The sequence below is a fragment of the Ascaphus truei genome, chromosome 1 (genome assembly GCF_040206685.1).
Source record: "Ascaphus truei isolate aAscTru1 chromosome 1, aAscTru1.hap1, whole genome shotgun sequence".
Classification (NCBI taxonomy): Eukaryota; Metazoa; Chordata; class Amphibia; order Anura; family Ascaphidae; genus Ascaphus; species Ascaphus truei.
The window spans coordinates 136,212,880-136,284,968 of record NC_134483.1 but is presented as its reverse complement, the minus strand read 5'-3'; positions in this window follow the sequence as shown (position 1 = coordinate 136,284,968).

Genomic DNA, 72,089 nt, shown 5'->3' with positions numbered 1-72,089 from the left:
AAAAAAGTATAGGACACAATATTCAATGTAAGTAAATTAATTGAAAGAATGTGCTATGCATGGATACACAAAGGTCGACTTTTTCACCACAACTCCTTGTAATCTTTACAAGTAAGACAAATGGCGATGTAAAACAAAATGAACACGAGCCATTAAATTCAAATTAGTTTAGATTTTCAGCTCAGCACTACATGAATTGCAATGTATTTTCTTATAAACTTAAAAGCAGCAGTTTATCAGGAAGCCGCTCACGGGCTGCATGCATTGCTTTAATTGGCATTTTATACTGCAGAATTTTTCCTAACACCCAAGAGAATCATTAAATCGACAGGTGTGCTTGTGCCCTGGAACACTGGCATCAGTGACAGGTTTTTGACTGCGTTTCAGCTCCATTTGTTTTTTTTATACATTGTAAATGGTGAGCGGCAGATATTCACAATGCCAATGCAGCAGCAGCAGCAAATGGAGCATACTCCAACATTACACACCAAGACATCATGAAGTAAACCAAATCAGAATTAGATATACAATAGCAGTAACCTCAAACCCTGTGTTTTAATAAATAATGACAGATCCATGGGCTTTATAAAAATGTATCATGAGGCCAATGAAAATTCCAGCAAATGGTGGCTAATAGTATGTGCCGTTTAAAGTGTGTTATCTCAGTCCCACAGTCCCTGGTCCAGTGTATAAAATGGCTTTAATGATTTCAAGTGGCAGACAAAAAAAGGCAATTTAGCAGTGTTATTGTCTTCTTTAGATAGATTGAATCACCTTTAAGGTAACAATTGTACTCTTTTTTTTTTATATGGAATATTTTTTCTTTCTTTGGTTTATCTGTATGACTTACAGTATAACAGCCACATCATTGTATGTTTTAGTATACATTTTGTAGGATAATTCCTTTTAGAGAGAGCACTGGATACTGGTCTGAACTTTATTAAGTTTTATTTACTATGGCTGCCTGAGCCAACCTCAGTAAATCAGGAAGGACTCAGACAGCCTGTAACCTAACCCTTTACTAAACACTTTTAAGATTTTGTTTTCTACGTGTCACTTCCATTTATGAAATACATCCCCTATATTTAACCTTTTAAACTTGTCCTGCCACTAACAGAAATACCCGGGCAGAGCACAGACACTCCGAGCGGACAAGGTCCTATAGCATGCACTCAGATCTTGTAAGGGGAAAACAATTTCTCTATACAGTATATAACTGTCACAAATGAGAAGATGTGGTAGTAGGAACAGAGGTCCAGATATTGGCATGGATATGATAATTTTAAAATCAGATTTAATGGATATGCATTAAAAAATGAGGACCAAACAATGAAAACAATTACAATGTCTAAAAAAGTATTAAATTAATACAGCACTGTAATGCTATAAATAAAGCACTATAATGATTAATTATATATATATATAAGCGAGGCGCTACCTCACCGCCGCACCCTTACCTCTCCGCAACATCCCCACCACGTGCGCCGCCACCCTGCACCAGCTCCCGGACGGAGGCTGTTATAAGGGGTTGCCACTTTACCATTAGTGTATATATACACATGAGTCCAGCCCCTCTCCATTACCCTTTGAGAAAGTCGCCCGAGTGTGACGAAACACGTCAGGGAGCGTCATCACGCAAAACGTACGGACATTACGTCATCACATGTGCGCATGAACAGGCCGGTTCGTGCGTCCAACAGCACAGAGGTCATCCAGCATGGAGATTCTCTGAGGATTCCAGCACGATTCCGGTGACACTTCTCTCGCGCCCTGAACATCCTGATGATCACGGATCCTCTATCATCTAGAGACTGACGGACGTTTGAGTGAAGCAAAGATACCGGATGGTGGTGATATAATCACGACATGCTTTTAACTCTTTTACCCTTGTGAGTGTAATTTCCCCCCCCGCTCCCCCTTCCCATCATTAAATATACAGTTTTATACTATGGGGCGTGCGCTCTCTCCTCTCTCTCTTCTACAGCTTCCATAGGATGTGGTTTATCCTTTTGAGAGCAGCCGGACACCCCTTTTACCCACGTCACCAATTTCATTGATTAACTATTTTCAAAGGACTGGTTTTCACTTTATTTTCTTTTTGTATATCATTGTATTGTGTAAATTTTATGTTATTCATCCATTCATTAATTTAACATTTCATTTGTTTTATACACAGGCACCAACACAATTTATTATGTTGTTTTGATATTAATATCACATATATTCATTTTATCACCATTAATACCTATTTTAGGCACTGCTTTTTCTTGTTTTGTTAATTATATATATATATATATATATATGAGACTATCACAACAAATGTGTGCTTATATTGGACAATAATGTTAGCACGGATGGCTATCACTCTTCCCGCTTAACTCTTACCCTCAAGAACATACCGCTACACACAGGGAGAGGGAGAGGGTGGGAATGTAGCTAGATAGAGGTCCCAATAGACTAGTCTATGCTGTCCCTGCGGGGTGACAGTACACACAGCAGTGTATCTCCTGAGTGCACTTTGAGATACTGTAGCAGATATAGAGTATAGATTGTGTGGCCTGATGTTTAGCAATAGTGTCCAGGAGCCATAGGGAACAACATTGTGTGGCAGAGGTGACCGGAGGGTGATGGTACACATAAGAAGCTCCTCCCGCTATACTCTTGCCCTTAATAACATACCCCTACAACACAGTTAGCTTTGGTTCTAGTCGGAATTGCCCCTTTAAAACAACCTAATTTGCTCAGCAGCAACTTAGCTTAAACCTGCAGGATAACTAATAATGCAGTTTTTATACTGTACATTTTGAGGTTTTTCTATGAAGAATATGCTATATCAATAATAGCATTTGGCACATCTTGTCTTTCTAATTTGTTTTAGCAGCATTTTATTGGCATGTTTTATTTATTACAGCTTAAAATGTTTCCCAAAAAAAAAAATGCAGCTGGAAACAAATAGTAAATTATGTTTTCAATCTTGACAAATGCATTTCTTATTACCGGTATCTTCATTCCAGAGTTCTGGAACTCGTGCCTGACTTTGATGTTGCAATAAACTCTATTTAAAGGAAGCCAAACAGCCACCCACACACACAATATAATATTAAAATGATAGAGTAGTTTCACCCAAATTTAGTTTCAAGCACCAGTTTTTGCCTTAAGTACCCATTAGGCGGTTAGGCCCCATTAGGATTTGGTATTGTATCATTTCACTGGACATACAGTTAAGGTGCATGCATTTTTTCAGTAAAAAAATGTTAAACCAAATAAACATGCTGTAATGTAATGCAACCTCCACGTGGCTAACGTGCTTGAGAATAGATACGTAGCACAATACTACCATTTTCAGATATAAATAAAGCAAGTATCACATGCAACACCTACTATAAACTACATGCAAAGCGGTGCTAGGCAGAAAATAAGTCACATAAATATTCAGGAACTGACATAAATGAACAAAAAAATAGGGCACATCAAATAATATTCAGATAAATAACTTTCATATGTCAATCAAATGTGATCAAACGTTCTGTCCCTTCTGGGGCCAGCATTAGTGTGTGTATTAGGGGTGTGAGTGCAAAATAAGTGATTGATTCTACAGTAAATGTTTTGTTTTTACAGATATTATTTGTTCTTCTACAGCCATTTGTTAATTTTTGGCAATATTATAGGTATTTCCCCAAATAACCACTGTTTATCATAGCAAGGATCACACAGTATACAAAATCCCCATGGTAACAGTATGCAGAGCTCACCTACCTACAATCCTTAAATATAATGCATTTAATTAACCTGAAAGTATATACAGATACTGTATACTATGAAAGTAAATTGGTTTGAACTTCGGGCCTCAAGGTATAGCTTTTATACAATGTATTCAACTATATTATTTAGGGGACATTAACAGAAATGAATATATTACAATTTAAATCAGACCCAGAACACGCCACTCATTATTTCTACTACATTATTTGTAGTATTTGCACTATTTCAACGTGGGATTTACATGTACTGTAGTCACTTCCAGGCTGACCTGGACTGTTTCAAGATGGGTAAATGCTATATCCAAATTGAATTCCCAATAGAAGAGAGTAAGCTTGATGTGACTATAACAAATGTAGTGTTTTGCTTCGTTTACTCCATCTCAAAAAGTCCTTTTAAATAAACGTGAGATAACACTGGCAAGTATTCTACAGAAGTAATATATTATTAACTGCCACACGTAGTGTAAGAAACTATTTTCATTTGCATTTTATATTGATTTGTTCATTTATTTTTTGAAGATTTGTGTAGTCTAGCTGGATGTAATTTAAAGTGTAAAAACCACTAAGAAAAGCTGCCAACACATATTGACCCCTGCAAGAGACTTAATGAAATAAGTCCATAGTGTACATTCCAACATTTGCTTTTGTGACTTTAAATTACAGTGTTAGTGATATCAAACTGGATTCAGAACAGAAGTACATTACATTAAGTAGTTCTAATATGTTAATGTAGGTGGTCATTCATTAATGATTGATTGATTGATTAAAAGGTTGATTAAACCTCCAGTTTTGCAAAGGTTTAATAAACAACATTGCTATCAAGAGAAATGTTGAAATCAGTTGTTATTCTTATCTTATGGAACAGCAACAAAATATATGCTATTTTAGCGGTTTTGACTGAGAGTCTCTTTTGGAGGACCATCTGTTAACTTAATGCAGCAATGTACCCCCCCCCTCCCTGGTTCCTGGTAAATATGGATTAAATTTTATTATAGCTTCTTAAACAAACTACAAATATACAGATGTAACAAGACTTAGGGGGTCATGCACAAAGCGGGAAAAAGTGCTTTCGCCAGGGGTTTGAACTCGCCATGTTTTGTGCGTGTTGCCATCGCACTATGCGGGAAGGGCCGAATCCCTGCCGAATCCCTGCGAGAGCAACATTTCAAAACATGGCTAGTTGCCGGTGGCGAACCTCTCTGCCTGGCGAGAAGGGCTCCCCTGCCGAGATGAGCCTGCAGCAGAGAGAGATCCGCCACTCTCTCTGCACAAACCTCGGCCCATATAAAAATATTTTTAATAAAATTTTATTTATAGTGTACAGTGGCGGCCGACCTAAGTCTAAGTCGGCTAGATCCGCGGCTCTCAGATTATCCCGGTTAGGTGCGTTTTTTTGTTTATTTCGCCCGGAGTGAATTGCGTTATTTTCGCGCTCGTGATATTAGCATTTTATTCTCGCTATCTGCAATACTGAAATGCCGTGTAAAAACTCAGGGGGGTGTTTGCGAGCTGTCTTGGAAGTCTAATACCTTCGCAGTTCAACCTACATCAGTACACAGTCTGTGTGTGCGTGCGCAGTAATTATAAATTTGCATTTTTAAAGTATACATGCATTTGCAGTGCTGTGCTGCTGTACAGTTTGTCTCATTTAAAAATTGTTGAAACGCATACAGTAGGTGTGTACAGTACTGTAACAGTGTCACATTTCAGCATATACAGCGCTCTCCCCTCGCTCAGGTTAATTAACTGCACTGCAGGGTATTTCAACTTCTTCTCTTCTCTATATTGCAATACATCTCTCCCACACCATTCCTTTGAACGTGTGTCTGGTTTCAATCACATTCCTGCTTGACAGCAGGTGATTATTACGCATGCGCCTGTTACTTCGCTCACCACTGCTTGCTTGAGTGAGTGACCAAAAAAAATTTTTACATTTTTTTTATTGTCATTTTTTTTTCTCCACAAGCCTGCAAAAACCATCTTACTGTATTACGATATTCAATCTGTGCTGTAGCTTTTGACTGCGACCCTGTGCGTTTGACTGCACATGGTTGATTTGTGTGCTTTTTACGTACAGTATGTGGGGGTGTATTATTATGATGAACTGCCTTTTGAAATTAAAGTATGTCTTTAGCTTTGAACTTCATGCAGCTGTACCCTGTAGCCCCCTCCCCCACGAACACACACAAGGCTAGCTCAAGGATTTTAAATTCCACGGAGTCGTTAATTTTCTGAATCTTGCCATTGTGTTCTTAATCCGTCCATAGCCGAGCTACAAAGCCTCACTGCGCCTGCGTGTAATCCTTTTTGAGATGGGAGATAGCTGCTTACTGCGTATGACTCACCCAACCCCCCCCCTCTCCACAGAGTCGTTAATTTTCTGAATCTTGACATTGTGTTCTTAATCCGTCCATAGCCAAGCTACAAAGCCTCACTGCGCCTGCGTGAAATCCTTTTTGAGATGGGAGCTAGCTGCTTACTGCGCATGACTCACCCAACCCCCCCCTCTCCACAGAGTCGTTAATTTTCTGAATCTCGACATTGTGTTCTTAATCCGTCCATAGCCGAGCTACAAAGCCTCACTGCGCCTGCGTGTAAACCTTTTTTGAGATGGGAGCTTTGAGGCTTTGTTTACGGTAATGCTTTGTGAAGACACTCCCCCCGTGGGAGGCAGGAACAGCGCGCAGCCCAAAATGAAACCGCAGCAGGCAATGGTGATGAAGCACACGATTTATTCAAACATCAGGGTAAAAGAGTCTGGCGGATCCTCTTACGCGTTTCAGCCCATGGGGCCTTTTTCAAAGAGGTACGGTAACGCTTTGGAATTTGATTTGCACAGAGCATCACCTCTCTATGCGCCTGTGTGTAATCCTCTTTCAGATGGGAGCTAGTTGATTACTGCTCATGCGCCTCTAACTTCACCCACCACTGCTTGCTTGAGTGCCCCCCCAAAAAAAAAATTTCATTATAATTTTTTAACTGTCATTTTATCCAGAAGCCTGCAAAAACAATCTTGATATTACGATATTCAATCTGTGCGTTTGCCTGCACATGGTTAATTTGTGTGCTTTTTATCTACTGTATTTGGGGGTGTAGGGATCAAATTATTATGATGAACTGCCTTTTGAAATTACTGTACTCTACTCTATGTAATCCGTCCCTAGCCGAGCGTCAATCACCTCATTGCGCCTGCGTGTACTCTAATCCTCTTTGAGATGGGAGCTTGCTGCTTACTGCGCATGACTCACGCAAATTCCCCCCACCACAGAGTCATTAATTTTCTGAAACTAGTCATTGTGTTTTTAATCCGTCCCTAGCTGAGCGTCAATCACCTCACTGCGCCTGCGTGTAATCCTCTTTGAGATGGGAGCTAGCTGATTACTGCTGATTACTGCACATGACTCACCCCACCCCAACCCTTTGAGGCTTTGTTTACGGTAACGCTTTGGAAAATCCCTTCTCGATTTTGAAATGTAAATCTGATTTGCACAGCATTGTGAGAATTGAGAGTTAAAAAAAACTGATTCATGTTGTTTTGTCATTCATTCTTATTCATTGGTGTACTGTAGGTGTGGGGGGGGGGTGTTGTCAATGATTATGATTAGCAGGAATGTAAATAAATATTTATTTTATTTTATCAGGAACCAAAAAATATAAATATAATAATAATCATGAATAATACACAATGCAGTCTTTATTAAGTTCTTCTGGCAGATTGAAATTGGATAAACATTTAGAAAACATTTGTAAAACATGGATAAACATGAATAATGCACATTTATAAGAATATTATTTAATAATATATACTGTAATGTATAATATATATATATATATATATATATATATATATATATATATATATATATATATATATATATAGCATTATTATTTTTTTCGTCTTTATCTTGTTCCTCATTCTGTGTACAGTACAGTAGTTCATTGAGAGAGGAGAGGTTTTGTATACATCATTACTGCTGTTTATATACTGTACATTTGACTGTACAAACAAATTAGACTGGACACAACACCGCACCTCCCCCCAGGCCACCCTTTTTTCCTGAAACGACAAGAAAACAAAAAATTAGTGCAGTTATGTGCGTACTGTATTATGGCATTGTGTGATGTGTAGTACTACTGTAGATGGCTGGTGCTGCTTTCTTTGGAAAGAAAAAAATTGAGCAGTTAGTAGGCAGTTACTGTAGTACTGTCAAACTAGTTTATACTGGAACTACTGTATACTTTGACTACTATTAAATACTATGTAACCAGATGGCTGGTGCTGCTCTCTCTGTAAAGAAAAAACTGTAACTACTGTATACTCTGACTATTAGGAAACAAAAAATCTGTGCCATACACTGGCGACACACTTTATTCGAGCTCGGCTAGTCCCACGAATTCGGGTATACCCGGGTGTATTGAGGTTTGTGACTGTTTTCTGCCCGAGTGCATTGAGGTATTTTCCAGGCAGGGATTGAAGCATTTTATTCCCGCTGGCTGCAATACTGCACAGTATATATATATATACTGCATTACAATTCATGAATTTATGCCATCTGGTAGACACGCGAAGCATTGCAGCCTATTAAATCCTAATTATTATCATTTAACAGATCAGCCGCCTGTCAGCCAGGCATGAACCCAGGCTGGGAAGGCAAACGCAACGGGGCTTGTCAGAGGTGAGGAGCGGCGCATTCCAGGTATCTGCCAGGTACATACTGGGTATTTGCTCGAATAAAGTGTGTCGGTGCAGTACTTACCTGTATCATACTGTACTTACAATACTACAGCATGGTACTACTTTCCTGATGCTTGCCCATTACGCGCGATCACAATGGGCAACACAGTCGCAAGATGGTCTATATATTTATTGCAGCATTCCACGGTGAGTACATCGTTCCAAAAACTCATTATGCCTTTCGCCAACTTGTCCTTTTTGGAGGGTTTCACCACTTTCCGGATATGGTCCTTCAGCTGATGCCAGACCATTTCGATCGGATTGAAGTCTGGCTATCTGTCATTGGAAAAAAAGGACAATTAGTTTAAGAGATACAGTACACAGTGAAAACAGTGGGGAAAAAATGAGACACGGTTAACGCACTTACTTCGCTGGCATCTTCACCCAGTTGATACCGCGCTCAAGGATATGCGCTGTTGACGCGGTTTGCTTCGGATCGTTGTCCTGGTAGAAACGGTGACCATCCGGGAACTCGTGTGTGATGTATTGCACTATCTCAGGGACAATTTTGTCTTGGAAGAAAGCTTTATTCATGATTCCTATAACAAGAAAAGAAAAGTGCTCAGAAAACTGCACAATAGTAAATTACAGTGCATACAGTAAGGCTACACTAGTAAAGTACAGTGCATAAGGCTACATTATATTAGATATATTTTACCTTCAAAGATGACAATGCATCCTGGTCCACGCCTAGAGATTGCACCCCACACAAGCAGCTTCACGGGGTGTTTTGGCCGCGGCTTCAAAGATATGCGGCTTTTTTTGTGGAATGCAAATGTTGCAAATCTCTCCAGCGACACAGTAGACTCGTCAGTGAAGATGCAATCCTGGAAAGTTTCCCCACTGTCGATCCATGCCTGGGCCTGGACCACTCTTTTGATTTTGTTTGCGTCCCTTATCATGGGGTATGCTCTGTAATGACAAGGAATAAATAATTTTAGCGATACAGTACAGTTTCCTAAACAACACTTTTACCTCCTGTACTGTCCAGTACTAACCTCACACGTCCATATTTCCATCCAATGCTGCGTCTCATCTTCTTTATGCTGGTCTCGGATACAGTGAGATTGTGATTTTCCTGCAGAGTGTATTTGACCCTTAATGCACTCTTCTCATCATTCTCCTCACTTATTTTGTCCACCAGAAGAGTTGTCTCCCTACAATATAAAGAAAAATTATCTATACAGTATACTGTTGTAATATAAATATAGAAAATATATATACTGTTGTAATATAAATCTAAATATACAAAATATATACAGTATACTGTTGTAATATAAATATACAATATATATATACTGTTGTAATATAAATCTAAATATACAAAATATATACAGTATACTGTTGTACTGTAATATAAATATACAAAATATATATACTGTTGGAATATAAATATAAATACAGTATACAAAACTATATATTGTTGTTATATAAATATAAATATACAAAATATATATACTGTTTTAATATAAATACAAATACAGTATACAAAATATATATATTGTTGTAATAAAAATATAATTATACAAAATATATATACTGTTGTAAAATAAATCTAAATATACAAAATATATACAGTATACTGTTGTAATATAAATATACAAAATATATATACTGTTGAAATATAAATCTACAGAAATAACTAAAATATTAAATACAGTACTGTAGATCTACAGTACATTATTTGATATAAAAAATTTTTTTAAGTTGTATAAATATACTTACGTGTTAGTTACCCTTGGTGCCCTTTTGCGTTCTCTGTTTTTTCCGTGTGCATCATAGCTCACGGTGGTTGCTGGCACAACGAGGCCAGAAGTAGCTATCCAGCGTTGGATAGCAGCAATTCGGTGTCCGCTCATGTACATCTCCTTAATTTGCATGCTGAGATCCGTGGAAATCTTTTTAACAGGCATTGCTGCGAGTAGAAAGAAATACAAACACAATAATGTATACAGTATTCGATGTTTAGTCGATGTGTATTCAATGTGCAGTGAATCAACAAAATGGATGGTGTATTTATACGGTAATGACTCACATTAGAGTACGCCCACTTTCAACACCTGTACCTCGCCGCCATGCATAAAAGGTTCCAAACTTTGCATAGCCCACCACTCGATGATTTTTATCTGAACTTGCCCTTGTCCAGATACTGCATTATGCCATCTGCTTCCATGGATCAATCCCGGTTCTACGGACGCAGGAAGCCACTCGCCTCTGCCGTGCCTGTCACACAGAAAAAGCGAAAGGCGGCAGCCATTTCCACGCCACGGCCAAAGCGACAGGCTAATGCCAATAAAGAAAACCTTCTGCTGACCCCAAAGGCTAATGGTTTTAATAGACGTCAGCCTTATTATGTCAAGAAGAAATACGGTGATGTACTCTCGATGCAAAACAAATGGGAGCCAATCCATCGAACCCGCAGACCACTTCCTCCCATACGCTTCGAAGACTCTGCCGATGCTGTCCCGGAAATCTTCAGCCCGTCTTCTCCACCCCTCGTCCTCGACGCTGCCGCCGCCCTCCCGGAAACCCACATGCCATTTTCTCCAGTTCTATCTGATGACGCTGCCGCTGGTGCCTCTGAAATCAATGGGTCCCTTTCTCCTTTGCTCTCAGACGACTCTGCTTCTCGCCCGGAAATCCAAAGGTCACTTTCTCCATCCCTCTTCGACGACGCTGCCGCTTCTCCTCTATCGGATACCCACAGGTCACCTCCTCCACACTTCTTCGACGACGTTGCCGCTTCTCTCCATGGAACCCCCATCTCATCCTCCGTTGCACCCATCCACCCAGATGTCCACACGCCATGCACAAGAAGCAGCTCATTAGACCGGATGCTGAATGGGATGTGTGGATATGCCCGGGAACTCTATTGTGCTGGCAAAGATAGATCTGCTTCTGGAGACCATGCTAAATGTGGAGCAACGGATGCTACATATGGTTCAATGGATGCAACATATGGATCAATGGAAGGATCGACGGATGGAGAAGATAGAGGCTGACATAGTGGGTATACATCATTTGGTCGGTGTTAATGCCCCTGTTTCCCCGACGCCGGAGCAGGAGGGTGGCATGGATGTGCTGAATGGGAGCATCGACTCCCTTCCATCACCAAGCGCACCCCCTCAACAAGAAGATGTAGTGTACATGTATGCCGTTGAGGAGGACATGACAACCCCGTCAAGACCACGCCAGGAGACAACACAGCGACCAAGACAGGAGGAAAGCTTCCTCCCAGAAAACCTACCCTCGCCCGTCGCCTCAAGCACACCCGCTCGCAGAAGACCTACATTCACTCGCATTGATACGGTGCCCGACATCACCCTGTGCGATCTGCCACCGGCACTCAGGGAGAAGTACCCCACAAGTGCACCCCACAAGTATGCCTTGTGACTTTTTAAGCACCATGTGCCCTACTCAATGTACTGCGACTGGGCCTTTAGAGTGCACTACGAAGGAAATCACGTAAAAAAGGCACTTCCTGCCAATTTAAGAAAGACCATTCTGGGGAAATTGCGGCGCTTTTATACAATTACAGATACTGTAATGAAAGGCGTTCGAGACTGCATTAATGGCATTTTGCGCCATGGAAGGAATCTGCCATGGACGGACAATCTGGTGGACTTTCTGGTTTAATCACGGTTACTGTAAGACCATACTGTTGTGCTGAACTGTACTGTACATGTTTTGACCTGCTGTACAAAGGAGATGTTGTTGTGTGTTTTAACTTGTATTAATACAGAAATGTTTTAACTTGCTGTATACACACACAGGACCTGCACAATTCCAGTCCCGGAGGGCCGCAAACAGACCCGGTTTTCAAGGTTGTCCTGAAAACCGGGCCTGTTTGCTGCCCTCGAGGACTGTTGTGGTGCAGGCCTGACTGACTGTCTTCCACACCATCCCACTGTACTGTATATGTTTCTTTAATAAAGGAGATGTTGCGTTTTGTATACTGTATTTTATGAATAAGATTTTTTTAATTACAGGTAAGACCATACTGTTGTGCTGAACTTTATTGTACATGTTTTGACCTGCTGTACTTAAATAAAGGAGATGTTGTTGTGTGTTTTTTAACTTGTATTTATACAGAAATGTTTTAACTTGCTGTACACACACACAGGACCTGCACAATTCCAGTCCCTGAGGGCCGCAAACAGGCACGGTTTTCAAAGGTTACCCTGAAAACCAGACCTGTTTGCTGCCCTCGAGGACTGTACTGGTACAGACTGTTTTGCACACCATCCCACTGTATATGTTTTGACTTGCCGTTCTTTAATAAAGGAGATGTTGCGTTTTGTATATTTTATGAATAAAGAATTTGTTTTTAAAACATGTGACTGTAAACCATACTGACTGACTGTAAATGTTTTTCTATACATAAATGTTTTCACTACTGTAGCAGTAAACCATACACCTGTTGAGGTTTTGAATTGCTGTGCACTTAAAATGTTTCTACATTGTACATTATTTGTAAATAAATGTTTTTGTACTTACTCCACCAATAAAAGAACATGTTGATTTGTTTTACATTGTTCCATTGGCTCCTTTGCTACTGTAACAAAATACAGTGTTTCTAGAATGTACACTACTGTCCAGGCATACTGTACTGTACACTGTAGGCATGCTCAGTACAAGAGTATTAAAAAAAATAGAAGACACATACTGTACTGTACTGTATGTATAGAAGACACATACTGTATGTACAGTACTGTAATACATGTAGAATAAATGCATAGTTTTTATTTTTTCGGGTTTATTACACAGTATACTGTATATAAAAAAGTATTGTATACTGTACTGTTTCAGGTACAGTATTCTATCCTAATCAATAACAACGGCCACTGAACTGTAGACTCCGGTACGTGGGTTTTTAAATCCGATTCAGCAATGTGCAGGCATTGTTACACAAAGCGATATTATCCATCGAAATCCCTCCATTAGCCGTTTTCTTTTCTGAGGAAAAACAAAAAGAAAAGTTTTACTGTAATGGTAAGCCCCCTAAAGAAGTTCCCAGCCAGTCCCACCAATAATTTTCTCGGGAGGCGTCTCCTGTTCACATGCGCCTACCATCGATGTAATGACGCATATGCGTTTCAAGAAGGTTCCAATGCGCATGCGCCTAGCGTTCCACCAATTGTTCAGTATCTACAGTACTGTAGAAGCTGCTCAGCCAATGATATTGTTTACAGGAGAATCGCTTGACTTTTGAATCGTATCGATATTGATACTGTATTGTCAAAATAAAAAAACACAGAAAATAATACGGCAACAATACTCACCATAGAATTTCCCATTCAGCTGGCGCCGGCGCTGGGCCACTGCCAGTCCAGTGTTCTTGATCATCCACGTCGATAGTTGGCAGCGGGACTACTACATCTGTAGTCAGCTGATGAGGCTGGAAATTGCTTAGGTACATGCAAGCTTGATCGAAACTGCACGCGAAATCCGACTCAGGCTTGCTGGACAGACAGCAAAGGTTGTCACTGACGGTGGGACCGTTATTGGAAGCCGGTGCTGGTGCATTGCTTGGCAGCGACTGTCGTTTCTTCGCCTTTTGCCGTCTGCATGATCATAGATACAGGAAAAAGCCAATGATACACACCAATACCCTCCAATAAATTGTGGCTCAATACGATAAAAACAGGGATCGCTAAATAACCTTTTCCTTATTGCACGCTTCCACGTATGAGGAGCTGGCGAAAAATTGTAAAAGTCATAGTTTTCAATAAAATACTGATAAATTTGAATTGTTGCCATCTTATCATCTGTTGCATTAATCGCGGCCTATATCAAATACGCTTAACTTCTGTCGAGTTTTTGGAAAATGGGCACTTGAACACTCATGGCGGGGGCTCTCTGGAGAATACTGTAACAAAAACTAGTCGTTGTCTTTCTTTAATATGAAAAGCCTAAATTGATACATTATTGCAACCTCTTCCTTCAGTCTCAAGGCCAAGTTACAATAGCACACTGTGGTTTTTTTTTTAAATGAAACACCTGAAAGTCGACACATTACTGAAGCACATGCGCATTACAATTCATGAATATCTGCCATCTGGCGGACACACGATCCATTCTATCCGAACCATTCTCAATAAACGCATCAACCGCGCGTCAACCGCGCATGACCCGCGCATGACCCGTGGCTGAGAACGCAAAATGAATGCGGCATGCTCCCGGTGAAGTGCGTCGCATTCCAGTAAAAAGCTAGGGAAAAAACGGCGATGTGTTAGAATAAACTGAGCCGCAGCAGTAGGTGTGCAGGGGGTCTCCTGAGCTGAACCGCGTTGGTTTCAAGTCCAGGGACCCCCTGCTTCCCGAGATACAGGCACCGTTGTGAGGTGCCAGTTTCCCTCTTCATTTAAATGTCCCGATCACGTGACCGCGGGATGTAAAAAAAGCAGAGGGATACTGGCACCCCATAAAGGGGTCTGTATCTCGGGAGGCAGGGGGTCCCCGGACCTAAAACCAAAGTGGTTCAACTCCAGAGACCCCTTGCACATCTATACTATGAGTAAAACACACATATCAATAAACAATAATTCATTACCATAGCGGCTATCCGCTATGGTAATGAAGCAGCATTGATGTTATGCAAGTGTCACCACCATCTTTATACCGTCCAAGACGCAACGTGCCCTCTATAAAGATGGCGGCGACACTGGCACTGATGCCCCATACCGGGGCCCGTAACTCGGGAAACAGGGGGTCCCTGAGCCAGAAATCAATGCGGTTACGCTCAGGAGACCCCCTGTTCCCTCACAATATTATTAAAAATACATTCATGCTGCTTCATTACCATAGCGGCTATCCGCTAAGGCAATGAAAGGGTTAAGGCATAATAGCATATTTATTGGGGACAATTGCCCCCAATAAACATTGCAATATACAACACACACCCCCCTGTGCCCCCAACAACCCCTATACCCCCTAACATACAGTACATATGTCATTTTTGGGATGCACAGCAATGATACTATAGGCCGTGGTGTCCCCACGGGCCTACAGCACCAATTCTGTGCGCACCAAAAAATAATTTCCAAACACATAAATACTTTTAAATAAATACACCCCCAACCCCTAACATATACAGTATAGTAATAGTCAAAATTACTATTATCCACATATAGATAATAGTGCATTTGCCCTTTTAAAATACATAAAGCACAATAAATACCATAAATACATATTGCACTCACCCTGGCCCGGCTGCCACGATGAAGGCCATCCTCATCCTCATCATCATCACTGTCCATACCCCCCTCCGATGCTGCACAACTTAAACAAGAATAAAAAGAGCCAATGTAATGTCCCCTAACCCCTTAATCACCTTAGCGGTTATTAACCGCTATAGTCATTAAGGGGTTAACCCACCCTCACCCACCACACGGGAGGCCTAAACACCATCCTCCACTACCCATCCCATGAGGCCTAACCACCCTCACCCACTACCCACCAGGGGGCCTACCCACACTGGCTTGGGGACAATACCCCCTTCCCCACTTCCCCACCCCTGCTACCCACAATAATCATAACTATATTTAATAAACAATACATAACCCAACCACCCCCTGTGCCCCCCCCCCCCAATAAATGCATGATTTATTCTTTTACATACAGGGTTAATACACCACGGGAGTCCCGATGGTCCTGATGGGTGTCCGCAGGCCCCACAGTGGCCCATAGGGAGGTGCCCACAGGGTGGTCTCTAGGGCTTAGGGTGGTCCCCGCTAGGTGCCGTGATCCTCCAGGTGGTCTCCGCGGGTCACCGTGGGCTCCAAATCCATGGGTGGGCCGCGGGTGTCTGGGGGGCCCTGGGTCAACCCCACAGGTGTCTGAGGGTCCTCGGGTTGTTCCCACAGGGTCTGGGGGCCCTCGTGTGGTCCATGTGGCCGTTCTTCCCCACAGGTGTCCCCCGTGGGTCCGCAGCCTGGTACCCGTGGGCGTCCGGGGAGTCCTCAAGTGGTCTCCAGAGGTCCCCACAGACCTTAGGAACCAACCCTGTATTTAAAATAAATAAACCTGTCCTATACATTTAAACACAATAAAATCCCCCCCCCCAAACACATAAAGTACAGTAATGTTGAAAATAACTATTATCCAGATATGGATAATGCATTATTTGCCCATTATTAAACACATAAAACAGCATCAATAAAGTAAATAATGTGACGGCAGTCCGGTCATCAAACGGTTAAATTGCAAATACTTTGAGATGCCAGTTAACCCCTTAACCACCACTACACCAATACTCTCCCTCACTAATAATAACATCAACAGCTCTTCAACACCTCAAGCCCGCTGTCTAGGGGTCACCTTTGACTCTGATCTCTCCTTCATTCTCACATTCAGTCCCTCACTAAGTCAGGCTGTATCCGCTTACGAAATATCACCAAAATATGCCCTTTTCTCACTAAGGATGCAACTAAAATCCTAATCCACTCTCATCATGTGCCGCCTCGATTACTGCAACCTTCTCTTAGCTGGTATTCCCCTTGTCCACCTCTCTCTACTCCAATCCATCCAAAATGCTGGAACGTGACTAATCTACCTCAGTCGCTATTTCTACTGCTCCACTACGCATATCCCTACGCAGACTTCACATTGCCTCTAGAATAATATTTAATATATTAGTAATGACTTAAGTTCTCAACGACATTGCCCCCCCCCGCCTTACATCTCAGTCCTTATCCATAAATACATACTGTGCCTACACGACACCTACGTTCTGCCCGTGGCATCTACCTTTCCTCCCATCATATTACCTCTTCTCACTCCAGCCTGCAAGACTTCTTCCATACTGCCCCATCTCTCTGGAATTCTCTACACGTAATGCACTGTCATTCTCCCCCAGCTTTCGGATGTTTAAAAACTCCCTGAAACCTCACCTTTTTCAAGGACAGATTTTCACCTCCTTGGGTGATATTTTGTATTTGTGCTGAATAAATAGAATTTTATTTTTATACCACCTAACTCCCCGGCACTGCTTTCTTATTTTTTCTAACTTTTTCAAGGAAGCCTCACCATACCTCTAACATCCAACTTCCCTCCCTCTCCAAACCCTTTAGGACAAGCTGTGTGGCTGACCAATCTCCTCCCTATGTAACATCCCTCCAATAAAACCTTAATGGCTCTGTGACGGTAGGGGTAAATGTGACTGCTTTTAAAAAGGCCAAGCCTGCCATTACCCCTACCTGTTAGTAATACACCTGTATGATGTTTGCAAATATATGTTGTGATGCCCACACCACGTTGAAGTCTCTTGTATCCCAATTTAAGGCCGGAAACACTGTATTTTCTATGCAGGGGTTTATTTACAGGGATTAAATCATATAGCAACAGGCCCACCGTCCCTTTAAGAAAAAACAAATAATAGATAATAAACACCTATTCCCTTTAGGAAAAGCTAACTACACCATAGCTTTTGCCCTCACTAGCTAGCTATGCTGGTTCCCACTCTCAAAACATGCCCTGGCATATGCAACAATCTACACAGTCTTTGCACATGGCAATAACAAAGGGTTTTTGCTTATCTGTTTGTAAGTCCTCCGGAGCAGACATCTCTGCTTCAGCCTTGTTGTCCTTTCCTTCTTAGGTTAATTCAGCTCCACATGAGCCCAGAGAAACTCTCCTCTGTAGGTACCTCTGTAACCAGCATATGCAGCTGGGGAGCACTTCTATCTTTCTCCTTCTCTGGGGAAAACAGTCTCTCTGTCTGGCAGCTTCCTGTGTCTTTTAAAACACTTCCTCATTAAGTCAATTGAGACCAGGCTGATTAGCTTCAGTTGCTGCTTTTCTCTAGGGAAGATTAACTCTCTGTGCTGCAAAAGTCCTATAGCTGCCCTATTCCGTATATATATATATATATATATATATATATATATATATATATATATATACAGGCATACCCCGCATTAACGTACGCAATGGGACCGGAGCATGTATGTAAAGTGAAAATGTACTTAAAGTGAAGCACTACCTTTTCCCCACTTATCAATGCATGTACTGTACTGCAATCGTCATACACGTGCATAACTGATGTAAATAAGACATGTGTAACAGGCTCTATAGTCTCCCCGCTTGCGTACAGCTTCGGTACAGGGTATTGCTGTTCAGGACGTGCTGACAGGCGCATGCGTGAGCTGCCATTTGCCTATAGAGCGATGTGTACTTACTCGCGAGTGTACTTAAAGTGAGTGTCCTTAAAGCGGGGTATGCCTGTATATATATGTGTATATATATATATATATATATATATATATATATATATATATATATATATATATATATATATATATATTGTAAGCCTGGTTCTAGCACTTCAGGGACCAGGGTTAATGTTATGTTCAGCTGGAATGTTGCAAAGTGGTCTGTGATATTTCCAAGTAACTCTTTGCATGTAACTGTGTTGTTTGTTGCATTTCTTCCCACCAATCAGGGGCTGGGTCATATTGCAAATACCTGGGGGGGAGACCCATAGCTAGATCTGATAAGATCATCTTTAGCTGTGAGTTCAGAGTTCTTTAGTTGAGGCAGCGGGCAAGAAGCTGTGAGTAACTTGGAGAAGCTGTAGTACACTGCAGGAAGAAAGAACAGGGTAAATCTTTTTAGGGAGGTCCTTGCACCCAAGTGTATAGGGTAACCCCAGTTTTCCAGTTGTAAGTGTGTGTATTGATTTACTGTAAGTAGTTGTGGATCTTTATTTTTCCAATAAATTAATTTGATAAACTCTGTGTTTCTTTTGGGCGAATTGATCCCTGGTGTGATAGTCCTGGTCTCCCGTGACAGCTTCAGCTGTCAGACTGGGCCATATTCTAACCTGAGCCACACTATATCCCACAATAAGCAGCCACCTTACCTTCTTGTTTCAACATTGTCCTTCATTACCTCTTTGTACAGTATCTGTTTGTGCATGTTTATCCTGTACTGTATGTAACTGTTTGTTTTAGTAATATACATAACTCTGTACCCTATTGTAGCGCACTGCAGAATATGTTGGCGCTTCACAAATAAACGATAATAATAATAATATACCACCAAAAAATAATTAATTATTAATCCAGTACATTGTAACACAAATTTTAAGAAGATTGATTTATTTTATTTATAAAATGTTTTACCAGGAAGAATACATTGAGATATTTATCATAACACAAATTTGGCACTTTAGAAATAAATATCACATTGGTCAACCAGATTGCCTTATTTATGAGGATCCTCCTGCATAAGACAGTAGATTGACAATGTTATATTATTTTACCTGTCTCCCTTGTCTTAATGCAAATTAATGGAAGATGTTGAGATCCCACTTAACAAATCTCCCTGAAAGAAGTGTTGAGACATTTGCCAGTATGATTAAATATTAACTTATCATATGTACAACACGTGTAATGGTTGTGGTAATCAGAATTATGAAATTATTAGCAATGTATTGTCACAAGTAGGTGGTTTTCATTTATTCAAGACCATGGTTGACGTGGTTTAGTTTAATTGGTATTGTGCCTCATTTCAAGAAATTCCTAGTTTATGAAGCATTACTGAAAATCTCAATTTGACCAATTTTTGAAAGATGTATTATTTATGTTAATGTACAAGAAGGTGGAGCTATATAAAAATAAACCAATTTCCTTTAAAAAATAAAGAATTATGCTAAGTGATAGTATATAAATAAATAATACAAATAATAATAAATAAAAAATAAATAAAAGGGAGCGGTACTGTAGTGATATTTTACAGTAAATAAAAGTAGGTGGTACTACATCAAACGCCATCACATATTTGATATCCATTAGGAACATTTGTATCCGAACATACATCAATTATACAAAAAAGTCACTATTATACAATAGCGGTGATCAAGGTTGTACTGTAATAAGACAGAAAACAGAATACCAAGAAGGACAGTATACCGATGTGAGAATGGCAATTCTATCACAGTTTCCAGTGTCACTAGTAGTTTTTATACCATTTTTTATCCTCAGTCAAGCAATGTTCTTTTTCTTCAGCCAACGGATGATTAGAAAGCTGCCAGGCATGCTGCTAGACACAATGTACTTCGATCATTCCATTGCATAGCAGATACTCCTTTTATAATCTATTTGTCAGCAGAATAACTGAACAAATGTAGTTGAAAATTTAAATTGGTTAACCTAGGGCGGAAAAAACTGGAGCTAAAATTATTGCGAGACCACTTTTCATGCTTCATGCTGGGATATTGATAAAGAGTTCAGACATCTATTAGCACAGAAGTTCAGGTTTGCAGATAACGTAAACCCATTTGTTTTAATACAGACTTGCAATAAGTGCATAGAAATGTGTTTTAAACTTCACTGGTATAGAAAAGGTAATACATGTAAATGGGGTTTATGTGCATATTATATATGTCTGAAAGGGACACACTTCTGGGTTAGCAAAAGTCCCTGCAATTTAACATATGGTTCTGTTATGTTCTACGGTAAGTGCTACATTAGCTGTAATTATAAATTGTCACATAAATGGGGTGTACTGCACTGACACACTACAATAGTAAAATCTACTGTCTTCATGGAAAACCAGCAAGTATTCCCCTGTGTCTAGGGTGACTATGTGTGGTGCGTTACCTGTTGGTATACAAGGAAACCTAATCCTCTGCTGCAAGGAACTTGGGGTGTACATGATATGTGTGATGACAGTGCCTCCACCTGGGAGGGATCCAAGGACAATTGGATAACCCCTGCCCAGGAACACACAGTAGAGAAATGATATACACACAGTGTTATAACAGATTATTTTTACAGGTACACAACTAATAATATATATATATAAAGGCCTCACACAGCTTTGCCCACACAGTGCCACACTGCCCAACCACCCCTTATGCACCCTGGTGTGGTCCCCCCAAAGTACTGAAATGCCCTGGACTGCTAACCACCCGGTGTCCACAGGAGCCAAACCCACCCCAAAGTGTGCAATGGCGCTACCCACAGAATTTGTGTGAACATTGGTGCACTTGTAGGGGGCTCCAGCCCCCCCGTTACCACCGGCTGATGAGAGTATCAGTCTGGTCCCACATCATCGTCGTTATACGCGATGGCGTCCAACTCTGCAAAGGGTAGACTCCAGCTGGAGTGTGCCACCTAAAGAGAATCTCTACCTTGCGGTGGTGGTAGGGTCACAGAATACAGGCCGCAAGTACTGCACGGCATCTTGGCTGTGTCCTTAACACTATAAGGCTAATGTGGATAGAGTTGCTAGCTGGGGGGCCTTCCCTAACGTACCCACAAATGAATTGGGACTCAGGGCATACCTGGGGCCTAAGTGGGTCTAGGTCTAGTAAAGGGAAGCACAGCTCCCTGGACACTAACTGCACTGTTCTGCTCCCCCTTCTGCCTGACTTGTTGTCCAGGTGTGCCGAATGTATCAATCCCTGGACCAGGTAATTGCTGCAGCCCTATTGGCTCTGTGCCTGCACCTGACTACCAGCCCCTGGGGCTGCTGGGAACTGTAGTTCCCTTGTGGAGCCTGTCCCTGTAATGTCCGCCGCAACTATGCCCCTATTGCACATGCGCTGGGTCTCGCGCAAAGCACACAAAATTATGGCGCCCTTACCGGCTTGATAAAGGAACAAAGGGCACAACGGATTTAGAATATCCAAACTCATTTATTGAGCCGTGTTGGCTCAATAAATGAGTTTGGATATTCTAAATCCGTTGTGCCCTTTGTTCCTTTTATCATCTACAGTATCCAGGACTGATCACAGACTTTCGTACAAACATTGGAGCACCGATAACTGTATCAATTTTGTTTACAATATAAGGAGTGCAGCATTTTTCATATCTATCTGGGCCCTTACCGGCATCCCACCACAGAGCCTCCGGAGCACCGGAGTGCTCCCTGCACTGCTGGCTGCACCTCTCTGCCTCCCTGACAAACCGGCGTGTCTGCCTCTGTCCCCAGCGGCACCCACACTAGCCACAGTGGAGGTATGTGGGTCAGCCAAGGGGGACCTAGCTATACTAAAAAGGTATTTTAACAAAAGCTAAAAATGGAAGCTTTAAAACAAAATACCTTTTAAAACCTCAGTTGTCCTGGAAGTTTCAATTTCATACGTGTTATACTGAATGTCTCCAACTAGTTTTCCTCTTGCTTCAATTTTAATTAGGTAAAATTAATTTTTTACACATTGGGAGGGATTACAAATGTATGGTTTCATATAAAAAAAATCTGATATGTTTTATTATAAAATAGTTGTCCTATAACTACGGTAGCCCTTAACGTTTCCCACTGGACCATGTACAGTATCACTCATTCCAATATGACTCACTGGTATATACCCAAAATGCTCAAGAGGCAAAAACTGTTGGAATGTACAGTACCTAATTTATTGAAAAGAGACAAGTACAGTAATAAAGTCAAAAGACCATTACTAGTCAAAGAAAGCATGTGATTTCTTATCATAATTCCAAATAAAGAGAACTGTACACTTTTTTTTGCTTACTAGGGCTGGTCATTTATGGTCTTTTCACTATATCACTTGTGGATTTATGACTACATTTTACATTCAGTTTCACATGTAAAGAGTTGTATGTTTAATATACTGTACCTTTCATCTTGCATTTAGTGAAACTTTATGAGATGGATGTACAATAGTTTTTACACACAATCACCTTTATTGTAGGGAAAGGGGATAATTGAGGTTGCATTCAAAATTGATTTTTACTCCAACAGGTCACAGCCTCGAAGCCATCTCTCTGTATCTCCATATTGGGCAATAATTCTAAAAACATTCAAAATTAATTCCAATCGTTCAATGTTTACTGTGACTAATCAACTATGATATATAACCTGATATATAACCTTTATACTAATACATTTTGCCAAAAATGCTAGAACTAATTGCACAAACACAATAAACTTAATAAATAACTATTTAACAACAAATTAATTACAAGGCATTGACTAAACTGCAAAAGAATACATACACCTCTTGGTTATAAACTTCTGCCCAAAAACAATCATGACATTCATACCCAAAATTAAAGTTAACTGAAAAGTGGGTTAAAACCTACTTCTGCCCCATGGTTTAAGGCCATAAGATAGTGACAAAGCAGGAAGGATTGACAGGTACTGAAGTGAATTTAAATGGAGACATGCTGATTGCTGTTTCAGTCGTCTTGAAGGACCTTTATTAATGTAAATCAAGATACAAACAGACATAAATAACCCAAATATTATGCTGAGAAAAGTATGTATGGTCTAACCCTGCTGCATTTTTACTAAGAAAGCCCCTCATTGGAAGCACAACAATACTGACAACAAAACAGAAGATACCATAACAAGTCAAAACATTTGCCTATATGATTTCTAAATCCTACTGTCTCCTTTAGGAAACAACACATTCAAATTGGGTTGATGTAGCCCTGATAGGCTACACACAAACTTTTCTCAAATTAGACAAAGTTTATTCTCATAAGATCAACAACATGAATTATTTCTCAAGGAACATGCAAATGACTACCCCTGATATTTCAAGATCAAATACAACACATTCTAACATAATAATACTGATACAAAGCCTTCTGCCGTCCTCGCCTTCCACATACAGTACAACTTCTATTCCTTCTAGTGTCAACCCCTCTAACCTCATACCCATCCCCTGTCACCCTCCATCCCTTTCACCTGTGCCCTTTGGAATTCTCGATCCCTTTCCAACAAGTTCCTCTCTGTGCATGTCACGGGAGGCCAGGGATTTACACCTTTATACCGGGATCATATCACTGAGCAAAACCAAGAAGTAAAACAAATTGAGATTAATTCCTTTGAAACAGACATACACACAATGAATTACAATTATACAGAAGAAACACACATTCTGGGGTCTGGGCTACAAAACTAACCTTTCCTAGTTGAAATAGCAAGGAAAACAAAGTCTTTAGGTTCACCAGGAGTTATCCGCAAAAGTCCTGGAACTCAATTCGACATGAGTTACCAGACACCACCGCTGTATATCTTCTGGAGATGCCAAAATCCATTGATGGGAGAAAGTACCAAACGTCCTGGCACTCTTTGTGGTGTGTAGTTCCAGCCGCAACCGCTACATTCTCTTTCCAGAACTTGGCCCCGAATAGTGGGACTGAAAATTTCTTGCCTTGAAATTTCTGAAGCCAGCACCCGTCTCCAAGAGCATCTTTAGGTGAGTTCAAATTTGCCACTGCTGTGTTGGTGCTTAGAATCTGAGGACCGGTTTGGCTGCTTGGTTTCTTATAGTATTTCAGTCCCATTCATGAAATACTACAGCCAATCCGAACGTGGGAGAATTCCTACCAGCCAATCAGAGCATTGCCAGTCAACTGAAGCCGGGCAAGGATGGATTCAAAATCTAATCTACCAAGGGAAATAGGGGAAAACCCCTGCTCAGCCTGTACCATGAAGGTAAGTATTTAACATGGTACAATAGAATCTGGTGCTACAACCGGTACGAACAATATAACAAAACAGAAGACAAAGGACCCTGTATAATAGAGCACTCTGAAGACCCTGTGTATGTAATGATAAAATGTATGTTCTAAAAACAAATCTTTAATTGATTAATTATAATATAACATAAGGTGCAAATGTTAAACTACTAACAAACTAGGTTAAAAAAATCAAGCTAGCTAATCATTAAAAAAAACATGGCTATTGAACCTAAAGGGTAAATCGCCCAATAGGGTTAAACCCCTATAGGACAAAGGGAGTCTAGTTGCACTGTGGAGTTAAACTCCAAAATATAATTGATGCAGAGACCCTTTAAAGGTTGTTGTTAAACTCCTAAGGTAGCATGTGCCATTCTACTTTACACTCCTCCCTCTCCTCTCTCAGCTCTGCTCCAGCCCGACAACCTGGTCAGGAACTACAATTTGGCCCTATCCTCTTCTCTTGATCTACATGCCCTGCTTTCTCTCTGCCATTCTCGCCCTTCTAACCCCGTACCTGGCTAAATTTCCACACGCGCATGCTGCATTCCTCCACTCGTTCATCTGCACGTCACTTGAGGAAATGTCACACTATCGCGGACTTCCTTCACTACAAATTTATGCTATCCTGTTTCAATTCTGCCCTCTCTCAGGCTAGACAACCCTACTTTTCTTCACTAATCAACACACACAAGTCTAACCCACGCCGACTCTGTACTGTCATTGACTCCCTACTCAGACCACCCTCTGCTGACTCTTCTTCTTCCTCCATCTCACCTCGGGACTTTGCTGACTATTTCAAAGTAAAGGTGGAATCCATACATCAGGACATCCCCTGTGTATCATCCTCACATCCTACACCTCTTCCTAACTCTCCTTCTGCCTTTCTCGACTTTTCCGCTGTCACAGAGGAGGATGTATCATTGCTGATCTCCTCTTCTCCCTCTATCATATGCTCTCTTGACCCATTCCCTCCCGTCTCCTAAAACCTTTTGCTCCTACTATAATCCCTATGCTGACACACATTGTTAACTCCTCCCTCTACTCTGGTACCTTTCCCTCCTCCTTCAAACATGCAACAGTTAGTTATGCTATTACTCAAAAACAGCAAACTTGACCCTACCTGTCTTTTAAACTATTGTCCTGTCTCCCTCCTGCCTTTTGCCTCTAAGCTCCTTGAACGTCTTGTATTCTCTCACTTGCTCCATTCACTAACCACCTATTCTCTCTTTGACCCTCTACAATCTGACTTCCGCACTGCTCACTCCACTGAAACAGCCCTCACTAAAAAAATCTAATGATCTCCATGCTGCCAAAGACAAAGGTCATTACACTCTGCTCACATTACTTGACCTCTCTGCAGCATTTGACACTGTGGACCACCCTCTTCTCCTTCACATTCTTTATACTCTTGGCATTTGTAACAAAGCTCTATCCTGGATATCTTCACTTCTATCCTGGAGCTCCCATAGTACTTTTAGTGTCCCTTTTGCTAACATATTCTCTTCCTCTATTGATATCTCTGTGGGAGTACCCCAGGGCTTTGTCCTGAAACCTCTTTTTTTCTCTTTACACGCTCTCTCCAGGTGACCTAATCACATATTTTGGGTAAAAATATCACCTCTATGCTGAAGGCACACATATTTACTTTTCAACCCTTGACCTTATACCTGCTGTAAAGACCAAAGTTTCTGAATGTCTCGCTGGTATACAGTATCATCCTGGATGGACCTCAGCCGAAATAAACGTAAAATGTCAAATACGGAGCTCCTCATATTTCCTCCCAAACCTGACCTTACTACCTCCGTCCACATTACAGTTGGAAGTACAATCATATACATTGTAGCACAAGCCGTTGTATAAGGGTCACACTTAACTCTTCTCTCAAGTTCTCCTCTCACATTCAAAATGTAGCAAAATCCTGTCATTTTTTCCTCCACAATATTACAGAGATACGCCCTTTCCTCTGTTGTTCGACTGCTAAAACTCTGACACAGACCCTTATCCTCTCATATCTCAATTACTGTAACCTCCTGCTGTACAGCCTTCCTGTCTCTCACCTGTCTCCCCTACAATCTATCCTAAATGCTGCTGGCAGAATCACTCTACTCTTTCCTAAATATGCAAACAAGAAAAAGTGCGCAAATTACTAACTCTAATGTAAAATTAACCCATTCACCAACTTGGTGTAAATATTTGAAAAATTACAACCTCTAAGTAGAACACAGGTGTCTGCAGCTATAATGACAGGGATGTGAACACCCCTAGAACAACTGAAATACAAAGAAAACAAAAGCGCAGACGCACATAGTGAAGTATGTAAAGTATATATGTATATATTGTTAGGGTAAAATATCTGCGTACATCAAATCAATTGGTTAACAGCATTTCATGTACAATACATGAGTTACCAGACGTCGCACACAGCCACCGCCAGACCTCAGGAGTTCTCCTTCACTGCCTCCAAGACGCACTGCCACGACACTTGGGGAAAAAGGCCTCCACTTTAGTCCTGTTAATGCGTAAATAACCTTTGCAGGTCAGGGCCGTCGAGAACCACCGCTTCTTCTTGCTTGCCGCCGAATAGGACACCCTCAGAAGTCGGAGCTGTTTGGTTAGCCACCAATTAAGTTTGTCACATGTCCCGTGTGACTTTCACGATCGGCCGCAAAGAAAGGATGGCCGGAAAGAGTGATAATTACGTCACTCTAGCAATGCCGAGTGTATCAGGTTTCGAAAGAGTCCAATGCTGGATACAGCACACAAACGCGTTGGATAGATTTTATAGGTCTGGCGGTGGTTGTGCCACGTCTGGTAACTCATGTATTGTACATGAAATGCTGTTAACCAATTGATTTGATGTACACAGATATTTTACCCTAACAATCTATACATATATACTTTCCATACTTCACTATGTGCGTCTGCGCTTTTGTTTTCTTTGTATTTCAGTCTTTCCTAAATATGTCTCAACGTCTCCCCTGCTGAAGTTTCTCTCATAGCTTCCTATCAAATCCTGCATCACACACTCAATTCTTCTCCTCACTTTTAAAGCTTTACACTCTTCTGCCCCTCCTTACATCTTAGCCCTAATTTCTCACTATGCACCATCCAGACTCTTGTGTTCTGCTCAAGGATGTCTTCTCTCTACTCCTTTTGTATCTAAAGCCCTCTCCCACCTTAAACCTTTCTCATTGACTGCCCCACACATCTGGAATGCCCTTCCCCTCAATATCTGACTAAACCAACTACTTTATCAAACATATGAGTTGCTCCGTGGCTTACACTCTACACCTCCTACATAAACCTTGGCCCCTTGTAGGTGCACTTACCAGAATGCCTACTGTCTCTGTACGTTCTTCCTACCAACCAATTAGATTATAAGCACTTCGGAGCAGGGACTCCTTTACCTTAATGTTACTTTTATGTCTGAAGCACTTATTTCCGTTATGTGTTACAGGTGCGCAGACGAGTATTCTAAAACTTGCCTTAAACTTGCCTTGGAAAATCTGGGGCTATCACCAACAAGATCCAGGTACATGCTGCAACATTTCAGTGACATTTCTGCAGAGACACATGGCCCATCAGATTAACACAGCAGGGGTCGCTGGCAGTCCCATTCTTGAATCACAAGTGACTCCCTGCTGCAGCACAGCAAGCTGGGAGTTGTAGTTTCCTGAATTAGCCCTGCCCAGTCTGTATGGATCTTAATGTTTACAAATGCTTTTGAAGGTTTTATTATTTTTACTTAATTTCTTTTGAAAACTTGTGATTTTTATACAAATAAATTGTTTGTTCACACTTGTTTCTTTGCTGTTTACAAAGGGCAATACGTATCAGATATTAGTGAACTATTCATGGATACATGCTGTATTAATTTTTATAGGCAACTTTTTTACTCAAAAGGTGATTCAAACTTTCTAACTAATTACATGTTTATGGACTACATGCAGAGAGAGAAAGCATTATTATTGTCCTGCTGCAACATGTCAGTGGAAGCATTAAACACTGCAACAAATGTACATCTCACATCTACATCTATCTTCTCATCAGACTCTAGATAGACATAAAAACAAATTGTCAAGCATGTCTGTAACATTTTCCTATCCCCAGCCTTCCTTCTCCTCAATTTACATAGCACTTAGAGTACTTTATCATTATCCGTTTCTTGCTACTGTACCAGTGGAATTGGAAGTCACACAGAAGGGGTAACTAATAGACCACATTGAAGCAAGGCTTACTATATATCTGTCATCCACTTTCACTCTCTGGTTTCTATGAGCCCTGAAGTCTTCCTATATTACATCACTGCTGAAGAAATGTCTGTGTTTTGATTGAGAGAGACTAAGGAACGTCTTACTCTCAGCACTGCTGCAGTTTTCAAGGTGCTGCTTTAACACACTTCCAGCTGGGTGTCACATGTATCAGACTGCACAAGTCTGCATATCTCTATTTTCAGCAAGTGCAAGATTGCTAATATATCTAATTCTCCACTTCTGAAATATATCTGGACTAGATTTCATCCATTCATTGTATGGTGACTATAACTATTACATTGGTGTTTTTATACTTTTTATGGACTTTTAAAATTTGAGTGTCAATGCTAGCAATTTATATGTATTATTGTGTCATTAAAGTGTCTTATATACATGTGCCCGGGAGTGTGCACTCTCTCCCTCTCGATCTCTACTGTTATCATATTTTTTCCTTATTCATATAATTACCCCATTCAGGGGTATATTTATTTCTTACTATTTTGTTCACACATTTTTTTTTACGCAGATCAATTTTTTGTTTTTAATAAAAATAATAATAATAGTTTGTTTATATACTGAAGTCTTTGGGACTCATTCATAAAGCAGTGATAAGTGGTTTTAAGTATGATAAATGCCCTTATAGCGCGATATAGCCTGCACTGCTATTCACAAAGCAATGATAAAAGTACAGTATCGCGCTACAGTATAATGGATTTTATCACCCAAAAACAGTTAGTGAAAAAAAAAGTCGTATGATAGGCCCAAAAATGGCAAACCTGATGTTTTTTAACAGTAAGCGCTATTCACAAAGCTGTGATAACTTTATCGTATTATAAAAGCTCACCAGATTTTATCACCAGCTAAAGGCTGGTGCAAAAGAGATGGAGACATGCATAAAAACAAACAAAAAAAGTCTGCACATTATTTACACCAGAGGCCGGCGTGGGCTTCTGTGTGGTCCCCGTGGGTGTCTGAGGGTCCCCGGGTGATATATGAACACGAGAGCAGAAAACCTAGTTTGAGAGCACTCTATCCCAATGAGTACTTGATGAAATAATTAAAATTCAATTTTAGTGTCTATAAACAAATATAAATACAGGGTATTAAAAAAATATTAAATTGAAACAACATCTGTAATGACCAGGATCGAAATAGGAGCACTGTAAAAATGCTCTCGATCAAGTACTGAGGTGTGTTAATTAAGACTTGTAAGGTTCTTTGTGTATACCTATATACTGTGTATAGGACGGCCTTATGGGTCAGGCACGAGTGATGAGGCTAGATAATCAGTAAATCCCTATGCGTGGTTAAGAGGTATTGACAAAACACTATAATGTAGATAGCGCAATACTATAGAGCTTAGTGAAATGTTAGCAGGAGGATAGGTCTTGCAGCGCGGAGCTCCGCAGTTCAGTCTCGTCTTAATGCTGCGGTCAAGGTGAGTGATCTGCGCATGTGTAGAAAATGCTGTTATAGTGTTACTAGAGTCATTGCAGACACACACTGAGATCAAAGTGATGATCCGGATAGATCTCTAATAAAGTAACACTTAGAGCTTCATTCAGAAAGCCTCGATAAGGCCCTTATCGAGCACTTATCGACCAAAATGGCTACTCGTATTCAGTAAGCCTCGATAAGTGCTCGATAATGGCCTGTAGCGACGCAAAATCTTAGGATCAAAAGAAAATCGCCAATTGAGCGGCGATCAGCCCCCCGGCATGCATCCGATGCAGGAAAAATGCATCTACAATAACTTAATTACCTTAGCGGCTAACCGCTAAGGCAATGAAGGGGTTAAACACCCATGCCAGGCTTACTGTGGCTAGCGAGTGTGGGTGAAGGGGGAATTTGGCCCTTAGTGGATGTTTAGGCCTTGCGGAGGGGTTGCGGGGGGACTTAACCCCTTCATTACCTTAGCGGTTAATACCGCTAAGGTATTTAAGGGGTTAACCCACCCGCAAGGTCTAGACACCCATCCTTAGGGCTAATACCCCCTTCACCCATCCGTGAGGCCTAAGCACCCACCCCGGACTGACTATACCCACCCTGTACCCATTGAGTAGTATAGTGGTACATCATTCCCATATAATAATAATATGGGCATGATAAGCCTCTATAGCACTCAATGGGCACCCTAATTATAATACATTAATACACAAGACACACAATAATAAAACATAACTCCAAAAAAACACACTTCACTAAATAAAAACAGTAGCCAGCTAATCCAATGAATATAAGCAATAAATCAACAATGAATTTAATTAAACCATTAACCAATCAAAACAATTAATTCCTAAACCAACTCAAAATGAATAGTAACACTAACCAATCAAACCAATTAATTACTAAAACATTAATGAATTTAAACATTAAAATACAAAGAAATAAATTCAAACAATATCTGAAATAACCATAAAACGCATTAGCTAACATAATACAACATTAACTAAAAACGAACACCAATCGCAAACATTGTATTACCATTAAGCAGGAAAAAGCAAACAATCACATCCACATAAGAAACTGACATTAAAAAAACAACAGCAATTCCAAGCCAAAAATGCCCCCCAAATATTGGCATAATAATGTATTAATCTGTACCCTAAAATGGTACAGATTAATATATTATCAGTCAATGTGGCTCCCCCCCCCCAAAAAAAAAACACATCCAATGAAGAAACCTGTAAAAAGAGACATTTACAAACATTCAATATATTACTTACCATTAGAAGCGGTGGCCCTGCGACTCCCGGGGAAACAGGAAGCTCACGTACCTTTGAGGCCTCCAACAGCATCCGATGCCATCCGCCATGAAGATCCGGATCAGGTACCCCAATCTTCTTTTTTCTTTCTTTAATCACCTTCTTCTATCTTCATCTGTCACCATTTCTTGATCTTCTTTATCTTCTATCTTCATCTGTCAATCCAAAAAGCCACATGGTTAATCCCAACCGATGTTGTCTCGTCGTCTTCTTGGGCTCAAATGAGGCGTCACGGCCTTAAATAGGGCTTGTGACGTCACATTTAGCCTCAAAATGGTTAACAGCCACCTGATTGGCTGTTAAAACCATGTTCCGACTTTAATTTTTTTTTTTTACATGACGTCACTTAAAGGGAATGATACCAGCCAATCAGAATGGCTGTGCTTCATTTGCCTTTAAGATGACGTCACGAAGCCGGCGTCACATGGTATTTCAGCCAATCAGATCGTGGGAACCAATTCCACACTCTGATTGGCTGAAATACCATGTGATGCCGTCCATCTTGGATTTAGTGACGTCATCTTAAAGGAAAATGAAGCACAGCCATTCTGATTGGCTGGCATCATTCCATTTAAGTGACGTCATGTAAAAAAAAAAAATTAAAGTCGGAACATGGTTTTAACAGCCAATCAGGTGTCTGTTAACCATTTTGAGGCTAAATGTGATGTCATAAGCCCTATTTAAGACCGTGACGCCTCATTTGAGCCCAAGAAGATGACAAGACAACATCGGTTGGGATTTACCATGTGGCTTTTTGGATTTACAGATGAAGATAGAAGATAAAGAAGATCAAGAAATGGTGACAGATGAAGATAGAAGAAGACAACATCGGTTGGGATTTACCATGTGGCTTTTTGGATTTACAGATGAAGATAGAAGATAAAGAAGATCAAGAAATGGTGACAGATGAAGATTAAAGAAAGAAAAAAGAAGATTTTGGTACCTGATCCGGATCTTCATGGCGGATGGCATCGGATGCTGTTGGAGGGCTTCAAGGTATGTGAGCTTCCTGTTACCCCGGGAGTCGGAGGGCCACCGCTTCTAATAGTAATTAATATATTGTTTGTAAATGTCTCTTTTTACAGGTTTCTTCATTGGATGTGTTTTGTTTTTTTTGGGGGGGGAGGCACATTGACTGATCATATATTAATCTGTACCACTTTATGGTACAGATTAATACATTATTATGACAATATTTGGGGGGCATTTCTGGCCTGGTATTGCTGTTGGGTTTTTTTCATTTCAGTTTCTTATGTGGATGTCATTGTTTGTTTTTTTCCTGCTTAATGGTAATAAAATGTTTGCGATTGGTGTTCATTTTTAGTTAATGTTGTATTATGTTAGCTACTGCGTTTAATGGTTACTTCAGATATTGTTTGAATTTCTTTCTTTCTATTTTAATGTTTAAATTCATTAATGTTGTAGTAATTAATTGTTTTGATTGATTGGTTAGTGTTACTATTCATTTTGAGTTGGTTTAGGAATTAATTATTTTGAATTGGTTAATGGTTTAATTAATTCATTGTTGATGTTGTTATTGCTTGTATTGATTGGATTAGCTGGCTACTGTTTTTAATTAGTGAAGTGTGGTTTTTTGGAATTTAGTTATGTTTGATTATTGTGTGTCTTGTTTATTAATGTAATGTAATTAGGGTGAAACCCAGTGACTTGGAACGGCGCTATGACAGCAGTTACTACACTATGATCATTTATATGTTCTTTTCTGGGTGTTCCTGATGACATCGCTCCCTTCCTGCCCTGGATCCTAACTGTTGTAATTAGGGTGCCCATTGAGTGCTATAGAGGCTTATCATGCCCATATTATTATTATATGGGTATGATGTACCACTATACTACTCAATGGGTACAGGGTGGGTATAGTCAGTCAGGGGTGGGTGCTTAGGCCCCCTGGGTTTGTATTGGGTCAGGGTGGGTTAACCCCTTAATGACTATAGTGGTTAGTAACCGCTAAGGTGATTAAGGGGTTAGGGGCCATTACAATGTCTTTATTATGTATATATGTTTTCCTGCTACGGAGGACAGAGGGACCTGCTGTTGTGGTAAGTATAACTGTATTTATTTACTTTATTTATGTATGCTAATGCAGTGTTTAAAAATCGGCAAATAATCTATTATCCATATCTGGATAATAGTTATTTTGCCCATTACTGTACCTGTACTGTATGGGTTTGGGCGGAGGGGGGGGGGGGGGGGGGGCGTGTATTGATGTTTATTAAAAAAACATATAATATACATTTCTTTCATAGTGTAGATGTGCAGGGGGTCTCCGGAGCTGAACCACGTTGGTTTTATGTCCGGAGACCCCCTGCTTCCCGAGATACAGGCACCTTTATGGGGTGCCGGTATCCCTCTGCATTGAAATGTCCCGCGTCACGTGACCGGGACATTTCCTTGCATAGGAGATACCGGCACCCCATATAGGGGACTGTATCTCGGGAAGCAGGGGGTCCCTGGACATAAAACCAAAGTGGTTCAGCTCTGGAGACCCCCTGCACATCTACACTATGAAAGAAATGTATATTTAAATAAATTATTTTCGGGCGACATTTCCGCTGGGAGAGGCGGGTCTCTCAGAGCGTCTCTCTCTACAGCAGAAATGAATCGCCGTTTTAGGCCTTGTCAGAGGCTCAATGATCTCGCTGGCAGCAACTCGCCCGTTTTGGGAATTTTGCTATCACAGGTAATCGAGCTTTCTGAATACCGTGATAGCAACACCCAAAAAAACATCATTTTAAATGCCCTGGCGATCATTTTTATCAACCCTCTCTGAATGAGGCCCTTAGGGCTTTATGCAGTAAGCGCCGAAAAGCCGTTTTACGCCATTTTCTCGCCAATATTGCCTTCCAGATTCAGTAAGCGCCGATAAGCTCCAAAAATCGTCATTTTTTTTAGCCGAAAAAAACTTTTCAGCAGTCGGGTGCCGATAAGCCACTTTTCGCCACTTTTCGGCACTTTCTGAAACCGGCTGAATTCTATTAGCCCCAATCAGCTTTTCGCTGCTGATCGGCACTCTAGAATTGAGATTTTTATGGCAATCCCGCCCGCCAACTAAAGTTGGCAAGTTACTGGGGAGAAGCATCGGCAAGGTCAACACTTAGAAAAAATCAGGCCTTTTTCCTGCCTGGGATTGATGCCGGGGGTCTCCGGGGCTGATACCCATTAATACCAGCATGGAGCCCCCCGGCATGCATCCGAGGCAGGAAAAATGCATTTAAAGCCCACTTCATTACCTTAGCGGCTAACTGCTAAGGCAATTAAGGGGTTAACCAGCCGTGCCAGGTTTATTATGGGTAGCGGGGGTGGGTTAAGGGGGTATTTGGCCCCTGGTGGCTATTTACGTCTTGCGGGGGGGGTTGCGGTGTTGACTTAACCCCTTCATGACCTTAGAGGTTAATACCGCTACTGTCATAAAGGAGTTAAGCCCTTCCACTACCCACCCGCAAGCCCTAAACAACCACCGTTGGGGCTAATACCCACTTCGGCCACCCCCGCTACACACAATAAAAAAAATACACACACAACAGCCCCACACTAAATAAATAAATATATTAATAAATAAATAAATATATAAATAAATAAATATATATATACAGCTCAACAGCGTTATAGCGTGATCCGCTATAACACATGAGCGAGGACCCCGAATTTAAAAAAAATGTAGTTTTTTTTTTGCACACACTCACAGAACACTGCACATACTCACAGAACACTGCACATACTCACAGCACACTGCACACTTACAGCACACTGCATACACTCACAGCACACTGCATACACTCACAGCACACTGCATACACTCACAGCACTCTGCATACACTCACAGCACTCTGCATACACTCACAGCACTCTGCATACACTCACAGCCCAATGCACACACTCACAGCACACTGCACACACTCACACAAACACTCACACTGACACATACACAGCACACTGCACAGCACACTGCATACACTCATAGCACACACACTGCATACATTCACAGCACACTGCATACACTCATAGCACACTGCACACACTCAGCACACACTCAGCACACACTCAGCACACACTCACAGCACACTGCATACATCACAGCACACTGCACACATTCACAGCAAACTGCACACACACACACTGACACACTGCACAGCACACTGCACAGCACACTGCATACACTCATAGCACACCCTCACAGCACACACTCACAGCACACTGCATACATTCACAGCACACTGCATACACTCACAGCACACTGCATACACTCATAGCACACACTCACAGTACACACTCACAGCACACTGCACACACTCACAGCACACTGCACACCCTCACATCACACAGCATACACTCACAGCACACTACATACACTCACAGCACACTGCATACACTCACAGCCCACTGCATACACTCACAGCCCACTGCATACACTCACAGCCCACTGCACACTGCACACACACACACACACACACACACACACACACACACACACACACACACACACACACACACACACACACACACACACACACACACACACACACACACACACACACACACACACACACACACAGTACACTGCACAGAACACTGCATAAACTCATAGCACACACACACAGCACACTGCACATACTCAACACACACTCACAGCACACTACATACACTCACAACACACTCACAGCACACTGCACACACTCACACCACACTGCACACACTCACAGCACACTGCACACACACAGCACACTCACTGACACACACACAGTCTCACACAGTCAAATACACAGACACACACACACACACACACACACACACACACACACACACACACAGAGACACACTGTCTCTTTAAGGGAGCTTGCCCTTGCAAGACGGAAGCAGAAGCAGGAAGCAGAGACAGGGAGAAGAGCTGCCAGATGCCGGGTAAGTGCTGTGTGCTGTTGCCGCTGCCCCACCGGGTCTGGGAATGCTGGGAGAGTTTATAACACGGTGGTCGCGGGTGGCCCCCAAGGACAGCGCTATAATGGGGTTAAGCTTTATATATATATATATTATATATATATATATATATTACACCAACAACCCCTATACCCACCTAACATACAGTACATATATGCACAGCAATGATACTATAGGCCGGCGGGGGCCCTCGGGTGTTACCCACGGGCCTGCAGTACCAATTCTGTGCCCCCCCAAATTAATTTAAAAACACATACATACTTATAAAGAAATAACCCCCCCCTAACACATACAGTATAGTAATGGGCACAATTACTATTATCCACAAATGGATAATAGTGCATTTGCCCATTTAAAATACATAAAGAACAATAAATACATTAAATACATATTGCACTCACCCATGTCCGGCTGGCACGATGAAGGCCATCCTCATCTTCATCACCGTCCATGCCCCCTCCGATGCTGCAAAACATAAACAAGAATAAAAACAGCCAATGTAATGTCCCCTAACCCCTTAATCACCATAGCGGTTATTAACTGCAACAGTCATTAAGGGGTTAACCCACCCTCACCCACCACTCGGGAGGCCTAAATACCCTCCCCCACTACCCTCCCACCCTGTGATGCCTAACCACCCTCACTCACCCAATACCCAGCCGGGAGGCCTACCCATATACCCTTGGGCCCAATACCCCCTTTCCCCACCCCAAGTACCGACAATAAAAACAATACATAGCCCCACAAAAAACATAATTCTATTTATTAAATACATAACCCACCCCCTGGGCCCCCCCTAAAATACATGATTTATTATTTTACATACAGGGTTAATACCCCAGGCCCACAGGAGTCCCGGTGGGCTTGATGGTCACCTCACAGACCTACAGTAGCCAAGCACCGTGTTTCAAACAGGGTCTGGAGGCCTACGGGTGGTCCCTGCCAGGTGCCGTGGTCCACCAGGCGGTCTCCGCGGGTCACCGTGGGCCACAATGGGGTCCCCACGTGTAGGCTCGCGGCTGTCTGGGGGGCCCCGGGTCAGACCCACAGGTGTCTGCGGAGTCTCGTGTGGTTCCCACGGGTGTCTGGGGGCCCTCGGGTGGTCCCTATGGGTCCACGGTGCCACCAGAGATGTGAGGCCACCGGTTCTTCCCCACTGGTGTCCCCCGTGAACCCAGCAGCGGTTTACCCGTGAGAAGCCCGAGGAGACCGCAGGTGGTCTCAATAGGTCCCCTGCAGACCTGAGGAAACAACCCTGTATGTAAAAAAATAATCATGTCCTATACATTAAATTCATCAATCCCATCCCCTCCCCCCCAACACATACTCTTCAATAATGTGCAAAATAACTATTATCCAGATAGGGATAATAGATTATTTGCCCATTATTAAACACATTAACTAGCATAATAAAATAAATAAAGTTCTACTGACCTCATCAATAAGAAGCCCCCTCGCCAGCAAAATCTGTGTCCTCCGTTGCCAACAAAATACATTGCCAATACATTGCAATTACATTCTGATATCAATTAACTCCTTAATAACCTTATCAGATAATAACTGCAAAGGTAATTAAGGGGTTACGCCACCCTGGCCCGATACCCACCCTTCACCCATTCATTCGTACAGTGGCTTCATCATGCAACTATATATATATATATATATATATATATATATATATATATGTCTAGTCTCAAACCAGCTTAGCCATTACAACCAACCTCACACTGATGATACCCATCAAGGTTGGAACATGTCTGTGAGTGGGTTTAATGGCTTTGCATCTCATCCCAGCCTCTGTCTAAAAGCTGTGTTTAAAACAGCATGCATTGGCTTGAGGATTTGCTTGTGTAATACGAGCTTGAGACAAAAGGTGGCACTGAGTGCTCATTTGCATGTCATTTCCCAGAATCCCTTGCTGCAGTGGAAGCGCTGTTTGCTGGGCAATGATGGGGAAAGACAAAGTTGCAGACATGTCTAAGACATGCAAATGAACATACAGTAATATTTACAGTTGCTTTATATATATATATATATATATATATGAAAGAAAAGAGAAAAAAACAGGCGCACACCTAGTGCATTAAAGTATAACAATGATTTTATGGAACATTAAAAACAGACAAATGCCCACTCACAAGTATAACGGTTTTAAAATGCAGTTATGAGATAGGCCCTCATATGTCAGTGGTAGCGTTCGAGCCAGCAATGGTGTCCTCTCGTGCGCGGTCTCCTTCTACTGGAAGTGACGTTCACCCGGTCTGGTGTCCCGCAAAACGGAAGTCCCTCCAGGAAACCGAGCCCTCGCTTGCCTGCTACTAGCTGCTGCACCACCAAGAGAGCCAGAGATGTATCCACTATTCTGTTTCGCTGAGCCTCTCACAATCTGCGTTCCTCTCAATCCGCAATAGTGCTCTCAGTGGGAATAGTGCCTCCTCTGCTTTAGCCACGCCCTACGCGTTTCGTCATCTATTTTTTTTTTCTATTAATATCTTTGTCATGTATTTTTTGTATTAAAATCATTATTGTTATTATATGTTTAATCTTAAAGCTACATAGGGTCTTTTTTATATGTTCCTACCTTAGCCACCCCATAGGTTGTATTAACACAGTTGGCTACATACTCACGGTTAGGCAGGTTATTCCATTAGGCGCTCTTTTATTATTTCTGTTTTGTTTTGTCATATATATATATATATATATATATATATATATATATATATATATATATATAAAAAGGTTAACAAAAACATGCACAAATAAAAAATACCACTTCTCCATATCAGCCACAGTCAAACAAAATCCTATTTCCTAATAAAATCATTATCATCTGCCAATCAAAAACATCAAATGCTAATCAAAACATTGAATTTACATTGTATACATGATGTATAAAATCTGTGCACCATGTACACTTTGCCAATCAATGTTAACAATAAAATATTCAACAGAAAATACAATGAAATCCAAACAAGTATCCTATTTAAACCAAGCAAGGCAACCAAAATAAATGACCATTAATTAATCAAATCCCAAAACAATTAAAATTCTGTGAAAAGCGTGAGTAAAGAAAACACATCTGAGGATTATTGCAGACTAACGAATGAGTTTATTTTGTATACATATGCACATATAGAAGGAAGATGTGTTTTCTTAGCGGCTAACCGCTAAGGCAATGAAAAGGTCAAACACCCGTGTCAGGCTTACTGTGGCTAGCGAGGGTGGGTGAAAGAGGAATTTGGCTCTTAGTGGCTGTTTAGGCCTTGCGGGGTGGTTGCAGGGCGACTATACCGCTAAGGTAATAAAGGGGTTAACCCAACCGCTACCCACCCGCAAGGTCTAGACACCCATGCTTAGGCTAATACCCCCTTCACCCACCCGGGAGGCCTAAGCAACCACCCCGGACTGACTATACCCACCCTGTACCCATTGAGTAGTATAGTGGTACATCATACGGGCATGATAAGCCTCTATAGCACTCAATGGGCACCCTAATTATAATACATTAATGCACCAGACACACAATAATAAAACATAACTCCAAAAAAACACACTTCACTAAATAAAAAAAAATAGCCAGCTAATCCAATGAATACAAGCAATAACAACATCAACAATTAATTAATTAAACCATTAACCAAACAATTTGGAATTAGTTTAAACAGTAACCAATCAAACCAATTAATTACTAAACCAACTCAAAATTAATAGTCACATTAACCAATCAAACCAAATAATTTCTACAACATTAATGAATTAATTGAAACATTAAACTACAAAGAAATAAATTCAAACAATATCTGAAATAACTATTAAACGCATTAGCTAACATAATACAACATTAAGTAAAAACAAACAACAATCGCAAACATTTGATTTCCACCAAGCAGGAAAAAAACAAACAATGACATCCACATAATAAACTGTAATAAAAAAAAACAACAGCAATACCAAGCAACAAATGCCCCCCAAATATTGTCATAATAATGTATTAATCTGTACTTAAAAGTGGTACAGATTAATATATTATCAGTCAATGTGCCTCCCCCAAAAAATCAAATTACATCAAATGAAAAAACCTGTTAAAAAAGACATTTACAAACATTCAATATATTACTTACCATTAGAAGCGCTGGCCCTCCGACTCCCGGGGAAACAGGAAGCTCACGTACCTTGAAGGCCTCCAACAGCATCCGATGCCATCTGCCATGAAGATCCGTATCAGGTACCCAAATCTTCTTTTTATTTCTTTAATCACCTTCTTCTATCTTCATCTGTCACCATTTCTTCATCTTCTTTATCTTCTATCTTCATTTGTCAATCCATAAAGCCCCATGGTAGATCCTAACCAATGTTGTCTCGTCATCTTCTTGGGCTCAAATGAGGCGTCACGGCCTTAAATAGGGCTTGTGATGTCACATTTAGCCTCAAAATGGTTAACAGACACCTGATTGTCTGTTAAAACCATGTTCCGATTGAATTTTTTTTTTTTTAAATGTTGTCACTTAAAGGGAATGATGCCAGCCAATCAGAATGGCTGTGCTTCATTTGCCTTGAAGATGACGTCACAAAGCCGGCGTCACATGGTATTTCAGCCAATCAGATCGTGGGAACCAATTCCACACTCTGATTGGCTGAAATACCATGTGATGCCGTCCATCTTGGATTTATTATGCAGCTCCGTGCTGGTTCTGGTATTGGTTGAAGCACTCTGGTTGAAAAGAATAAAAATGTTGCTGAAAATTTAAGGCACTGCTACAGGCACCTGTATCATGGTATTTTTTTCTGAAATTTCGCTCCCTTCTTCTTAAATTTCCATGATCAAACATACCCATCCATTATTCGAGCACTGACCAAGACCCATCCCTCTTTCCGGGATACGGTGGGTTTAGAATAAAACACTTATTGATTGATAAAGTCTGTCTGATCGAATTTCGCCATCCATCAGGGTTTGTAGTATTTTTGTAAAATGGGTATTTGTCAATGATATACTGATATATCTCTGATACAGTTGCTCTTTACTCTGTTTGGAATTGAATGGCAATATGAGATTTGCATAAATTAATGGAGGTCTCTTGTTGGAAGACTTTTCTAACAGCATGTGCTCTCATGGAATTGTGGAAAGTAACCAAAAGTATTCCTTAAAATAAGCTTTGGGAAAAATGTATTAATCTTCACAATGTGAAAAATATTGTACAAAGTCATTATACAAAGGAAGAATTGTCCATGTAATCTTCTCCCACATACAGCTGCAGACAGTGTATTGTATCATTTTAACTTGCATATTCAACATAATTCCTTGGCCAAACTACCAGACACGCAATAATTGGAAATACTATTGTGTATAAACATAAGTTAATTGTAAATGTTCACAATGACTTTTTAGTGTGTTTCTCTTTGTGTGTAGTAAATATCTTGAGGTTTTTCATGTCAGAATACATTGTCTGATCGAAGAAGATCAGGATAGATCACAAAAGTTGCACTCAACCTGCTAATTTATTATATCTAAAAACCTATAATAGGTGTAGTATCAAATTGTATTCTAGCCAGGGGTGAGCAAACTTTTTATGCCGAGACCCCCTTTTCATCCATGAAATTTCTCGGGCCCCCCCTGCCTGATGTAATCAAAATCACATGACGTCAGCGCACGTGAGCTGGTTCAGCCAATGAGGGCGAACCAGCTTTGTAACGCCCCGCCACGCGTCTACAAAAAAAGTATTTATAACACAAATTACATCACTTAAAAATAAATATTATGATATTTGTCTAATAGCATCCCCATTTCTGCTGTATTATTAATCTCTCTCTTCCCGCACACATTAGAACCTCTCTCCCCTCTTCCAGTCTCTCCCTCTCCCTGTATTTCTCACTCCCCCTCCAGTCCCTCTCTATCCCTCCCCTCAGTGTCTCCCCCCACTCTTTCCCTCCCCCTGTGTCTCTCTCTCTTTCTCCCTCCCCCTAGTGTCTCTCTCCCTCCCCCCAGTGTCTCTCTCGCACTCTCCCTCCAGCCAGTCACTCCCTCCCCCCAATGTCTCTCTCGCACTCTCCCTCCAGCCATTGTCTCTCCCTCCCCCTGTGTCTCTCTCACACTGTCCCTCCAGCCAGTGTGTGTCTCTCTCCCTCCAGCCAGTGTGTGTCTCTCTCCCTCCTGCCAATGTCTCTCTCCCTCCTGCCAGTGTCTCTCTCCCTCCTGCCAGTGCCTCTCTCCCTCCTGCCAGTGTCTCTCTCCTTCCCTCCAGTGTCTCTCTCATCCCCATGTCTCTCTTTCACCCCCTCTCCCCATGTCTTTCTCTCACCCCCCTTCCCATGTAGCTCTTTCACCCCCCTCCCCATGTCACAAACTCTCACCCCCCTCCCCATCTCACACTCTCACCCGCCTCATGTCACGCACACCCCTCCCCATGTCCCAGTCTCACCCCCCATGTCCCAGTCTCACACTCCCCCCCATGTCCCAGTCTCACACTCCCCCCCCCATGTCCCAGTCTCACACTCCCCCCCATGTCCCAGTCTCACACTCACTCCCCCATGTCCCAGTCTCACACTCACTCCCCCATGTCCCAGTCTCACACTCACTCCCCCATGTCCCAGTCTCACACTCACTCCCCCATGTCCCAGTCTCACACTCACTCCCCCATGTCCGTCTCACACTCACTCCCCCATGTCCCAGTCTCACTCCCCCCCATGTCCTAGTCTCACCCCCCATGTCCCAGTCTCACCCCCCCATGTCCCAGTCTCACCCCCCATGCCCCAGTCTCACTCCCCACTCTCCCCATGTCCCAGTCTCACTCCCCCCTCTCCCCATGTCCCAGTCTCACTCCCCCATGTCGCAGTCTCACACTCACTCCCCCATGTCCCAGTCTCACACTCACTCCCCCATGTCCCAGTCTCACACTCACTCCACCATGTCCCAGTCTCGTCCCCCCATGTCCCAGTCTCACCCCCATGTCCCAGTCTCACCTCCCCATGTCCCAGTCTCACTCCCCGCCCATGTCCCAGTCTCACCCCCACTCCCCCATGTCCCAGTCTCACACTCACTCCCCCATGTCCCAGTCTCACACTCCCTCCCCCATGTCCCAGTCTCACCCCCCTCCCCATGTCCCAGTCTCACCCCCCTCCCCATGTCCCAGTCTCACCCCCTTTCTCCATGTCCCAGTCTCGTCCTCCCATGTCCCAGTCTCACCCCCCATGTCCCAGTCTCACCCCCCATGTCCCAGTCTCACCCCCCATGTCCCAGTCTCACCTCCCCATGTCCCAGTCTCACTCCCCGCCCATGTCCCAGTCTCACTCCCACTCCCCCATGTCCCAGTCTCACACTCACTCCCCCATGTCCCAGTCTCACACTCCCTCCCCCATGTCCCAGTCTCACCCCCTCCCATGTCCCAGTCTCACCCCCCTCCCCATGTCCCAGTCTCACCCCCTCTCTCCATGTCCCAGTCTCACTCCCCCTCTCTCCCCATGTCCCAGTCTCACTCCCCCATGTCCCAGTCTCACTCACCCCCTCTCCCCATGTCCCAGTCTTGCCCCCCCCATGTCCCAGTCCCACTCACCCCCTCTCCCCATGCCACACACGCTGATACAGGAAGCAAGAAAGAGATGCTGCTGTGTAGCACAGCACCACCTAATGGCCAAAAGAAAAATTGCTGCTACAGACGGCTTTTTTCTCCTCCAGGCAAAATCGCCGCTGCTTCCTGCGCCCCCCCCAAAACAATCTTGCGCCTCCCCAGGGGGGCGTGCCCCCCAGTTTGCGCACCGCTGTTCTAGACTACAGTAGGACAAGTAAAGAGACTGGTCACAGTAACTACCTACCAAGGGATATTATATAACAAAAATAATACAATTTTATTTAACAATTATCAAACTCTGGTGTGTATTTTTTATTTACAACATGAATATATAAAAACCCGGTGGTGAGAGACCAGACATGATAACACTGGGTTAGAGAATGGTACGCTGCTACGCCACACAAATTCTATAGTGATAAATACTTGGCTGTAAAATAGCAATCAAGTATAGTTGGTGGTATAATAGACACAAATGTAGCAGGAGCAGCTACCAAGAACATTTGCAGTCACAGATAGGTGCTAGCAATGACATATTACCCCTATGTTACAATGGAACAATGTAGGATAGCTTGTGGTAGTATGTCTGACCACCAAGTAGATTACATAATAGCCTTTTTGTAAATATTGTTTTGTGCCTTATGTGTATCAAATGATATCTGCTAGTCTTTCGAATATTTTAATTCAGTATAATGTGTATACATAAATACCAGTACAATCTGCAAATTACTGTATTAAGCAGACAGTTCTTCGGTATGCACAAAGGAAAGCAAATCAAACACAAGATGATCGTCAACACAGTATTCAGGGATACAATCTCCAGTCACTGATCATTAATGCATGTGCCCTATCAATGAAAACACTGTGTGCTTGCGGTAAGTAAGATAAGTTCATACTCATACAACACTCATGTGGAGAAGAGTAGGGGAGCGCAAAGAAAAAAGCAGTGTACATATAACACAACTTAGAACAGTAGCTCATTAGCTAATATTAGCATGCAATTCAAATGTAGCAAGCAGGGTGTGTGCAGGGGAGAACACACAGACCCAACAGTGCAAGCCACAGTGCTGTCAGCCCCGAAAGGGGAATGACCAGGGAAATGGGGAATGTAGGTAATATATTAAGAACTCACACGGCCATGTGTGAGTCTGTGCTACACAGGATATATTGAACACTGGGTCTCCGGCTTGACGTCCCTCTGTATACGCGGTGGTTGAGGTCTGTGGGGATGAATTCTCGTAGTGCACCAGATGTCAATAGGGTAGAAAATGCCTCAATGATGCGGTTAAAACACAGTGTTTAATAACGTAACAAATACAAGTTACATTGCATTCACATGAATAAAAACAGCAATGCTCCTGACTGGTCCGGGCTGCGACTCGCTAGGAACTCCTCTGTAGACCGCGTCCGGTCTGCAGTCCTGGAGGGTAGTGATGACGGAGCGCTACGGTGGTCAGCAGCAGTGTTCAATAAAGCAAGCCCACACAGATAGGTCAAACGTGGCTGAGGCTTCTATGGAGATAGACTAGAGTGTGTCCGGGGTATATACAGTACAGATGCAGCCATATGTTTGGTTGCGTAGTCGGTCAGGAAACCACTGATGGCAGCTGCCTGAATCATTGTCAGACAACGGAATCCCTGTGACCAGACTAATGGCTTATCAGTGTTAACACAGGGGGGGTCCCTGCTTTCGAGTGGGACTCCCGCTTTGTGAATACTACTGGGATCATCAGTCTGGAAGAGATGTGCAATGATACTAGACATCAAACAGGCGATTGTGCGGTTTTTATTTTATTTTAATAACATAACAGATTATTGAAGCAGGTGGTCCCTGGAGCTGAATGACATTAATTTCAGCCCTGGGGACCCCCTGCTTCCAGAGTTACAGGCCCCAGTATGGGGTGCTGGTGTTTCTGACATATTTAAATGTCCCAGTCACAAGGTCCGTGATGCGAGAGAATTAAATTTGCAGGCGATACCGGGGCCTGTAACTCGGGAAGCAGGGGGTCCCCGTGGATGAAATTAATGCGGTTCAGCTCCAAAGATCCCCTGCTGCAATAATATGTCATGAAAATAAAATCAGCGTCATAAACTTAGCAGCTATCCGCTATAGGTAATGATTGGGTGTGACGGGTGTAGCCCTCTTTCCTGCTGATATAGAGAGACTACTAATGCTGTATATACCTGCTGGCTCAGCAAAATCTGGGCCTCCGCTTACTGGGAGCCTGGGGTAACAATATGTACTTGGCAGCACCTCCACTTGCCCAGGATCCCCAATAAGTAAGATTCCCCTGGTCAAGAATAATGATAATAATCCACAAAGTTGTAACCTTTTACTAGTAATTGAATGCAGGGCATGAACATACACATATCACCCGTATAACCACAGTGCATACATATATATAGCAATGCAATCATTAGATATCAGTGGCCTTGCCACACCCCACCTTGGAATAATGTCCTTTACCCACCCCCATGTGCGCCCACACCGTGTCCAATGTACTGGACCAGTCCCTTGGTCACTTAACCCTCTGTGTCCCCAAAGAACCCTCCCCAAGGCGGGATCAGCGCCTGCAGGTACCGGTGTTGGTGCACTTATATACTACCTTCCGACCGCTCCAGCAGCCGGTAACAGTACTTCGCAAAGGATCCTCCGATCCAGTGTGGTCTCTCATGAGTAGTTGCTTGACTCCAGCAGCTTGATCCCAAACCACTGGCAGCACAGCAGCGCAGGAAGAATACGGTGTCCTGTCTGCTACTACAGTAAAGGGTATGCTGTCCCTATCTATGGCTGTTCCCTGCAGTACCACAAGCTGGTGGTGACTCAGGGTCTGCACTAGGGCCTAAGGGGAATCTCTGGCCTGTGCAGTGGGTCACTGAGCCCCTGCAACACACACTTCCTCTCCCATTGCTCCTCCAGGACCCTCTGTTAGCGTGATCTCTCCCCCATGCTTCCCTTTCCTGCCTGCCAGCAATCCCTTCACTCCTATTTGTTCCCTGTTGTTATGTGGCTCTGCTGAGGCTCATGGGAATAGTAGTCCCACCTCAGAGCCTCCTCTCTATTGGCCAGCCGTTCGCGCGCTTACACTGCGCATGCGTGGCCTACCAGGAGCCCCGCCGCACATCTGCACTGCGCATGAGCAACGATGAAACATGGTGGCACCCTATGCTTTCCGGGCCACCGCGGAGCCTCCGAAATACCGGAGCGCTCCCTGCTCTGCTCCCACCCTCCTGAATCGCCAGCAGGTTTGCCGCTCGTCACTACAGCACCCGCAACAGAGGTACAACAGGGGGGGGCAGGGGAACACCACTACACAGGAGGGGGTAAACTGGTTCTCTAATAAAGGTCAGGCCTGTTTTGGTTACCCCTGTCCCGTGTATAAGTGTCCCAGAGAGTCAGCTCCTGGACCCAGTAACATTGTATCACTGTGTTAAAGTGTATGTATTATAAGCATTTTTGGGGTTGTTCCTTTTCGGGCATGCAATCAAGCAGGGATTGCTAGGGTATGAGTTTCAAGAGGGGTTTTGTGGAGGAACCGTTAACAAAATGTGCCTAGGAGGTTGGGGTCCGGAGTTGTCGGTTCCCCCATAAATGTACCCGGGAATCATGCCTGATTCTCGGATACATGTCCCGGCAATACCTCCACTTGAAAACGCAATCGCAACTCACCACTAGGGTACCCTGCTTCAGCACAGCCCAGAAAGGAGAATGAGGCACAGGGATAAAACATGTATTCCGGTAGCTGAGGGAATCCCTAGGTTAAGGGGGGTACCCCAGCTAGTGCCAAGGTTACCCACAACCAGTATAAGGTTTGTGGGTGCCCCAACCATATATAAGGTTGAGGGGGGACTCTGAGAGTCCAAACTGAGTCCAATGGAAAGTGTGTGGGGGAAGAGGCAGATAGAAATAAAAGTACAATATTTTTCCTTTTCTGTACCCAGAGACGCAGAAGTGTATTAAAATATACTTTAATATAATGTAATGTGCTTTTTAAATTCGGAACGATGACCGAACAGTCTACCCAAGCTAACCCATAGGCGTCGGTAAGTCTGCTGGACATTGGTGTTCAAAGTAACCAGAGGATGCCCAGAAGTGTGAATAGCATTTGGTCAGCGGGGAAAGGCGAGTACCAGGTCCGGAGATCAATGGCAGTCCTCTGGGATGCCACTTGTTCTACACATACAGTACAAAGAACACCCGCACAGCTGTGCTAATGAACCATGGTGAGGTGCTAACTAGGTAGGAACATGATTGTATACTAAAGAAAAAGAAACCTAGTATGCAAGCACTCTATCACTGCTAAATGTATAATGATTTAGTTAAATTACTTTATTAATAAACAATGAATAAAAAAAGGGGGTTTAAAATAAAATATATATCAAACAGCACATGACTGTATCATTTATAACATAACTATGAGTAGTTAAGTTGATGGTACATATGGAGATCCTTGATTGATATTCAGGATCTTGTGCTATATTTATATAGCTACCTTTAGATATAGTAATGGGGCCGTAGTGGGACCACTATCTAGTTACTATCTTATCCTATAGTAACTCGATGGTGCTGGCTGCGTGTGTTCAAGAAGTGGTTCACTGCCCGTAATCCCTGGTCATGCCTAATACTTGAGTACAGTCCCTCCACATCGAGGGTAACCAGAATACAGTCATCTGCCACTGGGATGCCGTCTAGCTTTGTGAGGACATCTTTGGTGTCTTTGATAAATGAAGGCAATGTGGTGACAAATGATCTTAGGATCTTATCCACATATGAGCTTGCTTTTTCCGTCAGGTTACCAATCCCAGAAACTATAGGTCTACCCGGGGGTGGTATTTTATTTTTATGGACCTTTGGAAGGCTATAAAATGTAGCGATTTTGGGTGTGCGAACCCAAATGTTATTGTATTCTTTTTCAGAGATAAGTTTGGAGGTCAGACCATTATTGAGAATTTTGGTCAATTCCTTATTGAACTTCAGGGTTGGATCTGTCTCCAGAATCTCATAACAAGCCAGGTCAGACAGAATTCTCATGTTTTCCTTCTCATAGTCTTTCGATCTCAAAATAACCAAATTGCCACCCTTGTCAGATGGTTTAATGACTATGGGGTTCATGCAGTAAGCAGCGGAAAGGCAATTCTCGCCACTTTCCCGCCTAAAAAGCCTATCCGTATTCAGTAACGGGCGAGAAAGTGGCGAGATTAAAAAAACGCCAGTTTGGCTGGCGGTTTTTTTTTTCCGCCGGTGGCGGGGCAAGAAGGCACTTTCCGCCTAAAAATCCAACTTTTTCCGCCACGCTGTATTCTAGTAGAGGCGAGTAGCTAAGCGGAGCTATTTGCCTCTCTAGAATACCGTTTTGCTGGCGGATCAGCCACGCAAGAAAAAGATGGCAAGTTGCTGCTCAGAGGCAGCGGATGAGCGGCGGATCGGCACTTAGAAAAAATTCAGGCCTTTTTCCTGGCTGGGATTGATGCCGGGGGTCTCCGGAGCTGATACCATTAATATCAGCACCGGAGCCCCCCGGCATGCATCCGAGGCAGGAAAAATGCATTTAAAGCGCACTTCATTACCTTAGCGGTTAAGCGCTAAGATAATGAAGGGGTTAAACAGCCGTGACAGCTTTATTGTGGGTAGCGGGGGTGGGTGAAGGGGGTATTTGGCCCTTGTTGTTTGTTTAGGGCTTGCGGGGGGGGTTGCGGGTGCACTTAACCCCTTCACGACCGTAGAGGTTAATACCGCTACGGTCATGAAGGGGTTAAGGCCTCCCGCTACCCACCCGCAAGCCCTAAACAACCACCGTTGGGGCTATTACCCCCTTCACCCACCCCCACTACCCACAATAAAAAAAATACACACACCAGCCCCACACTAACTAAATAAATATATATATATATATATATATAAATATATATATATGACCCCAACAACACCTATACCCCCCTAACATACAAAACAGTATGTATGTTTTGAACTTGTTCTCTGTAACGATAGCTATAGTTAATTGTGTAATTGGTGAGGATGATATTTTAATTGTTTAGGGATGTAATTCATGTCTGTTAATTCATTCATGGTGACTTTATTGGATTACATAATATACTTCTTGTGATGTCAGGCTATTTTAGTTGGATTATTGTATTGTTAACATTGATTTGCAGCGTGTACATGTAGTTTACATGTTATGCTACATGTATACACTGTAAATGCAATGTTTTAAGTGGCATTTGAGGCTTCAGATTGAATGATTACATGAGATTTGTTTAGGAAATTGCTTTTTAATTCATTGAGGATGTTATGCATAAGTGGTGTTGCCATTGCAGGATGGCTTCACCCCTTAATTACCTTTGAGGTTAGTACCCTATAAGGTGATTAAGGGGTTCATTGGTATGTGATTGGCATTGATATGTATTGGCTATTTATTATTTTGGCAACGGACCCCAAGGATGATGCTGGCGACGGGGCCTTCTTATTGATGAGGTTAGTAGAATTTTCTTTATTTTACTACGGTATTTAATGTGTTTAATAATGGCCAAATAATGTATTATCCCTATGTGGATAATAGTTATTGGCACATTATTGAACTGTATGTGTTGGGGGGAGGGGGTATTGGCCCCAAGGGTATCTGATAGGACTCTCTTGTGTGTAGTGGGTGAGAGTGGTTAGGCCTCAGGGGGTGGGGGGGTTAGTGGGGGAGGGTATGTGGGTGAGGGTGGGTTAACCTCTTAATGACTGTAGCGGTTAATAAACGTTATGGTGATTAAGGGGTTAGGGGACATTACATTGGATGTTTTTATTCTTGTGTCTGTTTTGCAGAAGCGGATGGGGCATGGGCAGGATGAAGATGAGGATGGCCTTCATCGTGGCAGCCGGACAAGGGTGAGTGCTATATGTATTTAATGTCTTTATTTTTTTATTATTATTATTATTTATTGTTCTTTATTGTTTAGCGGCTATCCGCTATGGTAATGAAGCAGCATTAATGTATTTTAATAATATTGTGCGGGAGCAGGGGGCCCCCTGAGCTGAACCGCATTTATTTGTGGCTCAGAGACCCCCTGATTCCCGAGTTACAGGCACTGGTTTGGGGCATCAGTTACAGTGTGGACGCCATGTTTATTGCGGGCACGTAGCGTATGGGACGCTATAAACATGGCGGCGACACTGCCCATCCGATCACACATACCGGGGCCTGTAACTCGGGAAGCAGGGGGTCCCTGGTCCACAAAGTGATGCGGTTCAGCTCGGGGGACCCTCTGCTCACTGTACAGTATTATTAAATAAATATTAATGCTGCTTCGCTAACATAGCAGATACCCTGTAAGGTAAGGAACGAGTCTTTATTGATATGTGTGTTTTATTCATAGTGTAAATGTGCAGAGGGTCTCCGGAGCTGAAGCGCTTTGATTTTAGGTCTGGGGACCCCTGCTTCCCGAAATACAGGCCCCTTTATGGGGTGCCGGTATCCCTCTGCTTTGTTTACATTCCGCGGTCACGTGATCGGGACCGTTAAATGCAGAGGGATACCGGCACCTCATAAAGGGGTCTGTATCTCGGGAATCAGGGGGTCCCCCGACCTGAAACCAATGCGGTTCAGCTCCAGAGACCCCCTGCACATGTACACTATGAATAAAAGTTGTTTTAAAATTAATTTTTATTGTGCTGATATTTGCGCCGAGAGAGCAGCGGATCTCTCTCTGCTGCAAACACAACTCGGCAGGGGACGGCTTCTCTGCAGTTTCTCGCCAGGCAGCCGTCCCGCCACCGGTTACATGACATTTCATCAAATGGTGGTGGCTAATTCTTTCGCCAGGGATTCGCCCCTTACAGCATACAGCCAATTTAACACGTCAAAAACCTGGCTAATTGCTAAACTGGCTAATGCATTTTTCTGCCGCTTACTGCATGATACCCTATATCTTTTGCGTCTGCTAATTCTTTAAGGGCTAGTTTTTCACCTATGCTCAGGTTGTCTAATTGTGGGTGTATGCACTTTCCACCATATTGTGCACACTCTATCTCCCCCCTTTGGTTGGCTTAAACGGCGTAAGGGGTATCACCACTAGCAGTGTTTACCTCAAGTGTTATCCTCACAGCTTGACACATAGCAAGTACGAGGTTGCCCTCTGGTTCATTACTAACCATTTATTATAGGTAGTTACATAGATTGTATATATACTCGCATTTGTTGCCTAGGATTATTAATATATATATCTTACCAATTCTACAATTATAGCGCGTCTATAATCACACGCTCTGATACATATACACTAGGATAAGATTGTAACTAGATAGTGGTCCCACTACGGCCCCATTCCTATATCTATAGGTAGCTACTTAAATATAGCATAAGATCCTGAATATCAATCAAGGATCTCCATATGTACCATCAACTTAACTACTCATAGTTATGTTATAAATAATACAGTCACGTGCTGTTTGATATACATTTTATTTTAAACCCCCTTTTTTTTTATTCATTGGTTATTAATAAAGTATTTTAACTAAATCATTATACATTTAGCAGTGATAGAGTGCTTGCATACTAGGTTTCTTTTTCTTTAGTATACATGCCACTTGTTCTGCCAGACCTGGTTGAGACTGCCCAGCGGGTGGCATTAAGATAGCCAGGGAGAGAGGTGGCAGGCTTGCGCATGTCTCCTGGCTATTTCGGATTTCCCACTGACCCGGATTTTCTAGCCGGCTGGACTCTGATTGGCTGCTTGGTTCCCACTCATTGATTGGCTGCTCAGTTTTGTGAATGAAACTGAAAATACTATAAGAATCGATGAGCCAATTAGATTCGGAGTTCCCTTTAGTAATAGCGCGGACGGACTTTTGAAAGTTGCTTCTTTGCGGCTAGCAGAGCAACTGGATTCGATTTTGAGTCTGAAAAACCTGCCCGCTGGAGTCTAAGTCCAGCATTTTGCGCCCAAGTTCTCAGAATCTAACGTAGCGGTCGCGGCTGGGGTTTTAGGCCGATTTGAGTTCCAGGAGATTTGGACTAACTCGTGGTCAGGAGGGACCAAGTTGAGGGAGGTGTTAATCCCTTCGACCCACACTGTGGCAAATACCCCCTTTAAATTCCCATCTACCCCCAACACCCACCCCCCCCAAAGGAATGGGCAAATGCTCTAGTAGCCAAATATGGCTACTAGCGCTTTTTCCCCTTCAAAACAGTAAAATACATAACAAATTGAAGTAATAAATGTTTTACTTACCCCTGCTAGAATGAAGGCATCTTCCTCCTCATCTTCTGCATGAACATGTAAGGGCTGATGCAACAATGTGTTACTTAAGGGGGGAAAGGAATAAGTAGAGTATATTTAAATTAGTTTAATCAGCATAAATCTCAGGTATGTTGTTTTTGTGCATACTGTAGGGGTATCTCCATGTGTTGTTTGAAGGTGTGTTTGAGGCTATGTATACAGCAAATAAGACTCAAGTCGAGTAGTTCTCTCCCTCGTGAGGTAGTGCTGACTTAACATGCTGTCAGGTCTATGCTAATTAAATTAATAACAGTCATTGTTTTTGCATATCAATAGTTTTGTGGATTCGGATTAACCTCAGGGAACATAACGTTATTTACTGATTTTGACAACATGAGCCCTGAGTTAACGACCTTTATCGATCCTTGCCGAGGTCTTCACAATGAAAGGTTAAAGTTATTAAGGATGTGTTACAGGTTTCTAAACACTTGTATTTTTCTTGAATGCAATTAAGATAATAATTTCTATCAATTTAATTCAAGTTAAAAGAATGATAGTTTTCTATTTATCATATTTCTACATCAATATATTAAACCGAAGACCTTTGTGTAAAGGACACAATATTGAGATGAAATAGAAATATGTAATAGGCAGGTCATAATAAAAGCTGAACATTTTAAATGTATCCCCTATACATTGCTAGATTAAAAAACATGGCAATTTAGAAATTGATAATGTATCATGTTGGAAAACTAAAAAGTACCTTGAATCTGGGACGTCTAAGCAAAGAGGGTAGTGTTGAAGCAATAAAAAAATTACCTAAAAGCTGCTTGAGCGAAGCACTACTAAGAATTTGAGCACATATAGCATGTATAGCTGTGAATGATACATGATTGTCAGTAGTCAGTTTATAACAGCAATAAATGAACAGTCAGAAAGGCATGCAATGGGGATGCACTAGAATAGTGACAGTTTAGAAACTAATTGAGGAATATAAAGCTGTCAAAGTGGATTTATGTGTACTCTGACCTTAAATATTGTAAGGTTATCTCTATGGTAAACTAAACAGATAAAGTGAAGAAAAAAAATATCAGCAATGTTTATGACAGTGCTCAGAAACCTAGAAAACTGCCAACAATGCAACATGCATACAAAAGGCTATCTATCAAGGTAGTTTTCATGCTGATCACTCACTTGGTGCACATGAAAGTGCTTGCTCCCAAAGAAAAATGAAACTAATAATTTGTATTGCTTCAAAGACAAAACTGCTCATAACCCGGAACATGGATGATGAAAGGCTTTACAGAATATTTCTACATATCAGAAAATGCCGTTTTTTTTTTACATAATCGAGTACTGTCATTTTGCTAAACAGAAGGATATGCAGAGCCTTTTAATACCCTTACCAAGGTTTGGTTGCAAAGCAAAATAAATGTTCAGTAGATTCCTTCTTCATCAAGATAAAGGTTTACTTGGCTGGTTGTATAATTAGCAAAAGGATCTTATGCCAAGTCATAGATGGGTTTTTTAATGCAAAATGGAGATGAGGGATGCGCACTTGTCAGTTATTTTATGGTTTGCATCCAACTATAACTCTTCAATAAATCCTTCACAATTACTGCATTATATGAATGTGCTGCTGAATACGTTTTTGATACTTCGTGAATAGCCTGTTCTAGGATAAACTGCGGTCAATTTGAAACATAATCTGTGAAAGCTATTTGTTTTCTTTTTAATGTGAGCTAAAATAAATATTTTTGGGGTTACAATACTGGGAGCACAGGTTAGGCTGCAATTGTCAACATAAAAACCAGAAAGGTAAATTGGACATTTTATTGTTCAACATTTCAGCGCTTGCTGCATCTGCATTGGGACAACTACAGTATACAATGAAACAGTATTTTTATACAGTAGTTAACCAAAAATGTAACCATTAATGTTAGTGCACCCTGGTTAAAATCCCAAATAAAGATACAAGGGAGGCCCCAACCTTGGGATAAGTAAACAAGATATACATTGGTGAAATAATGTGTTAGCCCTACCACTTCTCGTATTCGGCTGATGGAAAATAGCGGTAGTCTCTTCCGCTGATGCATTGTGTATGTCCTGAACATCAACATTTTAATGCACTTATATAAAGTATATAGAAATATATTTGATTTGAATTAGTATAACATTTATAATACATACTGTGAGTTTTGAGGAGCTATGTATTAATGAATAAAATGGAAATGGTGGAAACATTAACACAACACTCCCTATAAAATCCTGTGTAGCCAGCTTGATTTTAAATATGATGTACAAAGAAGATCTCCAAAGCCATTTAGTCAAATGTAAAGGACACAAAGAAAAACAGAGAGGGTGCACTATGTATAGGCAATATAAATGTATATAATTAAAAATATTCCACAAATGTGGATAACAACAGTTAGCATAATCAAACAATATAAAGAAAACTTAACTCTAGCCAAAAGGCTGCTGTAGTATAACCTGGAGATCCGGAGGTGGGATCCAAAGGAGTAGATGTAAAGCGGGTCCGGACTGATGCTCCGTTGGTCAAGTTCTCCTGTCTCCACCGGTACACCTCTCAGCTCGTGAACGCTCCGTAGCAGCCCCTTGTGACCTCTACGCATTTCATAACAACATAATTCATCAGGAGTATGTGTTGGGGCTGCCTAGAAGGCAGGTTAGGTTATACCTCAGCAGCCTTTTAGCTAGATTGTAAGTTAATTTTTTCTTTATATTGTTTGATTATTGTAACTGTTATCCACATTTGTGGAATATTTTTAATGATATAAATTTATATTGCCTATACTTAGTGTCTTTTGCTGTGTGAGCACCCTTTGGGAGCTCACACATTTTCAGAGATTAAGGAGTTCTCCTTAAGGAAAGCAGCAAAAGTATAGAACTACTTCTCTGAGGACAGCACGAGCGCGGATTGCAATCAAAAACCACTCAAATGTGAAGGAATGTGATCTTTTCCACCACTAATACAGTAAGTTAATTTAAAACGACTTGGTATAAATAGAAAGGTGTCATAAGTACAAGCCAATGATCAAATTGGGTCTGAGGTTTTCTTACCAGATATGTAGGAAAACTGATCAGAGTAGGTGGGCCAAGAAATTCTTATCTGACATTCATTTCTATCTTTCCTCAGTGATGGAATGAGTACTGTAGTACACTTCTCAAAAGTGACTGAACATTGAAAGTAAAGCAATTTATGAAATGATAGCAATACAATAATTTCCAACATACAGTAGCTCTTCTTCTAGCAAAAGCTTCAGCCCACCTTATCTAAATGGAAATGCGTCACTCATGATAGTCACAAAGCTTGTGTAGGCACAGATGCAGACAAGTACTTAACAATCTAATACCAGGGCATGGTATTAAAAAAAAGAGAAAAAAACCTATAAGCATAATGACACAGGTTTATTCTCAATTCCAACGAAAAGTAAAACTCATCTAAATGTACAGAAATTAACCAGAGTATTATACCTTTTAAAAAAAGCTGTAACCCATAGTAATTAGATACTTAACATATATATAACTGTAGCTTTAGAATTGTCAACATAAATACCCACAAATATAGAACACAGACAAAGGTATATTTGCTCCCAAAACAAGTCTGAAAATTCATCCCATATCAAATTAATCTCACCTACAGTAAATATGAAAGCTCTATATTACCACTTAAATTACAATAGAAACAGAAAACATATTCAATTAAAGCAATAATGGTTAGTCTTCATTTTTACATATTCATAATAACACACTACACCTACAGTATATATATACACAAAACATAATTGTATTACTATTTTAGTGTAGTCTCAAATAGAGAAACAAAAGAGAGAGAAAAAATAAAGAATAAGCTTAAAAGCTTAACTTGCTATATAGCAAAACAGACAGGCGGAAACAAACTGACAAAGTACAATAGGCTTGTGGAGGTTGTAAAATCTAATTACACAATACTTACAATAGGGCATGTTCAAGCCCGTGGTGCAGGTACAGTGCAATGCCACCAGGGGTGTTGGTCCTACAGTATTTTCCAAAAATGAGTAACATGAATACTCCAGTATCCGATAAAGAGAAGGCTATAATTTTGATTCAAACACATGATGTGTACTATTACAGTGTTTGATAGTATATTGTGTGCCTTTCCTTGGATGGTTAATTGTTTTACTGTGAGTTATTGATTTTTTTAAATTACACATGTAACCCTCTTTCCCTATGCCTAAGGGAAACCACAGCGATTAAACGTGCTGCTAGTACCTGAACGCTCACAGGAGGCCTGAACCTCCGCTTATGTGAGCCTGGGGGTGAGCTCTCTCTCTTAGTGCAGTGCCTCCACCTATGAAGGATCCCAGCGTTGGTGGGATGACTCCTCATAGAACACAATACAATAATAACAATATCACACCAGATATATGTAGCCAGGTTCCCCTATGGCCCTCTAACCTTCTGTGCGGGTGCAGGGGGAGGCGACTGCGGGTGCACACAGGAAGCTGCTAGGTAGAACTGCAGGTGGGTGATCAAATCGCCGCAGCTCCGCGGCGCACACATTAGTGGGGGGCTGTCATTGTGATAGTCATGCATGCTCAGTACGAGGATCGCACATGCGCAGTGCCCCAATAGTTGCGGCAGCCATCAGGCAGGCCCTGCAAGGGACTCCAAGTACCAGCAGCCACTGGGGCAGCAGAAATGTGGTGCACAATAGCCAATAGGGCTCCTGGAACCATGGAGGACCAGGTAAATACAATTGGTGCTCTGCGAGGACCACACCAGTCGGGAGCAGGACAGCAAGGGGTGAGGTAAGGTCAAGGGAGAAGTGCTACACTAGACTAGGCCAGATATTCCCCATTCGTCCCAACTAGACCCCCAGCTAATGTGCTGTTGGGAAGGCCCAAGACAGGGACGCTCCCCTTAGCACATTAGTGTTATTCAGCACATCTGTGACTAGATAATACACGATGCATGAAGCCTGCGGTCTGGGATCAGAAACAGGCCTATACCCAGAGACTCTTATGGTGAGACCCTCCAGTGGGAGTTCACCCCATGCAGAGGCAGATGCTTTTGTAGACGGACCAACTTACATCAGTGGATCAGATGGATCCTTTGTGTTGTTCGGCAGCACCCGGGAACTGGCGTGCTTGGGAAGGTATAACATCTAAGTGCACCAAAGGCCATACACAGAGGTAGCACTACTCTCACACACTTTGGGGTGGGCATGCCTTGTTGTCCCCTGGTGGTTAGGTGCCCAGGGAACACTCATAACTTTGGAGAAACCTCACTGGGGTGTGGACAAGTGGTGGGTGTACACTGTGGTGGTACTATGTGTGTGCGGCCTTGCCTGGTCCTGTTATAACATTGTGTTGTTATATGTTAGTAAATACGTTTTTACCTACTCGGTGTGTGTTTACTGACTATTGGGTCCTGTGAGGAGTAATCCTACTACATTAGGATCTCTCGCAGATGGAGGCGCTGTGTATCAAATGAACGTAATCACTCCAGGCTCCGGGGGAGAGTCAGGCCTCCTGTGAGTCACTGAGGTAATGCAGCACAGGTAGTTTCCCTAGACACGGGGGGAAGGGGGCAACATTTGGAGGAGCTGCTGAGATTCAGACCTGGGATGTGTGACGATGGGGAGGATTTGGCCCGGGATTAAAGGGGTTACACCCCAATTGGCCACCCCCTTACCTCACCAGGGAGACAAGGGGTTAACTGGGCTGAGGTCCAGAAATGTGATTTAACCCTTGTTATGACATGAAAATGTATATTCCCCTGTTCCCATGCTTTATTGTAACATCTGGTTTAATCAGTGTCTGCATCTCACACACACTAGGATCCATCCGGGAGTATAAGGGTTAATAGTTCTTTAATGATTATAGCCCTTTGTGTAATTTTCCCGCCTTTTCAGGCACCATTTTGCAGGGTCCCATAGGCCGCCATTGGGGCTCCATGTGTTTCAATGGCGAATCTTGCTGTTTGGGTCCTGTTTCCTGTGAAGACCAGCAGATGGCGTCCGAGAGGAGGAGAGCGGTTTCCCATTGTAAATCAATGGGCCCATTGACTTCAATGGAGAATCCTCGAAGGAGCTTTCCAGGAACGAGTTGGCTGCCGTCCAAACCGCAAAACCGCAAAGCAGATACATTTTCAATAAAAGAGCTTTGATCACTTAGCAGTCAAGTTCAACGACAAGTGGCGTGGGAATAAACAGTTCTAGAGCACATAGAAATAAAATTATTTTTGCCCCTAGTTCCTAGACCTCCCCCCACTCGACCACAACCGGGTCCCCGAATCCTGGACCTGGTCCCCGAATCCCGATACGGTTCGAATCGAGAAGAGCGGGTCGCGCCATAGGTTCCAATGGCGGCGGCAGAAACAGCTCGAGAAAACGGCTAAGTGTAAAAAGCTGAAATTTAGGAATCCATAGCTCCGGTTCCGGAGGATCCAGAGGATCAGGGTTTGGGGTACCTGTAGTCACTGCTCCGGCATCGCTGCAGAACCATCCTTGACCCTCTTGGACCAACCCGACGGAGTATGGACCCCCTTGAAAGTTCGGGACTTTTCCCATAGACTCCAATGGTGGCCAATCTCCATTGACCGGCTATGGTGGAAAACCCCAATTGACTTCAACGGCGGCGTCGCCCCGTTGAAAGTCTATGGCGGCGGTTTGCCATTGAAAGTCTATGGCGGCGGAGCCCGTTGTTTTCAATGGGGATTTAGTGAAAAAACGTGATTTAATTTACAGCAGAGTTTATTGTATTAAAATAGGTAACTGTTTAAGGTGTATTTGTGTAACTCCGGTTCCGAAGGTCGTAGCAAGTCGCAAATTGGACCATAGGGTGTCCCAGTTCCGGCATTGAGAACTGGGAAGTTTGGACCCGCTGGACCCAAAGGAACCGGATATTTTAATATGTTTGTATTTTATCTTTAATACTGTGTCCCCAGGTATGGATAACAACCAGAGGAAATTCCCGTGGCCATCAGGTAGCAGATGGTCAGAGAAGCGTCCCAATGTCTAGAATTTAAGTGCTGTTCAAAGGAGTTTATCACCTACACTGTTTACAGGAGGGCAGAGATGACTCAAACCAGAGCAGGTTATAAGTGTCCCATTTCACACCTTACAACAAAGGGTTCCTGATGGATAGGATATGGTCAGAGATGACCAAGAGAAAGCGTTCCCATAGGTTGCACTCAACTAAATTAATAACTCTGAGTGATAATATATGTACACTGATAGTTCAAATATACTAAGCCATATGGGTATAGGAGGTTAAAATACAAAACAAAAAATTATTTATTACTTAGTTGATACTTATTAAATACACAAAACAATGAACAGTGAATTCACTGTTAACCTCCTATACCCATATGGCTTAGTATATTTGAACTATCAGTGTACATATATTATCACTCAGAGTTACTAATTTAGTTGAGTGCAACCTATGGGAACGCTTTCTCTTGGTCATCTCTGACCATATCCTATCCATTAGTTCACAATTCCATGCACCGCTTTTTACTTTTTATGGAATATTAAGGTGAGCAGTGTTTTTTCCATTCCCCACTTTAACAAAGGGTTCCTGCCAGATATTCCGTTTGGTAGACTAGCTGGCATTCCTGGTGCAAATGTGGGATTACATAAATGAGACCCCAGAGTGCTAATGCGCATGTGCCAACTAGCAGGGGGGCAGGTATCAAAATGTGTTCCCATGTTAGTGAGTGGCTACAGGTAATTGAAAACCAATCACCTGTACTTAATGTTAAGGATAGGGTTACAAAAGTTATATAATCTGTGGTCAACCCTGTTAGTTCGTTGTTGTTCTTCTACACCATCTTGATTGCTGAGAGAAATGCTATGCAATGTCTTGGGATGATGAAGAGTGTTGTATGAACTGCCAGTCCAGATGTGACTGTTTCATCATTTCCATCTTTAAGTAAGTGTCCATATTTTGCTGTTATTTGTATAATCTGTTGTGTTCACCTTTATCAAGGAATAAATTATATTTTATCATATCTAAATCTCGTCCCAGTTCAACCTAGTTATATATATATATTATATTATATATATTTTGGTGTAAATTACAGCCTGCCATAAAGTCACCGTGACAGGATGCCCGAGATCTTAGTACCAAATTAAGGAGAACATGTTCGTACCGTACAAACAAAATTTCCACGAATGGTTGTTAACATTTCACGAACCTCCCAGCCACGTGGTCGCGGTGGGAGACGTCTCAGCAGACACTCACCACCGGGAAGTCTGTGACCGCCTAAGACAAATCTCTGGTCCCTTCATGATGACCACGGACATCTGGGTGTGGACAAGACTTTCGGACTAGTGAGAGACCACTTCTTCTGGCCCAAAATGCAAGAGTCAGTGGAGCGCCATTGCCAGAAGTGTCTGCAGTGTATCCAGCGAAAGAAACTGCCCACAAGAGCAGTCCAAATGGGCCATCTGAAGAGCTTTGGTCCCCTGGACCTAGTCTGAATGGACTTTCTATGTATAGAGGCAGACTCAAAGGGCATCGAGAACGTCCTAGTAGAGACCGATCACTATACCCGGTATGCCCAAGCGTTTCCGATGAAAGATCAGAAAGCTCTCACAGTCGCCAAAGTACTGTGGGAGAAGTATATTATCCACTATGGGTTGCTGAATCCGATGCACTCCAATCATGGGAGAGACATTGAGAGCAAGCTGATTAAAGAACTCCTCAATTTGCTCAACATCCAGAAGTCTTGGACCACTCCATACAATCCCGATGGAGGGCCTCATGCTATAAGCCAGTGGTGTGCAAACTTGGGGGCGTGCCCACATGGGGGGGCACAAGATTATTTAGGGGGGGTGGAGGTGGCGTGCGGCGAAACCTGGGGGCAGGCAGATGCTGTGCACAGGCGGCCAAGAAGCTCAAGCTCCGTTCTGCTGCTTCCCTGTGCTCTCTGCTTGCTGCGGGGGCAGAGCTTCTCTCTGCACACAGACAACCCCTCCTCCATATTCCCTGAAGAAGTAGCGTTCGCGCTACGAAACGCATTGGATTTATGCCATATACTGTGTAAACAGTTATCTATCCAATCTTTGCCTCTTTGCCTCAGTTGCATAGTTAGCCCCTTTATTTGCCCCCGCCTGTTCATACTGCTCCGTTATGCTCCTGGACTACCATATCTATTGGACTGTCATCTAGCCTTTGAGAGAGGCTGATCACGCGCGTGACGTTATCAGCGGGCGCCTGCTGCGCCCCAGTCACGTGATCGGAGGTGCGGTACACGGAGTTTGGAGCAGCAATCAGTCGTACTCACGGGACTTCTCTCGGGGGAACCTACCGACGGCCCCTTCTGACATCGCAGCTACGAGTGCTGTTGGACTTTGGAGGAGTTCTTTGAACGGTGCCTAGGAGGTTGTATGCCGCCGCTGCAGGATTATTGGTGACAATATCATCTACAGCTTCCTGATAGGCAAGTGGTTACCCCAATAGCCTCGATGATTGCTTACTGATTTCTTATTTGATGTACGCAGAATCTTTAATGTTTTAATATATATATACATTTATTTCATACTTCACAATTTTGCGTTGTGCGCTGTGTTTTTGTCTCACTCTCCTAGCTCCAGGGGTGTTGAGCCACCCCATACGACGGCTGCAGACGCAAATCATTACACCCAATATTGAAAGGTTTTGACCAGTTTGCACATATTTGTATTACTAAGGCAATTAGTTTGTTACTTTTGCCATCTTTCACGTGGGTCCTGTTTTAGCTGCGCACTGTCTTTTTTCTCTATTAACCCCTCTTCCTGTCTGTTTGCAGTAGCACACTGAGGACCATTGCATGCTTGTACTTCCCCCCCAGGTGAAAGTCTGTGACTGTTATGATTGTATGTTGTGTTGTGTGTGTTGTGTGTGTTGTGTCTGTGTTGGTTGTGATTGAGTATGTGTTGTGTCTGTGTGTTGTGATATGTGTGTGTGTTGTCTGTGTTGGTTGTGATTGTGGGTGTGGGTATGTGTGTGTGTAGGTGATGTGATTGAGTGTGTGTGTGTTGTGTCTGTGTGTGTTGTGATTAAGTGTGTGGGTGTGTGGGCGTTGTGATTGAGTGTGTGTGTGTGTGTGTGTGTGTATGTTGTGTGTGTGTTGTGATTGAGTTTGTTGGTTGTGATTGAGTGTTTGTTGTGATTGAGTGTGGTGTGTGTGTGGTGTCTGTGTGTGTGTTGTGTTGGTTGTGATATGAGTCTGTATTCTGTGTGTGTAGTGATTATGTGTGCTGTGTCTGTGTTGTGATTGTGTGTGGGTGTTGTGATTGAAAGCAGCAGTGCGCAAACTGGGGGGGCGCAAGATTATCAAGGGGGTGCATGTGGCGTGCAGCGAAACCTGGTGTGCACGGCAGACGCTGTGCGCGGGAGGGCAAAAAAGCTGTACGCGGGCAGCCAAGAAGATGTACTCGGGGGGGCAGCCGAAGAAATGTGCGTGGGTGGGCGAACAGGATAGTGCAGGTTGCGGCCACGTGATGGTGTGTGTGCGTACGCGCGGGGGCTTCGGAGGTACGGGAGAGGAGCACGCCCCAGCGCTGTGATATCAAACGCCCCTCCTTCCGGTTTCTGACCTGCAATAATGCTGTGGTCTTGCTCTCCTCTGCTGCCAAGAAGAAGGAGAAAACGGAGCACTAAATCCACTGCTTTCTTGCAAAAAATTACAGAGGTGCGTTCCCACGATAAAAAATAAGGTTTAAAGGATCAAGTAACAAACAAACAGTACACCTACTTGATCCATTAAACCTTATTTTTTATCGTGGGAACGCACCTCTGTAATTTTTTTCAAGAAAGCAGTGGATTTAGTGCTCTGTTTTCTCCTCCTTCTTCACATCTGTTCCTCATCAACGGAGGCACACTCTACCCCTGGATCAGTGGACATTACGGCTCTTCATTACAAGAGATTCATTGCTGCATGTGAGTCTACTCCACTTTTCTGTTCCATTATTGGCTACAAGGATATTTATTGTTCATTTACCCAATATTATTATGATGTTCTACTAATGCTGGACACCGGCAGGTGTGTACTATCCTTACCTCAGTGCCTGTGGGATTACATTTTCCAGCTATACAACTTGTGTTTTGGGAGTAATTTATCCTAGCCTTATTATTCTCATTGGAGGGGTACTCCACCTAAGACTTTGCTTTTCATCGTTATATATCTGCTGCTTTTTGTTTTTAGAGCACCATACAACCATTTTTTCTCCTCCGCTGCCAACCTGATTCGCTGCGATCCTCTGCAAGTGAAAGGGTAGGCTGCCACTATATCAATCATGCTATGAATGTACAGAAATCATTTAAAAAAAAGTGAAAACACAACATTGAAAACTGAAAAAAATGAATAAATAATACATAATACTGTAGGTAGGAGTGTGGAAGACACTGGGGACAGCAAGCCAAAGAGCAGGGAGAATAAAAAGGCAAATGGGAGAAGGAAAACGGATGGGGAAAAAAAGGGTGGGGGGTGGCGGGGGGAGGATTAATCAGGCATAAAATAAAGGTTATACCCGCTGATTAATCCTGACCCGCATTGGGAGTGAATGGGTTAAACTGGTTTGCTACTGTATGCATTACTGTGGTTGCCCTTTCCCAGACATTTTTATTCCCCATTTGCAGGCCATTCCCTGCCTGCTGTGTTAAAGGACAAAATGCATTGCTTGCTATACCCTCTAACTGACACATGATGGAGTAGGAGTGCCCAACACTAGCGCTGATTGAAAAAGCGTGGCAAAAGTTTAAAGGGCTGTCTATGAGATAGATATCCATTACTTGCGGTTAGACTCTCAAGTACTTTACCGATACAATGTATCTGTCTCTCGTTAACTCTGTGACTTGAAAGGCAGAAAGGCAACTGGCGTGGGAACTGTGTCAATTGCCGTGAGAACCGGGAGAACTTGCGGTCTCGAAGCCGGCATTTCAAATAGAAATACTAACTCGAGAACGAAAGCACCCAGAAACCTGATTTTTGAGGTGCAAGTACAGTAAAATACCACATGCACATACATACTGTATAAAAATTACAGTTGTAACACACGGAACATGATGTTTTAATAAAGTGTGTAAAAGCTGCAGATTTTAAATGTAAGTAAGGATGTATTCTGTAAGCCGGGAAGGAATTCCTTGGACATACAGATGGGATATGGGTGAATGAGCTGGGGGTATATTCATGCCTGTGCTTCAAAGGGGTCTCGCTGACTTAGCGCTTCCCAGTCTAAAGGAGTGTCAGCAATGAAAAGACCCAGAGACCCATAATGTATACAGGTCCGGCTTACTGAGGTATAACAGATGCCAGGCCATTGACACCTCTACTGCTGCGACACACTTTATTCGAGCAAATACCCAGTATGTACCTGGCAGATACCTGGAATGCGCCGCTCCTCACCTCTGACAAGCCCCGTTGCGTTTGCCTTCCCAGCCATGGTTCATGCCTGGCTGACGGGCGGCTGATCTGTTAAATGATAATGATTAGGATTTAATAGGCTGCAATGCTTCGCGTGTCTACCAGATGGCATAAATTCATGAATTGTAATGCAGTATATATATTTATACTGTGCAGTATTGCAGCCAGCGGGAATAAAATGCTTCAATCCCTGCCTGGAAAATAACGCAATGCACTCGGGCAGAAAACAGTCACAAACCTCAATACACCCGAGTATACCCGAATTCGTGGGACTAGCCGAGCTCGAATAAAGTGTGTCGCCAGTGTAGGTCAAAAATCAGACTCAGTGGCGCCAAGGTATGGGTATATCCCAGTTATGCTAAGTGGCATGGGTGTCAACCTAACCCATGTGCTTTGCACACCGGAAAACCTTTTTGCCCAGTCTTATGAACTGTGGGCAACACGGCTACTGGTGGGTTAAATTGTTTTTCCACGAGGGGATTGGCTCCAGATGTAAAAGATAGCCTTGGCCAGTCTATAACTGCGGGCCCCGAGGAATCCCCGGTGTGCTTCGTGATTTTCGATCCATGATGTAAAGACGCAAGACTTTGTTCCAGTACAGCGGCAACCGGTCCCGGAGAGAAGGGGTTAATAACAGTGTAACCAAGGATTTGCCCCAAACTTCGGAATTCGTTAGCCCTGGGGACTCTGGAACGAATTCTAATGAATTTTAACGAAATTCTTTGCGGTGGCTGAGATATTAGATCGTCAACTTGCGATCTGGCCACAGGACCTTTAAATCAAGACTGCATTTCTTGCGGTTGCAGGCAAAGGGCAATTTATTTTGTTCCCTTATCCCAGTAAGTGTTGTTTTAAATGTGTTCTGCAGATGTCGTGTGTTTGTCTATTAAGGAAATAAATCACAATTTATTTTGCAACTTTTTCTGTTCAATCGAGTACCCAGAAATATAAATGTATTGATAAAGTTGGTGTCCATCGTGACAGGGGGAGATAGGGAAGGGAGGTAGCAAAGAGGTGGATGAATGCCGCCCTCCCCCCCCCAAAGGATTGACTTTGTGCACATACGCTCTCCCAAGCTTGTCGCTTGGGGAGAAGAACAAAATTGACTTTGAAGCGCGCTCAGCAGCTGTCAATGCACACACACACACACAGCCACACAGACACACAGACACACAAAAATAGACACGATCCATGCCCCCTCCTCCCCCCTTGCACGTGCTTACAAAATGCAAAATTATGCAGGACACCCTGTGCTCATGCTTGGAGAGTTGGTGATGTCACCGCTCTCAGCAGCAGCGTGGACGCAGCTTAATTTTGCAAGCGCGAGCTGTTGAAATATGTAAGTATTTAGATATATTTGTATTTACATTTTATACCGTTTAATAAAGGGTTTTTTTTCATGTGTAGCCCTTATATCCCCCCCCCACACCCCCTAAGTGAGGTTGGAGTAAACTCCGCAAACTACCGGTACTGCTTCTTTACCTGTTGGCAACCAGGGGGCCTGAACCTCCGCCACTGGGAGCATGGAGTGTGTAGATGATACAACAGCGCCACCAACCAGAAGGGATCCACATATTTCGTGGAATAGCCCCTCCCGGGAATACACCATAAGTAAACACACACACCAAGTATATGTGGGTGGGGGAGTGGGGGAAGTGGATGGACTGGGCGCTTCCTAAACAATATAGTAATTAGTGTGATAAGTGACAAACCTTAAGTACACACAATAAACCTATCACCATATAGTGTTAAATAAAATAAATTAAAACCAGTGTACAACAGCAGCTCAACTTCCTCTTTTGGGATCGTTCCTAATCCCAGGATGTGAAGTATTTCTTTTCTTGGGGTTGAGGAGGAGCGCTGGATCTCGTGATATGTGAAAAGATATAGATATATATAGTGCAGATGGTAATTCACTGCTTTAAATGATGTAAAACATAAGAAATGAACTCACAAAGAACGTATAAAATCACTGCATGTCAGAGATCCTTCTCTCTCTGACTGGAGCCCTTTATGTTACTGGAGTCTGTATCCTCTCAGTGAAGTGGATGATATGAAAATAAAGAAAACCACAAATAGTGCAAATAGTATGAACTATACAAATGTATTATGCACAGGTAGTCAGGAAACTCACATTTTCCATAATAAAGTTGGGTGGTGGAGAGAACCGCCGATAGAAGCAGGCTGCTGTTCGGTGCTTCACTTTCCCCTCACAGTGTAGTTCAATGCCAGTCTGTGCCGTCGCGTCACTTCCGGTTTCGCGTCACGTCACTTCCGGTTTCGCGTCACAGGTGAGGGCGGGAAGCCAAAATGGGAGTGATATCAGCAGTGGATTGCCAGTCTTTGCCAGTCCTTCCAGGCGCAGAATCTCTCTAACTCTACGCGTTTCGCAACAGCTTCGTCAGGAGTACAATTGTATGGGTGTGCTCTAGTGTAATATATAGGCCCATCAATTAGTGTAGAGAATAATATGGTGAAAGTTAACCCCCTCAGCGCTCACACATAGCGCGAGGTCCAAAGCCCCTACAGTGAATAAATACATAAATACATAGCTAGACAATCTTTATTAAACTAAAAGAAGATAAAATATACAATATTTTTAATGTTGAACATATTGGTGTAAATAAAAATATTTCTAAATAAAGTATACACGTTAAAATGTTTCTATATGCTGTATCCTAAAAATACACTAACTGTGTATAGAAGTGAAGAGGTATATGGAGGAAGGAAAAAGAAGATAGACATAATTATTAATCATGGTACATTATTAAATAGAAAGACATAAATGTCTTATACATTGCAATCAAATATATCATGAGGGGGAGGGACACATTTTTAATAAAATAAAATATACCCATAAATTGCATAAATATAAATTTATAAATGTGTTTAAAGGACAATTTAAAATATTAATAATATTAATAATATTGGTAATAGATGTTATAAAATACATTATAAAATTTCTTTAAAATATAGAATAGATAGTATAGTATACATAATATTTAAACTAGAAAAGCACCAATATCTATATCTACATTGAGACCTAGGGGGGACATGGTTTGCATTTTGTGAATCCAGTATGTTTCTCTTCTGGCCAGACTATTAAGTCTATTGCCCCCCCGCCAATGTTTATTGACTTGTTCGATACCCATATACTTTAAGTATTTCGGATCGGAATTGTGAAAGTGCAAAAAGTGTTTAGATAGGTTATGACTGATGAGACCTTTTCTTATATTGCCCACATGTTCTAATATGCGTGTACGTATTGGTCTTGACGTACGACCGATATACTGTAACCCGCACGGGCATTGCAATAGGTATATTACATAATCTGATTTGCAATTTATATAGCTTTCAACAGTAAAGGTCTCCCCTGTTGTTTTTGAAATAAATTTAAACTTATCCTTTCCTTTGTATTTGCATGCCGTGCATGAGTAACAGCCATAAAAACCTATTGGTTTCTCTAACCAAGTCTTTGCACTATCATTTTGTCTAGTTTTAAATGTAGTTGGTGCTAGCTTATTTCTGAGGTTTGGTGCTTTTTTAAAAAGGATTGTTGGTTTTTCAGGAATATGACCCCTAAGCACAGGGTCATTTTTCAAGATGTGCCAGTGTTTGCAGATAATTTTTTTGATATCGTTGGCATCTTTATTGTATGGTGTAAGGAATGACATACTATAATTTGTTTTGTTACTGGTATTTGTATCTTTGGTTTTATCTAATAATAGTTTTTCTCTTGGGACAAGGTTTACTTTATCAACGGCTTTCTTTAAAATGTGCTAGGAGGTTAGTAGTAGGGCTGTTGTGTGTATTTTTTTTTTTTGTGGATAGCGGTGGTGGGTGAATGGGGTATTTACCCCAAGGATGGGTGTTAAGCCTACCGGGTGGGTAGTGGGAGGGGTTAACCCTTCATTACATTAGCGGTATTAACCGCTAAGGTTATGAAGGGTTTAAGTCCACCCACAATCCCCCGCAAGGCCTAAACACCCACCAAGGGCCAAATATCACCTTCACCCACCCCCTGATACCCACAATAAGCATGGAACTGGTGGTTAACCCCTTCATTACCTTAGAGGTTAGCTGCTAAGCCAATGAAGTGGCCTGTAAATGCATTTTTATTGCATGGGATTCATGCCGTGTGTCTCTGGTGCTGATATTATTGGATATCAGCTCTGGAGTCTCCTGGCATCAATCCGATGCAGGAAAATTGCATTTTATTTTCTAAGTGCCATCTCGCAGCGTCTCATCCCTTGCCAACTTTTTGTGGCGAGGTGATTTGGAGAGGAAATCTCCATTCTAGAGCGGCGATCAGCCTCGATAAGCTGATCAGGGCTACTAGAATTGAGTGAGTTTGAGAAGCTGGCGATAAGTGGCTTATCGCCGTTCGTTTGGCGTTTTTTTTCTGTGCAAAAAAAGCGCCAATTTTTGCTCTTATCAGGGTTTACTGAATACCAGTAGGCTTTTTTGGCAATAAGCTGGTGATAAGGGGCTTATCACTGCTTATAGCAGGGGTGAGCAAACTTTTTATGCCGAGACCCCCTTTTCATCCATGAAATTTCTCGGGCCCCCCCTGCCTGATGTAATCAAAATCACATGTATAGCCCTGGTCCCCTTACCAGCGCGGGTCCCCGGCTATGGTACGTTTCCCCGCGAACCGCCTTTCCTCTGGTTAGGTGCTGCGCGGTCAGTGATTGCGCTGTGGCGAGATAGCCGGCAGCAGGAGGCACAGAGAGGCTCCGGCGGCTCTCCACTTGTTGGCGCCGCCATGTTGGAATTAACAGTGCATGCGCGAATACTTGCGCATGCGTGGACGAGTGCGGCTGCCATCTTGTGTGTGACTAAATGGCCGCGCATGCGCAGCAGAGTGCCGGTAGTTGCGGTGGCCATCTTAGAGGTGGCAGACAAAGTGCAGGGGAATGTAGAAAGACAGGAAGGCTCCCTAGAAGTTGCGCATGCGCAGGAAAGTGGCGCAGCGTCCTTTAGGATAGCGCAGGCGCAGATAGGAAAAGGTAGGCGGCCATTAGAGAGGCTCCCATGCGGTCTCAATAGGCAAGAGCCTCCTTGGTATAGCTGCAGAGAGTCAAGTGCTTTAGCTTAGCCAATAGGGCTAAGGAATCCTCCTGTTTAGGGGAGGATATAGTTAGGGATATTATCAGGCTTGCAGGAAGGAAGTCACTCAGGGATGTGAGGCAGACAGGGGAGGAGGTTGGTGTGTAGGGGTCAATTACCAATGCACTAGGCCAGAGTACCCTCCCCAGGCCCCATATAGCCCTGAGTCACCAGTGAATTGTGCAGCTAGGACAGACCCCAGATAGGGATGCTGCCACCTTAGCTGAGCAGGATAGCTAGGCTGAGACAGTGTTGCTTGCAGTGTAGCCACAGTAGTTAGCTTTGGCTGTTTCAAGAGAGGCCCCTCAAGTGCACGGGGGGTGCTTCCTATAGTACCCGCAATGTTATGTGATATCACCGGTACCTGTGCATGCGGTGATCGCGGCCTGCGTCTAGACTTAGACAGGCACTACAGTAAGAGACATTCTGTGGGTGAGACGCTCCACGAGGGAGACACCTCACACGGAGGTGGGACACCGTGGAGGCGGATTCCAGTTCCTGCGTTAGACCCTTTTCGAAGATCTTTGCCTGTGCAGGTATCTATAAGTGCACCAACAATACACACGTGTGCAGAGCTGCCACACTTCTGGGGTGGGAACGGGCCAGGACACTGGGACGCTGGTGCCGAGCACCCCATTTTTGTTGGTATTGTATGGTTTGGTTACTTTTGGGGGCAGAGAGGCCAAGGGCCTGTATAAGGGGATATCGGTGCCCCTTCCACCCAATGTATGTTATGTTATGTATAGAGCTGTTAGTACTCTGTATTATGTTATACATATCGGTGCAAATCTCGTCTCCTGGCATAGATTTATTGATGACGTGATATTAATCTGGAAAGGGAGTGAGGAAGAATTAATGAAGTTCTTCGGGGCCTTGGAGAACAATGACCGAAACATC